Source organism: Dipodomys spectabilis, unplaced genomic scaffold (genome assembly GCF_019054845.1).
Source record: "Dipodomys spectabilis isolate Male_0828 unplaced genomic scaffold, ASM1905484v1 ptg000070l, whole genome shotgun sequence".
Taxonomy (NCBI): Eukaryota; Metazoa; Chordata; class Mammalia; order Rodentia; family Heteromyidae; genus Dipodomys; species Dipodomys spectabilis.
Window position 1 is genome coordinate 5,495,702 of NW_024870747.1, and position 72,089 is coordinate 5,567,790.

Consider the following 72,089-nt stretch of genomic DNA (forward strand, 5'->3'; position numbering starts at 1 on the left):
GTAAAACTATATGTTGCTATCGAAATTGTAAGGACCCTACTTTACTATCAATTTTCAAAGATATTGCTAGTTTAATTCCTGGACAGACAAGTAGAAAAATTAAATTTTGTGTGCATAGTATATGCAGTGTACTATGTTACATAACATATAAATGATATATTTATAATATATGCATAATTAGGTATATTTTATAATTACTATAAATATATATAAAACTGATTTTAATAGTATTCTGTGAAGCATACAAGGAATGACAGCATCACTATCTTAACTGTATTCTTTTCAACAGTATGTAAACTATGCTATAAACATATATCTTCAAGAAAGCACACCTCTGTAGTCCCATATTCACCTTCAAATATTCTCCACGTTGCTATGAACATCCTCTAAGATTGGCAACACTTATCCACAGAAAACAGTTTGTGATACTTTCTGGATAATGTTGCTTGTCCTCATCCCTATCAGCCTTTCAGCAATTTCAGTGAAGAGCATTTTCTCCTGCTTTGCCTATAGACAATATCATCTTTTGTTATTTCCCAGCAAAGAAATTGTGGCTAGCAGGGTTGAGCACTGATACATTCAGATGTTCTTCTGTTGTGAATTTTTCTTTTCTTTCTTGGACAGTGAACTGGCATAACGAAAAACATTTAAGGCAGTGTGTTTTGGTGTAAATGAAAACATACTAATTTGAAAATATTACAAATATTCGTTCTTTAAATTTTATGTTTAATTCAAATATAATAGTGGTGGTTTTAGTGATGCATGCCTTTAAATCTAGCTATTTAGAAATCTGAAAACAGAGGATCATAGTTTTAAGCTAGACCAGGTAAATGGACCATTAGACACTTTTCTTCAACGAAGAACCAAAAAGCTAAAAGTGGAGCTGTGGCTCAAATGGAAGACTGACAGCCTGAGCACAAAAATAAAGTAAAAGAACCTAGGTCCCGAATTTAAGTCATAGTATTAGCACACATGTACTATATATTCTGTGAGATAATTTGTCAAAAACTGGTCATAGATTACATATGAGGTGTGAAAATGTATGTAAGTCTGAAATGACCCCAAGGTATTTTGACAAGACAACTAAAAGAGATATCACTTAATCAAATAGTAATGAGGGATAAGTTTGTAGATAAAGATCAAAGCTCACTTTGGAATCTTGAGTTTGTTAAAATCAGTAGCTAGGAGTTGTCAGTAGACAGGATGCTATTAAGGACTTGAATTAAAGAAAGAACAGAGCCGGAGGGGGGGGACAAAAAACAGAAATAATTACATGTACTCAGTGGTAAAATCATGAGAAGGAAGATTACAGAACTACGCCCTGGGATACACAAATATGTAAAAGATGACAAATGAAACACAGTAATAAGTATGCAATGCAGACTTATATAGATACGTATTTTTAATGTTTAATTGTTATGAAGTGATTGTGTGATGACCTAAAATTTAAGAAATTGGTAAGTTCAACTATCTCTTGGGCCAACCGTCAGAGATATTTTAAGTAAAATGGGGCCAGAGTAGTGTGTCTTGATTTGCCAAAGTGAAAACAGGTCAATATTTGGAAAGCCATTTTTTGTACATGTGGTTGGAGTGACAAATAATGGTTTGTTCAAGTGTCAGTAGAAGGGTACAGTTTTAGCACAATGATAGAAATCTTTCAAGGATCTGGCAGATTTTCCTACTGTCTTCAATTTCCTTTTTTTTCTGAGAACTAAAATAGCATTACTGGAAGCCAGTCCTAAATTGTACCTTTGTCAAGTTTTCAGATATTCAGTCTATCACATGCCCAAATAATAGAGAATGGGAACAGGTATACATTGTGCACTCACAAGTCTCTGGACTTTCTCGAAGAGCCTTCTGCCATTGTGGGATGGATAGGGCTGGGTAATTTACAAAGTATCCATTATAGATTGAAAGTATTCTGCTAAGTTGACACCTGAGATATCGGATGTTTTAACTGCATTGTATTGATTTTTATGAATCAGTTAATCATATTCTTTATAATATATGATTTTACTAGACTGTGAAATGCATGTTTGTTCTATTTCCTTTGTATAATATATAGTATGTTTTGAAATTTTTTTTTAAATTTTATTTTATTTTATTTGAGAACATACTGTACAGAGGGGTTATAAATCATTCACCTTTTTATTTTTTTTCAATATGGATTACTCTTAGTTCTCAAGAGTGGGGAAATGCACAGGAACTTTGTAACTTGAAGTCATATGTGTCATGTGTCATATCATATTTTCCTTGTAGAGAGTTGGTAATAAATTATATGTAATTTATTTTTCATTTTTATTTATTGTCTATTGCAGAGTTTGAACTCAGGGCCCAGGCACTGTTCCTGAGGTCTTTGACTCATCGAGCCACAGTATCAATTTTAGTCTTAATGATTAATTGAGATAAGTGTCTCACGGGAACTTTTCTTCCCAAGCTGGCTTTGAACTGTGATCCTCAGATATCAGCCTCCAGATTAGACAAGATTATAGGCATGAGCTACCAGCACCTAGCTATATGTAATTTAAACTGTAGTTTTCTTCAAGTGTTTCATCCTACATTGAAGTTATTTTTCTTACAAATTTTCTAATAAATATATAATCCATTCAGTTTTGAAAATTACTGCTGTATCTCCCACTTATTTGTGGCATTTCTGAAATCCAAGTTCCTCTGTGTGTCAGGGTGGATACTGTTGCCTATGACAAGTATTATTGTTGAATACATAGCATCTGGCTACTTAGAGAGCAAAGGATGTGAAGCTACAGTAGTCACATAAAGAACTTCCAGGACAATTAAAGGGCAAATCATGTATTCTCTGTGTAGGTGAATAGGGCACATAGAAAAAAAAGTCTTATACTTGAAAGTGATTGAGTGTGTGTGCACATAGGTTTTCACTTATTTAACTGTTGCTATAGATTTACACATTCACTAGTATAAAACAATATTTCATATATATATCTATATATATATCTATATATATATATGTACATGCAGATCACAGTTTCCAAAATCCAGAGAACCACCTCCATGGGTACCGCATTCCTATGTTGCTTTGTTCAGTGGTAGAGAAATTACTCAGAGATTCAAGCATATATCTTTCAATATGTTGCTTGTTCCTAACACTAAAATTAGGAAGTCTGTTAATATATAACATAGGTTATATTATAATATATTTAAAATATCATATATAATGCATTTGTATATTATATATATTATTTATAATACCTGACAGTATTATAAATTTATAAGGAAAATACAATAAACATATCAATGTCCATACTTTCCTAGCCATGATTAGGTTCAGTAGAGTTAGGTGCATTACATCTCAACAAGGAAAGTCTACTTAAATTCTGATGACGTTGAGCTAGATAAGGAGAATTCCTGTAAATGAAGCCTCGTCTCAATTTTGAGAAAAGATAAGTTTGGAAGCTTTTTTTCTATTTTTTGGGGGGAGGGGGTTTCTTTCACCGGTCATGGGGCCAAAACTCTGGGCCTGGTTGCTGTCCCTCACCTCTTCATCTCAAGGCTACTGTTCTACCAGTCCAGCCATAGCGCCACTTCTGGCTGAGGAATCAAACTCAGGGCCTTATGCATGCAAGGTAAGCACTGTAACCACTGAGCAACCTTCCCAGCCCAAGTTTGGTAGTTTTCCAGAGAGGAATTTGGCATTTGCTTTGCATCCTTGATTAGTAATGAATAGGTATTATTTTGCTCCAAATTTTGTCTCCTTTTATGTTCCCTAAACAGTTACACAGGATCATCATTCCATCACATATATTTAAGTCCTTCTTTTATTTCTTTTTATCATTATTGTTTTGTTGGTGTTGTTTTGCTGATCCTGTATCTTGAACTCAGGGGCTAGTCAGTGTCCCTGAGCTCCAGGCTAGTGCTCTACAACATGAGCCACAGCATCACTTCTGGCTTTTTTTGCCTGGGCTTCATTTGAATCATAATACTCAGATCTCACCCTTCTGGGTAGTTTGGATTACAGATGTGAGCCAACAGTGCCCAGTAATCCTTCTCTTTTAGGTATTATTCTAAAAGCCTCCTATCCAAGGTCACTCCTAAGATAGTAAATGGACCTATGCCAATAGTTCCTTCACACTCTCATCTCCTGTAATCGCTATGGTGTGTCTTTTCCATCTTATCTTGAACCTACTTCACTGTTCTGTTCCTAACCCATGGTTCTAGGTGTGTCACAAATAATTACCTAAATTTAGTAGCTCTAAACCCTGAATCAATCAATTATTAATTTCATTTAATTTTTTCCAATATGATTGTTTTTCAGCACAAATCTGAGCTTATACTAATTATGCCAACTGTCTGGTAGCTCCATTGTAACTTCACTTTATTCTGCTTAACCAGAAATGGAAAAGTAGAGACTGACCACAACACATTTGCATCTTTCTCAATGAGCAGTGAATGGCAGGGGAGTATTTAAGATGCTTCCCATGTTCTCAGTTAGCTAGTACCAGCTTGGATTCCAGCTCGAATCTTGATAAACAGATACAGAAGTTACATGTAGCCTATTATGCCAGATTAACAGCTATAGAGATAGATGAGAAAGTGGAAGGGCTTGGTGTGAAAGCCACAGGTTGAAAAGAAGCAGAATTCAAAGGATGTGGAAATGAAGTAAGTTACCTGGAGGGAAAAGGAGAGGCAGCTGAAGGTGATGACCACCTAGATAAAGAAGAAAGAGTAAGTTTGAGGCCACCTGGACATGAGAGTATCCCATCTGAGGTAGAACAGTCTGGCTGTCCAGAGCCAAAGAGAGAAGTTGGAGGAGCATCAGCAAGTGCTCTTGCCCATTTCTAAGGAGCTCCCAGAATGCCAGGGTAGAAATTGGCAGCTTCTCAGAACATTGCTGTTGAGCACATCTCAGATCCCTTTCTATCATGATAATTGACACTGGAGAGGAGCAGCAAGAGTTGTTTGAGGTGATTGCAACTCAATATGTGGAGCGTGTTCTGAAGCATTGTGGAGTGTGGTCTCTCAGGATGCTTAGGGCAAAGATAATATAGCTGGTGTCAAAGAATGCAATCTACTTGGAGTAGGTGTTTATGGATGGCACGTGCCTGAACACAACAAGCTGATAATGAGCTTCTAGAGGTAGTTCCCTAAAGATCTAACAGCCAAAACTGGAGAGGCACACCCAGAGCTTTGAACCACATCAGCCCACCATTCCAATTGATTCTACCATAGTGTTGGCTACCCATTTTCACACCCATGACCTTGTTACCCTGATTGTGCCCCACAATCCCTCACAACTTTTACTCTTTCACTTTTTCGATGCTTTCTTGTCCTTGCTAAACAGTTTTGTATGTCTGTATTAGCTGTTGCTGCTACCCAATTTCCTGTCACTGCAACTCAGCAATTACAGTCACAATTACCATTTCCCTGGTATCCTAGTCTCTACTACTCTTTTCTGCTACCCATAATTCATAATACCATGGTTCCAGCCACCTGATCCCTGAAACCCTGTCTCTGATACCCCATCCCCAAACAAAGTAAGTGATGAGTGGTTACAGACAGTCGACTTGGATATTCCTCTTGCAGGCACAACTGGACAAGTAATTCCTCAGGTATTTAACACGAGGGACTAACTGGCAGTGGAAAGAAAATACGTTACTCAGAGATGAATAAAATCCAAGGACATGACTTATAACTTGTTGCTAGGAAAAGAAGGCCCTAAGGTAAATGTTAATGAGAAAAGAAAATTTTACAAAAATTTTTGGGGATGATATAAAAGGTTTAGCTTAATCTCTTCTACTAGTGGTCTGAATTATTTTATGACATAGATATGTAACTACTTTGTATTTTAAAAGTTATATGAAGATGCAATTTATGTGGTACTTATATTAATTGGTGGAATAGCTGCATAGGATCACATTAATGATATTCAATAGTTTATGCTCTGTGATATACTCATGAGCCTGCTTTTGGCAATATTAATTGAGCTTTCTAACAACAAATGGAATTTCATTGTCAAATACTAAAAGGAGATTACGGATGCTGGTACCAAAATGAAAGCTGGAACAAGAAAACTGAATAAAGCTACAAGTTTGAAGAGAGAGGTCAGTGTCAGGGTTATGATAAAAGAGAAATTATTCACCATGGAATCTTGGAAGAATAGAATGTGTTTTGTTGACGTACTAGCTTTTAAAACATTCTTAGAAAGCAGAATATTGTTTTTTATTCTTGCTATTTGGAACCTTTTTAATGAATGGTTTAAAAAATTATCAAAATAACTTTGAAAATTCACTGGTGTGAATTTTCTGATTAACCTACTCAAAGTTTCCTTGAGATGCAGGCAGGCTGCACTCCTTTTCTATAAAATTAATGGAATAAGCTTCCTTTGAATGTTTGAACAGTCCATGACACTTGTTCCAGAACAAGAAAAGATAGTAGAGAGAAAAAAAATAGGAAGGAGACTCAAGGCTGCTGAAATGAGCATATTTCCCATTTGGACTTTAATGGAATTTTCCCACAAAGAATAAGAATTTCATCTTAACATAAGAATTTCAAAAAGGATGTTCTACAGGATAGCTTCTAAATGTATTATTTATTGCTGTTGGATTACTTGAAAACAAAGGTTTACAGAAAACTTTAAATTTCAGAAAAACTGTAATGTTCCAATAAACAAGTAGAAGAAAAAATAATTTTAAAATTCACGGTTCAAAGCAAACCCTAGCAAGAAAGTCTGAGAGTCGCTTATCTAGAAACAGTAAGTGGCACAGTGGCTCAAGTGGTAGAGTGCTTCCCTGGAGCTGAAGAACTCAGGGATATGTTACATCCTGGTCCTGATTTCAATCCCTATGACTGACAAAAATAAATTTTAAAGAATTAAACATTAGGGCCGGGAAGGAGATTCAGAGTCTTGCATGCATGAGGTCCTGGGTTCAATTCCTCAGCACCACATAAGCAGAGAAAAGTGGAAATGGTGCTGGGCTCAAGCGGTAGAACACGAGCCTTGAGCTGAAAAGCTCAGGGACAGCACCCAGACCCAGAGTTCAGGCCCTCTACCACAACCACCAACAATAACCAATTAAAGTATCAAATAATCTGAAGATGATGTCCAGAAAAATGAGTGTCACATTATCCGTTTACATGACTTAGTGACTTGAAACCTAGTTTACCAGGGGAGGTGGTGGGCAATTTTGTGTGCCAAAACCTGCAAAATTATTTTGTACTTTCTCAAGGAGGAAGAAAGGAGAGAATGGGGGGAGGAGGATAGGTGTTTAGTGACCTTGCCTTTTGGTTCAGTGATTGTTTTCTGGAGTCAAATTCAGAGAAATTCTGCTTGCAATCCTAGTTGCATTGGGAATTAAGAAGCCATGTCCTGGAAGTGCTTTTGTCCTTTCCTTGGCCTGGTTCCAACCACCACTGGATAACCCAAGTCACAGTTCATGACCAAGATGCCTTGAAGACTACTGATCCACTGGGAAGGTGGACTTAACCACAGCCAGAAAAGGCTTATCATCATCTTATATGGTCATATTCGTAGCATTTGATCTTCTCTGTTTGTCCTAGACATATACTAGTCCTTGCAAACAAGGGAAACCATGGGACCTATGTTTCTTTGGGCCTGGATTACTTCACTTAATATCATTTTTACCAAGTCTTTCCATTTCCTAAAAAATGGGGCAATGTCATTTTTTCTGATGGAGGAATAGATTTCCATTCTCTCTCTCTCTCTCTCTCTCTCTCTCTCTCTCTCTCTCTCTCTCTCTCTCTCTCTCTCTCTGTCTCTCTCTCCATATATATATATATATATATATATATATATATATATATATATATATATATATATATATATCACATTTTCTTGATCCATTCATCTACTGAGGAGCATTGAGGTTGGTTCCATATCATAGCTATGGTGAATAATTCTGCAATAAACATGGTTGTGCTGGCAGCTTTGGAATGACCTACTTTGTGATCATTTGGGTAAATACACAAAAGTGGGATTGCTGGGTCATAGGGCAGCTCTACGTGGAGTCTTTTGAAGAACTCCCATACTGCTTTCCAAAGAGGTTAAAGAAGGTTGCACTCCCATCAACAATGCAGTAGGGTTCCCTTTTAGCCACATCCCCTCCAACAACTATTGTTATATTTCTTGATTATAGTCATTCAAACTAGAATGAGGTGCAGCCTCAATCTTGTCTTGATTTGCATTTCTTTTTTCTAGAAAAGTTTAGCATTTCTTCATGTGTCTAATGGCCATTTTTCTTTCCTCTTCAGAGAAATCTCTCTTTAAGTCTTTAGCCCAATTAGTTATCGAGCAGTTGTTTCTTTGAGGATTTGTTGTTGGGGAGATTTAATTTTTTGACTCCTAAGTATATTTTAGAGATAAGACCTGGTCCATTTTATGACTTGTGTATATCTTCTCCCAGAACATAGGCTTTCTATTGATATTGCTAGCTATGCCCTTTGCCTTGCAGAAGCTCTGATGTTTCATGCAATGTCATTTGTCCAATATTTCTTTGATTACTTTTGTTTCTGGCTCTCTATTAAGAAAATTTCTTCCTGGGCTAAAAAGCCCTAGAGTTTCTCCTACTCCTTCATGTAATGTTCTCATGGTGTCTTTTATTTTGAGGTCTTGATCCATTTGGAGTTGACTCTCATGCAGGGAGATATAGCTTTAGTTTTCTAGTGGAGTTTAACCACTTTTGCCCACACAATTTACTCAAAAGGCTGTCTTTATTCCATTGCATTTTTTTTTAGCCCCTTGTGAAAGACTAGTTGGCCATAAGTCAGTAGGTTCATTTCTGAGTCTTCATTCCTATTGCATTGGTCCTCAGGTCTGTTTTTGTGCCATGCTGTTCTTTTACTATAGCTTTTTAGTAGAGTTTGAAATTTGGAAATGATATTGCTCCAGTACTGTTTTTTCTGCTAAGGATTGACAAACATACAGCTAGTACATACTTAATGGTGAAAAGTTAAAGCCATTTCTTATAAATTCAGGAATGAGATAAAAATATCTGCTCTCTCCACTACTCTTCAACTTAGTATTAGAATGATAGTTGGGGCAATAATAAAAGATGCAAACTTAAAGGAAATCCAAATAGAGAAAGATGAAGTAAATCTCTTCCTCATTGCAATGACATGATCTTGTATTTAAAGATCTGCATGGACTCAACTCTCAAATTACTTGAGCTGATCAGAAACTTTGGCAAACTAGCATAGTATAAAATTAACCCTCAGAATTCAATGCCTGTCCGTTATTCCAAAAACAATAAGAGTGCAGCTGAAATTAGGAAAGCAATTCCTTTTTAATAGCTGCACAAAAAATAAAATACCTAAGAGTTAACTTAAGAGATGAAGGACTTCTATGATGAAAACTTTAACAACCTGAAAAAGAAAATAAGAGCAGAACTAAGGAAGTGGGAAACCTCGAATGCTCCTGGACTGGGAAGATTAACCTCATGAAAATGGCAATATTCACAACGGTATATACAAATTCAATGTGATACCTATCAATATCCCAATCTCATTCTTCAATGAAATAGAAGTAATCCAAAAATTCATATGGAACAATGAAAGACCTTGAATAGCAAAGAAGTTTATTGTGATTCTCATTTTGTATTACCACTTTGATTCTACAAAGTAATCTATGGATTTTAACTTTCTTCCCTCCCTTTGGATAAAGTTATAAAAAAGAAATCCTGCCTCTAGCTCCCATGACATTTAAGTCTTAGGTCTGGAAAATTGTTACTAGATAGTAAATTACTTAATTGTATTTTGAACCATAAAATATGCATATAAAAATAGCACATTTTGATCTCATGAGAAAACAGCCTTTTTCCCCCCCTAAAATTTATTTCCTGAAAGGCATTTTTAGAGAGAATCTGTTTTCTTTTGTAGATGAAAGGCTTGTAGGAAACTATGTTCATATTCTGTCTCCTCCTCCCACAACTCAACACATAAAACACAAATTTCACAACGCATTTTTAAGCAACAATACAAAAACCAAACACTGGGAATGCTCAGATGCAGAATGTTTAACAAAATCCACAATATAACTCTGCTGTCTGAGGGAGGGGCTCTCTGTATAAAATTAACATACAAACCCAAAAGAACAGCCAGGAATACCGGATGTGTGTGTCCCTGGCTGCTACTCCATGGACAAGGAGCATAGAAGGGCTTCCTGAGCATACTGGAGAGTGCATGGAGGAAAGTTTCCTTGCCAGCCTGAATACAAAAGTTGGTATCAACCCTCCTGGGCCTGTCTTTTTTGTCTTCTACCCACAGTGGAGCAGAATCGTTCCCTGCTCCACGAAGGATAAATACTGTACAAGCTGATCCATAGAGTGACTTCTTTTCGGTCTGCACTCCTTCCTGGGTTGGCCACGTGGTGTGTGTGCTCCCAGAGGCTGATCCTCAGGAACCAATTCCGTGGGGCAGGTGGGTGCTAGATGCGAGTCAGTGGCACTGTGTCATTCATTCAGCAGCCTCAGTGTTGCTTCCCTAGCCCAACAGCAGGTGCATCCTGATCTTCTCCCACAGTCCCAGGCAAGGTGCCCACAAGGGCCTGAATTGGGCAGGCTCCCACTGGGATCCTACTTCACCAGAGGGACAAGCATGCCAGATTCAGTGGCTGCTGCCTGAATTATTATTACTCTATGGAGCAGTTTTAAACAAAGTGATACACATTACCGTATGATATATAATGATATATCCTTGAGGATCTAGTCTAAAATTATTAAACTTTAAACTATCAAGAATGGATTTTATTGTTTGTATTTATAAGGCCATAATGGCAAATGGAAATAAAAGTACAAAAAACTCTTATCCAAAAAACACATGATTAAATCTCAGAATTTGAAAAAAAAATTGTATGTAAGTAGTGCAAATGAAGTTATCCTAGAATACTAAAATACACACAAAATATATTATATTAGTTACATTCAAAAGTAAAATAAGTAATTGCAGAGAGAATTCCTACTGGATAAAAATATTACAGTGTTTTAACAGGTTGAAGTGATATAAGTTATATATTTTGTTTTTATAAAACTTATTTATATTTCTCAGTTCTGTTTATCTCAGTGAAGGAAAATGTTAGACAGTAGAAATTATATGTGGCACCTCTTGCTTACAGTACCATGAAGGGGAATAGCACTTCCTAATGAAATCCTTGGATGAAACCCACACCCAGCCCATTTAGACCTATCAGATATCCATGTGGTGTCCCTGAGGGGGTCTAAGACACCGCATTGGTGCTGCAGCAAGTGCAGCACTTGTTGCAGTAGGCTGTAACCAACAAGGTTCCATCATTGACCAAACCAAGTAATCCAGACTCAGGTGCCAAAGCCATGGGGATAGGCAGGGAAGACCCCTAGTTCTGCTTTCCACCTGTGCAGCCTACATTGCCAAGGCCAAATCCATTCCCCTGCTTTGGAGACCAACGATGGTAGAGGGTGAGCCATTGAATCCAAAAAGAGCATCCCTGGAATGGCACCCAGAGCTGAGCCCATGTGGACCAGAAGGACGACGGAGGAGGTTACACAGCAAACCCAAAGGGGCTTCGTGCCCCCGGTGCTGCAGCTAATACTGTGCAAGTCCAGGTTCCTCTGGCAGTGATGGGCATATGCAGGGATGGCCCTGTACCCCAGTCCACAGGGACCAGAAAATGGAGGCCTATAGAGATGATGAAGGGGATCCAAGTTGCTGAGCTTCTGCAGCTTTCACAAGCCCACTGGCAGAGGGACTAGCACATGGCTCCAGTCCCCAGATGAACTTAAAGACTGATGAGGTGAACCAAGGTTGCGCTGCCTGGCCCCAAGGCCCAGCCTTCCTTCTCACATGGACTGTACAGTGTACAAACATAGTGTCCCCCCACCCCATACCCATGGGTGTAGGCAGTGACCCAATAACAGAGTCTCCCTGGGATGGCACTCGCACCCAGGACCACTGCAGAGCAGTGCCAGCACAAATGGAGGAGAGGGCATCAGTGGACTCAATTCCAGCCCCATGGCTGCCAGCTCCTGGGTGAAATGGAAAAAATGAGACTGGGAAGTTAGGTGGGCAGGGTGGGCGCGGCTCACCTGACAATGCTGGGGAGTATGCACACACATACACTCACTGCACATCCACTGCAAGGGAAGGGGCCACACTTCTCAACGGGTGATCTGAAGAGGCACCCACAACCACAGAGACTACAGGAATGGATGCTCACATGGGGACTTGGAAAGGGCTCCAGGGAACAGCCTTGGAGCACTGAACAACTGGCACATAAAAGAAAAGACAAAAAAACCGAAAAGCATCCACTAAGACTTTCTTTCTGAATTAAGGGAGGTTGCATTTAGTTCTTTCCCATTTTTGATTCATGAAAAAGAAATTCTGACATGTTCTGTAAAACACCAAACTCAGGATTTCATCTGAATTTCTCACTGAAGAATGAATAAAATAACCGAGCAACAAGTAAATACGCATATTGTCACGGTGCTATCTCTCTCTGATTAGAAATTAATCCTGCCATGCACATGCAGATCACATATGCAAAACGTTTTCCAACAATTCTTGTTGTTATATTGCATTTATCTTCCTCCTACTGCCTCCTCTCCTGCTCCGCTTCCCCAGGGTAATGTACCCCTCTTGCTTCTCTCCTCCCCTCTACTTTTTCCCTCTCCCCTCCTTTTCTCCCTCCTGCTATGCCCTTCCTCCTTTCTTACGCCTTCCTCATCCTTTCCTTTCCTCTTTCTCCTACACTTTCACTTTCTTCTACTCCTTTATGGTCCTGGGGGTTGGACACACACTAAGCAGATGCTCTGCTGCTCACTACAGGCCTCCAGTTTGGACTTCATTTCAATGACTCTCTATTTCTTTGCTGCAAACCCAGCAAAGACTTTTGACTCAGGATTTAATTCATTGTACATATTCTACATCATCAATATGTGCTACTTCATACATTGTGGCTAATAGTTTGTTATTATGTTTTTGGCTTCAGTTAAACTCATTATAACAATGTGTTTGAAGGCAATCTAATGTGATCCTGTTACTTCCACATTAATGAACCGGTTACTTTGTATCTAGTAAAAGTACTACATATTGCTCCCAGTTTAATGAACTGTCACTTTGTGGTGGTAGCACTCACAGAAACACTAAAACAAGGATTGCTGGTGATCAGAAGATTAAGTCCTGACAGGAAAATCTATGAGATATGTATCTCAAATTAACTACTAAAAAGCCAGAAGAAAACCTATGGCTACGAAGTTTAGTGCCATACTTGCATAGAATAAGCTGATGACAAGACCCAGGCCTGATTTGAAGACCTGTGGTGGGTGCACACACACACACACACACACACACACACACACACACACACACAAATTTCCCGGCTAGAGCAAGTAGAATATCTGTTTTCCCAATAACATGTTTGAGTTTTTATCCATTGTGTTTGGATATTTTTGAAAACTTTATCATCAACTTACCTAATTTTAATAAACGACACCCTGTTCACTATTCTTTAATCCTGGTTGAAACTATTTTAAGACACATTTTCAGGTAGAAAATTAAATTTGTTTTCAAAATCGTGACTGTCTTGGTTTGTAAGAATGAAAGAATTGTGCCTTTAATTCATTAGTTCATAAATTAGAAAAGTAACCCTAACCCTAGAACCAATTGCATTTGGATTCTAAAAGCCACACAAATATATTAGATTTATTAATCCCTTCTTTGATTCAACTCATCTTTCTTAAAATAGTTTGCTCAATATTTTGTTATTTTTCTAATCTGAGCCCTAACTGGAACATTCAGGAAAAGCTGTGATAATGGAAGTAAAATGTATTTCTAATATCTTTTCCTGAATTCCTAGAACCTAAAATAAGTTCAAATTTACTAAACATTTATCCCATTTTTTTTCCTTTTTGTTGGTAGTGGGGCATCATTTCGGGGCCTGGGTACTATCCCTGAGTTCTAGGCATGGGCACAATCCCTGAGTTCTTTAACTCAAGGTGTGCACTTTACCTCTTGAGACACAGCACCACTTTCTTGTTTTCTGGTGGTTAATTGGAGATAAAATTCTCACAGACTTTCCTGCCTGGGATGGCTTTGAACTGTGATCCTCAGAAATGAGCTTCCTGAGTAGCTAGGATAATAGGCGTGAGCCACAAGTTTAATCCATTTCTTTACTCTATTCTCAACCCCTTTTAACCAGAAACCAAATCTTAATCACAATCTGAGTTAACAACAAATGCTTAATGTAAGTAAAATTGTTTGGATTCTATTGACTCACTCATTTTTTTGCTTCTACTTCTTAGTGGAAAAGAAAGAAATGGAGCTTTTGCCTTTCTGAAGAAAAGAGAAACTTTTAGAACAACAAACAGAGAATGCTAGCACTGAACAATCAACCACTACAACATAATCCATTAGAGGATCATTAAGGATAAGGAAAGGATTCTTAAAGCTGCTACAGAGAAAAGACTGATTATTTATAAAGAATATACAGTGAGATTAAATACAGATTTTTTAGCTGATATGGCAAAAATGGAGAGCCTGGCATGATATATAAGAAACATTAAAGGTAAACAACTACCAATCATTAATACGGTCTCAAGCCAAACTCCTTTACATTTAAAGGAAATATAAAAATATTTCATTACAAAGCAACTTAAAACAATGTATCTCCACCAAACCAGCAGGATAGAAGTTAATCAAATATATCCTACATAGAGAAGATCAAGAAGAACAGGAACTGATTATGAGAGAACAAAGTAAATATATTAAGAGTAGATGAGGCACAGCTCCTAACAGCAGATGTATAACATAGCAGGACTTATCAGGCAATTCTCAGTCTTAGCTCTCTACATCAATGGACTTAAATTTCCAAATAGAAGACATAGATTAAATAGTAGTAACAAAAAACAAGTCGCATCCATCTAGCATCTACAAGAGACATATTTTATTGACAAAAACAAACACATACTCAAACTGAAAGGCTGGAAGGAAAATTTTCAAGCAAATGGACACCATAAACAGGCTGCAGTAGAATTACTAACATAAGATAAAATAGAATTAAATTAAAATTAGTACAAAGAGACATTACGTATTGATAAAGACAACTCTCAATTAGGAGAATATAACAAGTCTAAATATCAGTGCCCTTAATCCTGGAGCATTCCACATCATCAATCAAATATTACTTAACATAAAAATAAATCTCAACACATCATTGTCATCCATGAATGACCTATCCAGGAAAAATTCAACCAAGAAACTGCAGACCTAAATAACTACATTGACCACCTAGCCCTAACAGACATCTACGGAATATACATTCATCATCAGAATATACATTCTTCACAGCAGCTCATGGAAGATTCTCCAAAATAGAACCTATCCTATGTCACTCAGAAATTCTGTCCAAATTGAAAGAAAAATTAATTGAATTCCCATAACTTGTCAGACTGTAACATAATAAACTTAGAATTAAACAGCTAAAGCAAAAAAAAATTGTCAAACCTATGAAGACTGAATAACACATTGCTGAATGACCAGTGGGACACTGAAGGGATTAGATAACAACTGAAAGTTTCTGGAATTTAACAAAAAAGAACACACAAAATACTAGCTTCTCTGGGACACAGGAAACGCAATACTTAGAAGAAAATTTATAGCGCTGAGTGCCTACATGAAGCAATTGGGGAAATCCCAAATAAATATTTTAATTATGTACCTCAAACTACTTGAAAATAGGAGCAAGCCCTAACCCAAAGCAGTAGACAGAAACAAATTTTTAAAAATCGGAAATAAATAGACAAAATAAAACATAGAAAGAATTACAAAAAAAAAACAGAGTTAGTTTTTTAAATAAATTAACAGACTTGACACAACCATACCAAATCTGACTAAGAAGAGAACTTATATAGATAAGTAAATAAAAAAGCCAGCAGATTGGGAGAAGATCTTTACTTGCTCTGCAACACACTATGGCCTCATATCTCAAATATATTTGGAGCCCCAAAAGTTAACTCCCCCCCCAAATAAAAACAAATCCTCAAAGAAATAACAGCTCTCTTAATAAGTGGGCTAAAGATGTAAAGAGAGACTTTCCTGAAGAAGAAATATGCATGGCCAATAGACGCATGAAGAAATATGCAACATTTCTGGCCATAAAAGAAGTGCGAATCAAAGCAACATTGAGCTTCCACCTCACCCCAGTTAGAGTGACCACTATGAAGAAAACTAAACATAACAGATGCTGGGCTGGTGGGGATGTGGCCAAAAAGGAACATTACTACAGTACTGGTGGAAATGTAAACTTGTTCATATACTCTGTAAAGAAGTATGGAGGTTCCTCAATAGAGCTCCCCTATGAGCCAGCCATGAGAGATCAAGAAAATGTCATATACGTTCACAACAAAACTCTATGCTTCCATCAGAATGAATGGCATTGCCCCATTTGTAAGAAAATGGAATCACTTCGAAAATATAATAAGTCAAACAAGCAAGACCCAAAGAATCATAGGCCACCGATTTTCACTCCTTTGGAAACACTAGAATATGTCCACGATATTCACAATAACTCAAAAGCAATATGCATATCACCATATAAAATGATGCTTATCGAAATGAGATCCAAGAAATGGATACAAGATGCTTGTATAGTGAGCTGTTTCTGGTTATTTCTATTTAGTTTTTACCCTTGTATTCACTGTTTTTTATTTTTGTACCCTTTGTCTTACACATGTTTATCTGATTTGGGGAAGGGGAGAGAAATCACAGAAATGGTGGGATAAAGATTAACCAAAGCAAAAGTGATATACACAAGACACTATGTTAGAAATGAACTTTACAACTTTAGGGGAGTGGGATGTCAGGGCTGGGGGAAGCAGGAAAAAATGGGGAAGGGTTAACATTTAAAAAAATATACTCATTACTTATGTAATTGTAACGACCCTTCTGCATATCACTTTCATAATAAAAAAATAAGAGGACTCACTCAAATAGAGAAAATTAGAGACAAAAATGAGACAACACAACAGATATAAGCAAAATTGAGAATGTTATAAGAGAGTACTTTGAAAACCTTATGCCAATAATCTGGAGAATCCTGGAGAAATTGATGCTTTCCTATACTGAATCTGAAGTAAGAAGTAACACATAAGAAGTAATGAAAATTAAATGTCAATAAACCACTTCCCATTCCAGAAAAAGCTAGGACTCAATGAATTTACCATGAAATTAAGTCCTGCAAAGAACTTACAATACGCAGGTCTAACTCTTCAATGGAATGGAAAGGGAAATGGAATTATCAAACACATTCTATGAAGATAGAATTAGACACTTCCCCAAATCACATAGGGACTCACTAAAGAAAGAGAACTTTTTGATAAGCATTAATACAGAACTTCTTAATAACATTCTCACCAGCCAATTTCAGTAACTAACAAAAAAACCAGATGGTATGATCAATTATCATCCTAGGATACAATTTGATTCAAAATTCTTGTCAATAACCATAGCACAAACCATCAGCAGAAGCAGGGATGAGAAACATATGATCATCTATATGGATATAGAAATAGCTTTCAAAAACCTCCAATACCCCTTTTTGATTAAAAAAGTCTGAGAAGCTAGGAATGCATGGAACACTCCTCAGTATAATACAGAGTATGGTTATGATAGAGATAATTAGTATTTACCTAACGGTGGAAGCATTAAGACATTAAAATCATGAATGAGACAAGAATGTCCACTCTCTACTACTCTTCAAAATGGTAGCGGACTTTCTAGCAAGAGCAATTGGAAAGAGAAAAAAAAGGGGGATACAAATAGGGAAAAAGTAAAACTATCCCTTTTTACAGATGAAATGATCCTGTATTTAAAAGTCCTTATAGCTTCCTCCCTCAAGTTAGTAAAGGTGATGCTAACCTTCAGCTATGTAGCACGGTATAAAACCCACAAGAATCAGTAGTTTTTCTGTGTTACCGACAAAGGGAAGAACCAACCTGAAATCCAAAATACAACCTCATTAGCCTCAAAATCAAATCTAAACAAAACAAAACAAAACAACAACAAAACTAGGAGTTAATTAATTTAACTAAAAATGTGAAAGAACTCTACTGTGAAAACATTAAAATCTAAAAAGGGAAATTAGAACGGCCATTATCAAGAAAACTAGCAATAGAAAATGCTGGCATGAATGTAACCAATTGGGAACTCTATTACACTGTTGATGGGAAACTAAACTTGTTCAACCACTGTGGAATGCAGTACGGAGTTTCTTGAAAAGACTAAACATAGATCTCCCTTTAGACCCAGTAATTACCCTCATTGGCAGTAATCCAATAAATAACAAACAAGCTCACATGAAAGCTACCAGCACAACTATGTTCAGGGCCCAGGCCCAGAGTTCAAGGACTGGAAAAAAAGTTACCACTGCTGGTATTTGTTTCTGCAAATATGAACCTTTTGTCATAGGATACCAAATCATTCTATTTGCAGTAGATAAAATAGCCCAGGTTGGCTTTGAACCGCCATCCTCAGATCTTAGCTTCTTGAGTAGGTAGGGTTACAGCTGTGAGCCACTGGCACCAGGCTAAAAATGGGGGATTTTTAGAAAAGAAAATCCACCTCATCACCTGTTTATAAACCTCAGATATCATTATTAGATTACTTCACCCTCTACTCATTTCATCAGACATTTGTATATTTTCTCTTTTCCTTCATGTGGGACTACTGTGGTCAATATTAACTCAGCTGTGGGACTGGATAAATTGTATGGTAATTGCTAGCACCTAAATCAAGAACTGTTAGATCAAAACAAATGAAGCCCTCATTTGGAATAATTATTTACTCTTTTTATTATAAATCTGTGCTTGATTACTTCCGAATGTGATGTTGCACCTCCTAACAGAGTCATGGCATTTTCTTTCTCTTCAGCCTCCTTCCACATGTGGTCAAATATTTCAGAATTCAAATATTTCCATTGCTAATTCATTAAGCTGACCTCTAAGAAAATGTGCATTTCTGGAATTTGGTCTGCTGTCTTGTTCTTATATGTGCAGGCTTACTATGATTTATTTGTTCTGCAAGGAATTTTATTTTCCAATCTTTGTGTGACCAATTTTAGTTTCTCTGATCAGTCTTCCTGGCCCTCTCTCTGGGGTCTCATATCAGTCGGCCTCATAAAAAATATATTAGTTATCAACTAAATGACTCTCAGCTTCTCTTTTTTTGCCTGACTTCAAGTAGGCTGTGATACCAGCCCTGACTGGCTGTACTAACTGGAATTTTTTGTTTGTTTGTTTTATTTGTATGTGTGTGTGAGTGTGTGTGTGTGTGTGTGTGTGTGTGTGTGTGTGTGTGTGTGTGTGTGTTTTCAGAGGTCTAGGATTACTATTCAAGGTAGTAGCTTCTCTGGGCCCCAATGATTCCCTGGCCTAGGGTCAATTGGAATTTCCCTGAAAGATTCAAAGAACAGGTGACTAAATTCCTGTTAAATTGTCTCAAAATGAGGCAATCTGGCAATCTTACAAAGCCATTAACAACTTTGTAGTAATCCACTTACAGAAATGGTCTATCAAGATGGCTTTTCAAGGTTGACTGTGAAAAATGTTCATTTTCAAGTAACCACCATAAAGCAGATCACATCTCTCGGGGCAGACTTTGGGAAGGGAGGTTCCCCATCCTTCCTTCTCTTATGATAGGTCAAACCATAATATTCTGCAGTTGTGGCCAGCATGGAGCACATTTTCCCAAGAATATTCTGTAGTGTAAAAGAGGACCAGCTATCAAAATAAAGGTGAAAATACTTTTCTACTTCAGACTGATTTATCTTGCTTATATCTGTTGTTATTTCCATTACTTCTAATACATGGATAAATTATATTAGTATTAGACAACTGGCAAAGGATTAATGGCAAAGAATTACTTTCATATATCCAATATAATACACTTCACCCAGTTATGGAAAATTAAATCTAACTGTAGAAACAATATCAGGAATATAAAATAAGCCTGAATATGCATAATCTAGCCCACATACACCATCTTTACTCAGAAATTCAGTCTCTCTATAAATATTTATTTGGTACAAAATAATAAAAATTTAATTAATGAATATGACTTTTAAGTATCATCTGAAGTACTCTTTATGCATATAATTCTATATACTTGTTTAGATGTCAACTAGACAGGAATTTAACATTCATGTAGAAATCAAATTTCCACAACTTAAACTAGATGAGAGGGGTCATTCCCTCGTGTATTGTGTGGTGTGAATTTTACCTCAGTGCTGAATCCTTCCACTTAAAACCGAGTCATGTGCAATAATTTATTATTTGATGTTAAGATGAGTGTTAAGTGTAGAATACACTTTGAATTATTACATTAATTCACAGAAATAAAACAATAGTGATAAATTATTTCTTTAAATTCTAATGTTTCTCAATTTTACAATTCATGAAATATATCATTAAAATTAGTTTCACTTTCTTCTTTTCTGTAGCTGCTAAAATTAAAATTATATATCAAACATTCTATATTAAGAAATCAAAAATAAATAACATTATAAAAATGATATATTATTAAACTGTGATTTGAATTATAGTGCTAACAAATTGTGATGTAAACAACATTTAATAGAATTATGGGTAATATTTTTTAAACTTACCAGCTTGTGTTATTTGTTATTCTTGGTCCAAGTCATCCATTCAACGTGCTTAGTTTTCTATTTTATCTCTATTGGTTTGCTGATTGTGCATTTTGTTTTCCCTTTTTAATGACACATAAGGCTGAAAATCTGTGTGCTAGTTTATTCCTTCCTATGTAAAAGTAAAATTTCTGGTTTCCACAGCTGTTTTACTGCACTATACTACAGTATTTCCCCCTCTCCAATCTCCTGTATTGTTGCACTCATATATTTTATTTTTTATTTAAATTCTATTGTTAAGGTAAAGTACAGAGGGGTTATACTTACACAAGTAAAGTAAGGAATTTATTTCTTTTCTACCTTGTTACCCCTTCTCCAATTTTTTCCCTCTTCCCTGCCAACGCCCCCCCCCCCAAGATTATTTCCAACATATTGTCTTGTGAGTATCACAGTTTCATAGGTTACTCCTTTGTCCTTTGTCTCACCATTTAGTTTTTTTTCTTTCCATTCCCAAGTTAAGATCAACATATTTACAATACCCAGGGCATCAGATTAAAATACAGTGTCTTCAGGCAATAAACCATAGGTGGGGAAAACACAAAAGGGTAAAAACAAACCACGTAGTATATTAGGAACAACAAAACGTTAAATCAACATTTGTTGATTTAACTTTGAATCACCTTATAGAGTCTTATGTACATAGATATTGAGCAATTCTGCTCAACTATTAATATTATCCTTGATGTACACAATAGTGTTTCCCTATTACCCAGTAATCCCACTTCTGGGCATTTACCCTAGTGACCACAAACAAGGCCACACTAAAGCTACCAGCCCAATTATGTTTTAATACAGTAGTATTTACCCTAGTTAAGATATGGAATCAACCCAGATGCCCCTCAGTAGATGAATGGATCAAGAAAGTGAAAAACACACACAAACACACACACACACACACACACACACACACACACACACACACACACACCAGAGAGGTATACGTACATGCAATACTATGTTTTCATCAGAAAGAAAGGTACCACCTCATTTTTAAGGAAATGGAAGATCTTGGAAAAAAAATCATATTAAGTGAAGTAAACTAGACAAAGAAACATAGGTCCCATGGTTTCCTTTATTTGCAATAATTAGTTTACACCAAGGATAATATCATGTATTTTAATTTGACATTTTGTTCTATATTGAGCATGCAACATTATTGGCATATTGTTTGTTATTATTTCTGCAAACAGGCAGGTATATTTAAAGAATAATGTTCATCTTATCAATTACTGAAGGAAGCACAACAAAAGGAGTAACCCCTACTCAGAAGAACAACTCCTACTTACTTAGCTTCATTCCTTTTTTTTATTGTGAAAATAATGTACAGAGGGGTTACAATTACATGGGCAAAATAATGAGTACATTTCTTTCAAGCATTGTAGCCTCGTCCTTTTTTTCCCTTTTCTATCTCTTCCCATCCTCCCCCCGCCCCCCAAGCATCCCTGCTTCCCCACCACACCAAAATTGTAAAGTTCGTTTTCGACATAACGATTTGTACATTTCATTGTTGCAATGGGTCCAACTGTATCCCTATTTAAACGATTTGTTTTTCCCCTTCCCCTCCACAAATTATACCCACATCAAATACAGTGAAAGCAGGGGTTATACTGTGTGAGAGGGACATACAAAGCAACAAATAAATAGTTTTAAAAATGTGTTAGAAACAATCGCATGAAAGAAAAAAAATGAATAAATATTTTAGGGTTTATTTCCCTAACACCACCTTATCTGACCTTTTCTGCTTGACTCAGACATATACTAGATATTGTAAATAGGAGAAACCATGTAAGGCCAGTCTTGTCCCCTGTATCCTCATATTGTACATTACAACTCTATACCGATTCATCCTATATATGTACTATCTTCTACATTGTGACCTAAATGCAGCAATTCCACATTGCTTTACTTTTTAAAAATTTCTCTCTTAATATTTGATGTTGATGTGTGTCTGTGTGTGTGTGTGTGTGTGTGTGTGTGTGTGTGTGTGTGTGTGTGTGTGTTTACAAAGATCAGAAGACAATATTTTTCTTCATTTAGAATACATCTTTCAGTTCATTGTAAGTTGTGGCTAATGGGAGAAGTCTCTTGCTATTTTAAGGATGAAACAGAAAAAGGTATTTGTGCATGAACCACAGTTGCTTTATTAGTCTGTAGTTGACACTGAACTTCGATTTATATCTTGGCTGTTGTTGTGAATGATAAGTACAATGGACTGCAGATATATTTGAGTTACTCATAGAGAAATAATCACATGATTGGTGGGGCAGATGATATTTCAACATTGGAGTTCTTTAGAAAGCTGCGTATTACTTTCTACAAGGAGAATACTAACCTGCATTTTGTTGAAGAGTGTAGAAAATTTCCTTTTCTCCACACTTTCAGCATTATTACCTTTGTTAAAAGGTAATAAAGGGCAGGTTTTTATTATCTTCAGTACTCCAGACTGGCCTTAGACTTAAATCCAACCTCCTAAGTGCTTGGAATTAAAAGCCTTTACCACCACACCCAATTCCTTTCATTTTTTTGATAAAAGTTACAATAATTATGAAGTAGTATCATAGTAATTTTGAGTTACATTTCTCTAATGACTTCTGCTCAAAAAGAATTAAACCAGCATAGAAGTGGTATTAAAGAACTTTGTAAACCCACTGGAAATTTTCAGGGCTTTAAGGAGAACTTGTCGATTCAGAACTTTTGTCCACTTTTAATCAAGTTTCTTGTTAATCTCATCTTCAATCTTTCTATACAAAATCAATAATTAATTCAAGGTATTAGAAAGGAACAATATTAAGCAACTCCTAACATTTTCAATTTTAAATAACATGATATTGCTTAATGATTTTCTGTTTATGCTTGAGACTATATAACTCACTTTAGTCAGACCTTTTACAAGGCTGTATGCATTTTATTTATTTCACATTGATTGTTCTTTCCAAAGACTACGTGTCTAATTTCCTTGTTTTCTTTCAGTCTCAAGTAGTTCAGATGTCAAATGAATAATAAATGGACAGAAGCAAACAAAAAATAATATATTTCCCCTCATCTGATGATGCCTTTACAAGAATGAGGAAAGAGTTCATCCATGTCCTATGATAGGACATCAAAAAGGGAATCCATTCTTCTAGGTCTTTCTTAACTTTGCAATGTAACTTAAATGATGTAAAACACAATATAATGCTCAGATACTTTTATGTTTTATCAGTTTTGAACATTTTCATATGGACTTCACCTCAGTCTACAACATTCCTTCCTTATTTTGTCCTGATATTTTTACACTATCAAGACATAAGATAACAAGTTTGATTTACAGCATGAGAAATAATCCACCTGGCTTCCTTGGAAAAAGAGCATGATCAATAGATAACATTACTTCTGTTTGCTCACTATATGCAATGGTTTCTGTAATACTTATTGCATTCTTTTTAATATTTAAAAAAAAACTGCTGGCTAAACTCAAAACTCATTCATGGAGGTTTTTGTTAAGTATTTCACAAGTTTTATTTTCCTTAATTCTTAAGATAACATTTTCTATAATGCTAATGTTATTACCATTTTAGTGTTGGGAAAAATTGTAAGTAAAGGCAGTAAGTGCATGGCCCAAACACACACTGTGAGGAAGGAAATGAGTCAGTTTCCAAAAGTCTTTCAGCAATACACAAAAGGTAGGTAAAATCTCTCCATTCTCTTACACTCTATTCAATGTTCATATTGTCCAAGAAATAATACCATAGCAATTATTGCCTAAGGTGATTGTTTTCTGTTACATTTTGTCTTCAACACAGACAGTGTTGGTGACATTGGGTTATCATGCACAGAGCTGAGCTTATAAAAGAGACAAATATATTCTGTCCCATTTTTCCAGGATCCATTTTACAAAGTACTAAACTTTAAATATCATCACTTAATTTCTTAAGAATCCAAAAAACGAAAAAAAATCACAAATAATAACTCCAAAATGCTTTAAAAGGAGGGGATGATAAAAGAGGCCCCCGTGAAATAAACTTTCTTCTACTTTTAAAATTATTCTGAAAGCCTTGTGCTGGTTGGTCACAACTGTAATCCTAACTACTCTGCATATTTACTCAGGAGCCAGAGATCTGTGGATAACAGTGGAAGCCAATCAGGGCAAAATACATTCATGAGATTATTTTTCAAAATTTCAATGAGCTAGCAAAGGGCCAGGAATGGAGATGTAGCTCATATAGTAGCTCATCAATCTAGAGAGGAAAGGCCTAGCAAGACTTTTAAGCCCTTTTTTCAAACTGTGAGCACACCAACATACATGCAAGTGCATGAGAACATGTGCACGTGCACACACACATTCATTCAAAATGCCTTCATATCAGTGTTTTGCATTAATTTCTTTGTTAACCATATTATCTGAGTAAAATAAAAGAAATAAACTCTTTCATCTCAGAACATTTTCATATTTTTTATTTTAAAAATACTGTACAGAGAGGTCACATTTACATGAGCAAGTAATGAGTACATTTCCTAACAAGCATTGTTACCTCCTCCTTTATTTTCCCTCTACCGTCCCTTCCCGCCAACCTCTACAAGTACACTCCCCTCCCCCGTTCCCCTGCCTAAATTGTAAAGTTCAGTTTTCAAGATAGTGTCTTGTGCATCTCATTGTTTCAATGGGTCAACCTGAATCCATATTTAAGCATTTTGTTTTTTTCCTTCCCCTCCCCAAATTACAGGAGCTTATATACAAGAGGTGGGCACACCAAATTCAAATACAGTGAAAACAGGGGTTATAGCATGGGGGAGGAACATATAAAGAAACAAAAAAATCACATAGCCTGTTATAAGTACGTTAGAACAATAGCAATAAAGAAAAAAAACACTTATGTTCCTATTTGGGGATTGATTTCCCTTAACAACATCTTATCTGGTCATATGTGTATAGATTTTGACCTTTTCTGCTTATCCCAGACATATATTAGCTATTAAAAATTAGGGAAACTCTGGGACCTATGTTTCTTTGGACTTGGCTTACTTCACTTAACAATTTCTTTTTCCAAGTCTTTCCGTTTTCTAACAAATTGGGCGATGCCATTCTTTCTTATGGAGGCATAGAATTTCATTGGTATAAATAGTACATTTTCTTGATCTATTTACCTGATGAGGGGCATCGGGGTTGGTCTTATATCTTAGCTATCTTAAACAATACTGCAATAAATATAATTGTGCTGGTAGTTTTAGTACCGTCTTGTTTGTGATATTTTGGGTAAATGCCCAAAAGTGGGATTGCTGTGTCATAGGGGAGTTCTATGTGGAGTCTTTTGAGGAACCTCCATACTACTTTCCAAAGTGGTTGAACAAGTTTACACTCCCACCAAGAGTGCAGTACAGTTCCCTTGTGGTCACATACCCTCCAGCATCTGTTATTGTAAAAGTATGGAATGGTACAGGAATTTGCCTGTCATACTTGCGCAGGGGCCATTCAAATCTTCTCTGTATCGTTCCAATGTTAGAGTACGTGATGCTGAATAGAGCATAGAACATGTTTTATACATAAAGTGTAATTGATTTTCTTAAACTAGACAATTCAACAAAAAGTAAGTTTAAAACAATTTTCATGAAATTTTAGAGCCATGTACTTCTTACATAAGCACACATTTAAGAATAAAGTCAAGAATGACATGTCAAAAACAAAATAATTCCAGATATTTATTGTTCAAGAGATGTGTAGGTGGAGGAATTCAATTATTCTATACAAGGCACCTGTGATAATGAACACTGCAGCAAGTGTTAAGTTTTGTTAAAAGTTTTAATGGTTTAAATATATTTAATTTTGGGAATTTGCTTATATATGCTAAAACTAGGACTGTTTGGCAGGTAATAAAACTTTTCGATAAAGTATTTAAGATTTATGTTAACAGACATATGCTACTATGTATGTATATTTCAGAGTTTATAGAAACATTACTAATGAGAAGTTGCCAAGTCTTTGTGTAAAGGAGCAGAATAAAGAGTTAAGACTTTGTTAACTACACAGTTTCTGTTAAAACTATAAAGCTTCCTTATTTTATTTTATGTTTTTTAATTTTTGGGGGGTCCAGTCGCGGGGCCTGAACTATGGGCCTGGGCACTCTCCCTCAGCTCTTCAGCTCAAGGCTAGCGCTCTACCACTTGAGCCACAGCGCCACTTCCGGCTTTTTTCTTTTTGCTTATGTGGTGCTGAGGAATCAAACCCAGGGCCTCATGCATTCAAGGCAAGCGCTCTACCACTGAGCTACCTTCCTAGCCCCTGGCTTCCTTATTTTATATGTTAGCGAGGAACAAATGATGATATAAACCATATACAAATGATTAGATGAGCCATAAATAGTAATCTTAGTGGGTAAATTTAAAGATTACTCATAACCTAAAAACCTCTTTTTGAATATCATAATCTTAGCCCATTTTAAATGTACAGGAATATGAGAAAATAGTAAAATCTAATAGTTAGTACCCTTCAAATACTGAAAACACTGATAATTATTTCAGTTTTATTTTAATCATTAATATTTTGTTATTGGTTTTCCTTATTTGTAGCATTGTTTTCCTAGTAATATAATACAACTTTTTGAAAGTCATCAATATGAGGTACTTTGAGAAGGTTACTGGGATGGCCAAACCATTTTTTATAGGGCATATGAATTTACAAAGAGGAAAATTAAGAACAAAATATTAATTTTAAAAATGATTAAGTAGAGTCTGAATCAGGAATGTTGATAAATACCCACACCTAAAATCTTAGCCCTAGGCTGAAGCATTGGTATTAAAGAGTTGAGGCCACAAAAGTGAGAGACTGTGTTTTGTTTTGTTTTATATTTTGATTTTTCTGGTCATGGGGCTTGAACTCTGGGTCCTAGGTGCTCTCCCTCAGCTCCGGGCTAGCCCTACCACTTGAGCCAGAACACACTTCCATCTTTTTCTGCTTATGTCATGCTGAGGAATCAAACCCAGGGCTTCATGCATGCAAGGCAGGCACTCTACCACTGAGCCACCTTCCCAGTACCTGAGAGACTATGTTTTAAAAAAATCATCTAAACAATATTTGCTTTCTTCTTTGGGTTATATAATGAAATATATCAATATCTTTTTATGTCTTTGTGAATTGTCATATTTCTAAAGTTATACTAACTTCAGCCACTTTATCCTTTTCAAAGTGATGAAATATTTCTGAGAGTTTGCTTCTGTGAAGATTGTTTGTGCATTTATATTTTCTTCGGAGTCATTTTTATTTTTATCAAAATAACTTTATATTTCATGTTGATGGCTTATCATACATCAAATACTTCCAAATGTAGATGTAGAGTCTAAAGATAGCAGTATGAATATTCTCATACAGCTCTTGTTTATCTGTTATGCACTTTCAGTATTGTGATATTTCTCTTTCTCTTTCACTCTCTTATTTCCTCTCTTTTTCTTTCATGCTCCATGTCTGGTACTTAGAATTTCTGCTGGTCTACTATTATCCTTCAGAATCCACTGGTGTTGGGGAAACATGATAGAGACCATCAGTTACCCTTGCATTCTTTAAGAGTTATAACAGTGAGTGATGTTATTCTATTCTATTTTAAATGGCAAAACAACAGATCTAGGAATTCCTTTTCACTTTTACTACTATTACAAATTTTATCCCATAGGAATCATTGAGACGATAGGATACTTTTAACCTCTGACCTAAAAGTTCTTTTTCTTTTACAGACTTTTTCTTTTATTATCAGTGAATACATATAATGAAAACAATGCTAACCTATGGAAAGTAGACCGAAGTTATTCAGGGATGAAAAACAAGGTTAATGGGGGAAGTGAGTACAAAAGATGCCTATCATACAACAAAGATCCTCAGAGCAGTTTATCATGTACACTTTGTGAGAATGGCAATATGCTGGGAACTATAGATTAAATCACTGAACAACTGATATATATATATATATATATATATATGCGCACATATATTTATATATGTATATTTATTTGTAAATGAATATATGTGTGTATATGCCTTATATATGTAGACATGCATGTTACTATACACAAAAATACACACATACATATACACATGTATACATGCACACATAGAAAAAGACACATAGCTACAGACAACACAAGTTTCACTACTTGTTGAATATGCCTTAGACAGAATGCTTGGAACCAAATATGTTGAAGAAGTATTTATCTCTAAAAGTTCTTTTACCACTCCTCTTAACTCTTAAAACAGTTTTGACAGATTCGATTTGCAAAATGCAGTACAAGTGATAGCAAGTCACTCGGAAATCTCAGTAAGTAAACCTCATATGGCATCTCCGTGCTCCCCAGGGAATGCTTGTACTTGTAGACACTCTCAACAACCAAAGTAGCAGGAAAATACCCTGGTACAGAATAAAGTTATAAGGCTTTAAATGACATTCTTCCTTGAGCTCTTTTCCAACAGCCAGCATCAATTCCTAAGCAGAAGAGTGAGTCCTCAGAAGATGGGAGCTCAGCTCAACATTTCACCAACCCATTTGAAAAGTCCTATGTGAGGAATACATACTGAGGTCTTGCTTATTTCCTAGCTAAGAAAATAAGAAAAAAATAAAGTATTTTAATGCATTAAAATTTGAGCATAATTTGTAACCTGTCAATAAATGTATAGAACACAATTATAACAAAATGAAAATAATGATGTGCATATGATTTATGTGCTCTTGGACTTAGCGAGTGATTTTAGATGTATCTACACAAGAAGAAGCAGCATAAATCAAGCCAGCATTTTTTCATTGAAGATACAAGGAAAGGATACAGGTTGACCCATTGTAACAATGAGATGTACAAGACACTCTATCAGATGGGGGGGGGGGTGGAGGGAATGGTTGAGGGGGTGTGGAGGGAAGGGATGTTATGGGAAAAACCAAGGAGGGGGTAAAAATGTTCAGTAAGAAATGTACTCATTACCTTATTTATGTAACTGTAAACCCTTTGCACAGGATATTTACAATAAAATATTTATTAAAAAGATACAGGGAAAATTTCTGTACTTATAGGAAGTTGTATTTGTCAAACAATACCAGTAAGGTATTGGTTTTAGGACCACAGGCATATTAAAACTTTTGATGCTCAAATTCTCTACATGAACGCAGTATATTATTTACATTAGAATCTGCCCACAACCTAGTACAGTGTAACTGCAATGAAAACTTTTACTACATTCTATGTTTGTAATGAAAAATAAAATCATATGCACTATCAATTCATACAATTTTTTCAGATAATTTTTTATTGTGAAAATATCGTAAGCAGTGGGTCCAATTACATGTGCAAGGAAATGAGTATATTTCTCATCAAGCTTTTTTGCCTCCTCCTTTGTTTCCCCTTCCCATCCCTTCCCATATCATCCCCCCACTCCCCCTCCCCTTTAATTCCCCCTAGACAAAGTTGTAAAGTTCGTTTTTCGACATAAATCTTGTACACCTCATTGCTGCATTGGGTCCACATATGTTTTTTCCCTTCCCCTCCACAAATTATACCAACATAAAATACAGTGAAAGCAGGGTTATACCTTGTGGAAGGGACATACAAAGCAAGAAAGAAATCATCTTATAACTATGTTAGAAACAATCATAAGAAAGAAAAACATTTGAATCCTTTCTCTGGGGTAGATTTCGTTAAACATTAACATATCTGAACGTTTCCGCTTGTCTCAGACATATACTAGGGATTGCAAGTAAGGGAAACCAAGAGAACTATGTTTCTTTGGGCCTGGATTACTTCACCTAATATACTTTTTCCAATTCTTTCTATTTCCTAACAAATGTCGCAATGTCATTCTTTCTGATGGAGGCATAGAATTCCATTGGGTATATAGACCACATTTTCTTGATCCATTCATCTACTGAGGGGCATCTTGTTTGGTTCAATATCTTAGCTATGGTAAATAATGCTGCAATAAACATAGTTATGATGGTAGCTTTAGTATGGTTTTGTTTGTGATCTTTTGGGTAAATGCCTAAAAGTCTGATGGCTTGGTCATTGGAGAGCTCTATGTAAAGTCTTTGAGAAACATCCATACTAATTTCCAAAGTGGCTGAACAAGTTTACACTCCCACCAACAATGCAGTAAGGTTCCCTTCTGTCCTCATCCCTTCCAGCATCTGTTGTTATTAGAGATCTTGATTATAGACATTTTATCTGGGGTGAGGAGGTATCACAATGTGGTTTTGATTTGCATTTCTTTTCTGGCTAAGGAGGTTGAGCGTTTCTTCATGTGTCTACTGGCCATCCTTCTTTCCTATTCACAGAAGTTTCTATTTAAGTCTTTAGTCCACTTATTTATTGGGAAGTTGTTTCTTTGCGGATTTGTTGTTGGGGGATTTAATTTTTTTGAGATCCAGGTATACTTTAGATATGAGGCCCTTGTTCTTTGTATGGCTAGTGAAGATCTCCCAATCCATGGGCTTTCTATTAATCTTGCTAGCTATGTGTTTGCCATGCAGAAGTTCTGCTATTTAATGCAATCCCATTTGTCCATCCTTTCTTTGATTTGTTCTGTTTCTGGGTCCCTTAAAAGAAAATATTGGTCTGTGCAAAGGAGACCTAGGGTTTCTCTTACTCCATTCTTTAAAGTTTTCAGAGTGTCTGCTTTGACTCCGAGGTATTTGATCAATTTGGAGATGATTCTGGTTCAGGATGATATATAAGGATCTAGATTTCGTTTTCTACAAGTAATGTACCAATTTTGCAAGCACCATTTACTGAAGATGCTGTCTTTCTTCCTTTATAGTTTTTAGCTTCTTTATTGAAGATTACAGTGTTATAGGTCTGTGGATTCATTGCTGGCCTTTCAATTCTATTCCATTGGTCCTGAGGTCTGTTCTTGTGCCCGTACCAAGCTGTTTTGATTATTATAGCTTTGTAGTAGAGTTTGAAGTTTGGTATTGATATTCCTCCAGCACTGTTCTTTCTGTTAAGGATTGTTTTTGCTATTTGGGTCCTTCATTTGTTCCTTGAAGCATCTGGTAGGAATATCGATAGGCACTGCATTGAATTAGTAGATAACCTTGGGAAGTATTGCCATTTTCACGATGTGGATCTTTCCAATCCAGGAATATGGGAGATTTTTCCACTTTCGAATTTATGTTTTGATTTCCTTTTTCAAGTTTTTAAAGTTTTCATCACAGAGAAATTGAGTTAATTCCTAGGTATTTTATTGTTGTGGGGCTATTAGAAATGGAGTTGCTTTCCTGATTTCAGCCACACTTTTATCATTGTTGGCATAGAGAAAAGCCATTGATTTTTGAGGGTTAATTTTATACCATGTTACTTTGCCAAAGTTTAGAATCAGCTTGAGTCACTTGGGAGTGGAGTCTGGGGTATTCATTAAACACAAGCTAATGTCATCTGCAAAGAGAAAGAGTTTTATTTCATCTTTCCCTATTTGGATCATTTTTATATTTGCCTCTTTTCTTGTTGCTGTATCTAGTCATTCTAATACTAAATTGAAATGGAGAGAGTGGACATCCTTTTCTTGTTCTTGAGTTAAGAGGAAATGGCCTTAGTTTTTCACCATTAAGTTTTATGCTGGCTGTAGGTTTTTGTCATATACAGCCTTTATTGTATTGAGGAATGCTCTCTGGATTCCTAATTTTTCCAGAACCCTCATCACAAAGGGGTGTTGGACCTTGTCAAATGATTTTTCTGCAACTATTGAGATAACCATGTGGTTCTTATCCTTGCTGTTGATGATGCGATAAATTATACCAATTTACTTTGTTATATTGAACCTGCTTTGCATCCCTGAAGTGAATCTTGTTTGATCGTGGTGTATGATTTTTTGGATGAATTGTTCAAGTCAATTGGCCAAAATTTTGTTGAGAAGTTTTGCATCAACACTCATCAAAGAAAGAGAACAAAGAAATGGGTCTATAGTTCTTTTTCTTTGATGAGTCCCTGCCTGGTTTGGGGATGAGGGTTATGATGGCTTCATAGAATGATTTCAGTAGTGAACTTTCTCCTTCAATTTCATTGAAGAGTTGAAGGAGTATTGGGGTGAGCTCTGCCATGAAGGTCTTGTAGAATTCCGCTGTAAATACATCTGGTTCTGGGCTTTTCTGAGACGGGAGGTCTCTTATTACTGTTTCTATTTCAATGTTTGATATGGGCCTGTTAAGACGGTTTAACTCATCTTGGTTTACTTTTCAGCATTAGGATATTTGCTAGGAAAACGTCCATTTCTGCCAGGTTCTCTAACTTATTAGTATAAAGATTTGAAAAGTATTACCTTATAATATTCTGAATCTCGGTTGTTTCTGTATTTATGTTTCCATTCTCATCTCTGAGTTTATTTTTTTATTGTATTCTCTTCTTTTTCTCATAAGATTTGCTAAGGGTCTGTCAAATTTGTTAATTTTTCAAAGTACCAATTCTTTTATTTTTATTCTTTCTGTTTTCATATTTGGATTCTAATTTTTTTTTTAATTCTGATGTAATTTTAATTATTTCTTTCCATCTATTGTATTGGCGTTTATCTTGCTCCTCTTTTTCAAGGTGGTTCAGATGTCTCATTAAATTGTTGGTTTCAGATATCTCCAATTTGTTGATGTAGGAACTCAGAGCTATAAACTTGCCTCTGAATACTGCCTTTGCTGTATCCCAGAGGAGTTGGTAATTTGTGTGTTCATTTTTGTTGAATATCATGAACATTTTAATTTCCTTTCTCATCACTTCCGTGACCCACTGGTGATTCAACAGTGTGTTGTTCAGCCTCCAAGTGTTACAGGACTCTCTTTGGTGGCTTTTGGTGTGGAGTTCTAATTTTATTCCATTGTGTTCTAAACGAATGCAAGGTATTACTTCAATATTTCTGAATTTAGACAAGTTTGATTTGTTACCTAAAATCTGGTCTATTTTGGAAAATGTTCCATGTGCTGGTGAGTAAAACATGTATTCTGATGCTGCTGGTTGAAATACTCAGTAGATGTCTGTTAAAACTTGTTGACCTATGCAGTTGGTTAGGTGTGCAGTTTCTCTATTGAGTTTTTGAAGAGTTGATCAATCTAGTGGTGATAGTAGTGTGTTAAATCCCCCAATACTTAATGTCTTTGTATCTATGTGATCTTTGCAAGAAAGTAGTGTTTCTTGCACAAATTTGGGTTCTCCGTTGTTTGCGAATAGATATTCAGAATTGTAATATGCTCTTGAAGGAGAGATCCCTTAATTAGTATATGATAAACTTTTCTTATCTCTTGTAACTAATATTAATTTGAAGTCAATTTTTTCAGATATTAGGATTGTAACTCCCACCTGTTTATGGGGGCCATTTGCTTGGTAGATTTTTTTGTTTGTTTGGCTTGTTTTGTTTTATCATGAAAATATCATAAGAGGGTTTACAATTACATATGCAAGATAGTGAGTAAATTTCTTATCAAGCATTGTTGCCTCATCCTTTGTTTCCCCATAACATCCCTTCCCATTTCCACACCCCCATCCCTACAGCCCCCTACCACCCCATCCCCACCCGTCCATCCCCCACCCCACCGAAGTTGTAAAGTACATTTATAAATATAATGTCTTGTAAATCTTATAGTTGTAATGGGTACACCTGTAAGCCTATTTAAGCAGTTTGTTTTTTTCTGTTTCCCTCCACAAAATATATCAACACCAAATACAGTGAAAGCAAGGCTTATACTCTGGGGGAGATACATACAAAGCAACAAAGAAATCATCTTAGAAACATCTTAGAAACAATCACAGGAAATTAAAAAAATTGAATCCTTAACATATGGTTCATTTCACCTAACATCAAGTTGTCTGACAGTTTCTGTTTGTCTCAGATATATACTAGGTATTGCAAATAAGGGAAAGCAAGGGACCTATATTTCTTTGGGCCTGGCTTACTTCACTTAATATAATTTTTCCAAGTCATTCTATTTCCTAACAAATGGGTCAATGCCATTCTTTCGGATGGAGGCATAGAATTCCATTGTGTATGTACACCACATTTTCTTGATTCATTCATCTACTGAGGAGAATCGGGGTTGGTTCCATATGTTAGCTATGGTAAATAATGCTGCAATAAAAATAGTTGTGCTGGTAGTTTTAGTATGGTCTTGTTTGTGATCATATGGTTAAATGCCCAAAAGTGGGATTGCTGGGTCACAGGGGAGCTCTATGTGGAGTCTTCTGAGGAATCTCCATAACATTTTCCAAAGTAGATGAACAAGTTTACATTCCCACAAACATTGCAGTAATTTTCCGTTCTGTTCAAATCCCCTCCAGCGTCTTCAAAACTTTGGCAAAATAACAGGATATAAAATTAACCCTCAAAAATCAATGGTTATTCTGTATGCCAACAATGAGAAAAGTGTGGCTGAAATCATGAAAGCAACTCATTTGTAATAACCCCACAAAAAATAAAATGCTTAGGAATTAAAGTAACCAAAGAAGTGAATGGCCTCTATGACGAAAACTTTAAAAATCTGAAAAAGGAAATGAAAACGGATATTAGAAAGTGGGAAAACCTCCCATGCTCTTTGAATGGAAAGATCAACCTCGTGAAAATGGCAATACTCCCCAAGGCTATCTACAAATTCAATGCGAAACCTATCAATATTCCAATCTCATTCTTCAAGAAAATAGTAGAGGAAACCCAAAAATTCATATGGAACAATTAAAGACCCCAAATAGCAAAAATGATCAAAAACAGAAAGAAAAGTGCTGGAGGAATATCAATACCGAATTATAAACCCTCCTAAAAAGCTATAGTAATCAAAACAGCTTGGTACTGGCACAAGAACAGACCTCAGGACCAATGGAATAGAATTGAAAACCCAGAAATGAACCCACAGACCTATAGCCATCTAATCTTCGATAAAAAAGGGAGAGAAAAAAAGAGCATGGAAGAAAGACAGCCTCTTCAGGAAATGGTGTGGCAAAATTGGATAATCACTTGTAAAAAACTAAAGCTAGATCCTTATATATCACCCTGACCAGAATCAAATCCAAAAGGATCAAAGAGCTCAGAGTCAAGCAGATACTCTGAAAATATTACAGGATGGAATAGGAGAAATCCTAGGTCTCCTTGGCACAGGTCGAAATTTTCTTAATAAAGACCCAGAAACACAACAAATCAATGAAAGGTTGGACAAACTGAATTGCATGAAATTGCAGAGCTTCTTCTCTGCAAAGGTTATAGCTAGCAAGATCAATAGAAAGCCCACGGATTGAGAGCAGACATTTACTATCCATACAATGAACAAGGGTCTCATATCTAAAATATACTTGGAACTCAAAAAATTAAATCCCCAACAAATCCTCAAAGAAACAATTGGCCAATAAATAAGTGGGCAAAAGACTTAAAGAGAAACTTCTCTGAAGAGGAAAGAAGGATGGCCATTAGACACATGAAGGAATGCTCAACCTCCCTAGCCATAAAAGAAATGCACATCAAAACAACATTGTGATACCACATCACCACAATGAGAATGCTTGGTACTTTTTGTTCTAGTCTTTCACTTTCAAAATGTTTGTTTTTATAGGCATGGTGTGACTCCTGAAGGTAGCAGATAGAATAATCTTGCTTTGTAATCCAACTAGATAATCTATGTTGCTTAATTGGAGAGTTAAGCCCATTAATGTTGAAAGATATGACTGAGAGGTTTTTGGGAGTTCCTGCCATGTTATCCAACTTCTTGGGTGCTGAGGCAAATGTGTTCTTATGGTTCTTGGATTCTCACTTTTGTGGGGTTTCTTTGCTCTTATTGTGGTCTTCTTGGTTTTCTATGTGAGGAAATCTTTAAGTATCTTTTGTAGGGCTGGCTTGGTGGAGATATATTATTTTAGCTTTTCTTTGCTATGGAAAAGTATTATTTGACCTTCAGTTGTGAAGGAGAATATAGCTGGGTACAGTATCTTGGTTGATAGTTGTTTATCTTTAGGGCATGGCATAAATCATTACGGGCTCTTCTTGCTTTGATTGTCTCTGCTGAGAAATCTGAGGTGATTCTAATTGGTTTCCCTTTATAGGTGATTAACCTTTTCTCCTTGACAGCTTTAAGGATCTTTTCCTTGGTCTGAATTGATCCTCTGCGGATTTTAATGTCATGGTGGCATGTCCTGTTATGGTCTGGTCTATTTGTGGTTCTAAAATCTTCTTGTACCTGAATAGGCCTAACTTTTTGCATGTTTGGGAAGTTCTCTGCTAGGATCCTGTTAAATGAATTTCCTAAACCATTAACTTCTGTCCCTATGTGCTCCTCTACACCCATTATCCTCAGATTAGGCCTTTTGATGGTGTCTTCCAAATGTTGAATAGATCTGTTATATTATTTGGATTTGTCTTGGATAGTTGTATGTTCTTTCACTATAATATCTGGGCTGTCTTCAATGCCCGTGATTGTATCTTCTGCAAGTAGATTGTATCTACTGTCAAGGCTTTCTACTTTGGTTTTTATTTCTTTTCCTTCTAATTGGTCAGCTTTGATGGCTTCAAATTCATTGTTGGAGCTTTGTTTTAGATCTTGTATAAAGTTTTTTACTTCCTTAATTTGGTGTTCAGAGTTTATTCTAAAATCACTTAGTTGATTGGCTATGGTTTCCTTGGATTCCCATTCCTTCTGTCGGGCTCCATTCAGCATGCCATTTGTAATCTCTGTGAATTCCTTCAGCTGTCTGTTTATCGATTCCATGAATGCTTCTATTGATCTTTGTCTAGTTTCATCCCACTCTCACAATGCCTGTATTACTCTTTGATTAGCTTCCTCATCTTCACACAATTTCTATAGTTCAATTTCACTGTTCTCAGTCACCTCATGCAATTCCTGTCTTTCTCTTTGAGTGTTCTCAGCCTGTTCACACAATTCCTTAATTTCTCTTTGACTGTTCTAAACCTGTTCACTCAAGTCCTATATCAATCTTTGAGTAGCTTCCTCACGTTCACGAGATTCCTCTATTAACCTTTGCTTTGCCTCCTCTTTCTCCTTATAATGTTCACACTGAGTCCTTTGCAGATTTTCAATGTTTTCATTCACCATGTTCACCAGTAGTATTTGTAGATCTTTATAAGAACTCTCCTCTGGATTATTCATGAATTGTTCTGTTACCAGATGTAATGAGTGTGACTTGAGATACCCGGACCTGCCATTTTTCTTGCTTGTTCTGCCCATTTTGTATGAAAGTAACACGAATTTTGTGCTAGAACACTATTTTAAGGCAAGCATCAACCAAAGTACTGTAGTTGCACAATCAAAATGGCTGCAGATACAATCTAGTTCATCAGATACAATCTATTCAATATCAAACAACTGTGGATTAATGGGCTAAAAACAGCAAAGATAAATTTGGCAAACCAGAAATTTTTAGATTTAAGGAGAAATGTGTTGAAAAATAGGATTAGAGGGATGTGGAGAGGGAAAAAAAGAGTGAATTTAACCAAATCCTAATCGCAGAGAGGGAAATGGATTGGACAGAATGATAGGAGAGTGAGTAAAACAAACAAAAAAACAAGAAAAAATGGAAAAACAAAAATTTAAATTTAAAAATGAAACATGTAAAAATTATATAAGTTTAAGGAAGTGATATTGAGAGAAGGAAAGGATAGAATGAGAAGAGGGGAGAGATATGAAAGAGGTATGAAAAACTAAAAAATAAAATTTCCTAAAATTAGTTACTTGAAAATTATATAGGTATAAAGATATAATACTGCTATTAAAGAAGTTAAGCCTGAGGTTATCAATTGAGTGATAAACTTCTGGATTAAGTATGTACCCAATGGGCATAAGATCTAATAATCAATGGCAGGTATATATCTGGGGATGAGCGGAACAGCAATTAAGTCATGTAAAAAAGGAAGAAATAGAAAAAAATGAAAACAAAGAGAACTATAGACCCATTTCTTTGTTCTCTTTTTTGATGAGTATTGATGCAAAACTTCTCAACAAAATTTTGGCCAATTGACTTAAACAATTCATCCAAAAAAATCATACACCATGATCAAACAGGTTTCATTTCAGGGATGCAAAGTTGGTTCAATATAACCAAATAATCTGGTATAATTCATCACATCATAAACAGCAAAGATAAGAACCACATGGTTATCTCAATAGTTGCAGAAAAAGCATTTGACAAGGTTCAATAACCCTTTGTGATGAGGGTTCTGGAAAAATTAGGAATCTGGGGAACATTCCTCAATACAATAAAGGCTGAATATGACAAACTTACAAACCTACAGCCAGCATAAAACTTAATGGTGAAAAACTAAAGCCATTTCCTCTTAACTCAGGAACAAGACAAGGATGTCCACTCTCTCCATTTCTCTTCATTTTAACATTAGATTGCCTAGCTACAGCAATAAGACAAGACGCAAACATAAAAGGGATCCAAATAGGGAAAGATGAAGTAAAACTCTCCCCTTTGCAGATGACATGATCTTGTCCTTAAAGAATCCCACGGACTCCACTCCCAAATAACTCAAGCTGATTCTAATCTTTGGAAAAGTAGCAGGGTATAAAATTAACCCTCAAAAATCAATGGCTTTTCTGTATGCCAACAATGAGTAAAGCATGGCTGAAATCAGGAAAGCAACTCCATTTGTAATAGCCCCACAAAAAATAAAATAACTAGTAATTAACTTAACCAAAGGAGTGAAGGACCTCAATGATGAAAACTTTAAAAACTTTAAAAAAGAATCAAAACAGAAATTAGAATGTGGCAAAACCTCCCAAGCTCCTGGATTGGAATCATCAACATCATGAAAATGGAAATACTTCCCTAGGCTATCTACGAATTCAATGAGATACCTATCAATATTCCAACCTCATTCTTCAAGGAAATAGAAGAGGCAATCCAAAAATTCATATGGAATAATAAACACCCGAAATAGCAAAATAATCCTTAACAGAACGAACAGTGCTGGAGGAATATAAATATCAAACTATGAACTCTACTACAAAACTATAGTAATCAAAACAGCTTGGTCCTGACCCAAGAACAGACCTCAGGATAGATGGAATAGAATTGAAAACCCAGAAATGAACCTACAGACCTATAGCACTGTAATCTTCAATAAGGGTGCTAACAACAAGAATATAAGAAAGACAGCCTGTTCAGTAAATGGGGCTGGCAAAATTGGTTAATCACTTATAGAAAACTAAAGCTAGATCCTTATATATCACCCTGAACCAGAATCAACTCCAAATGGATCAAAGAATTCAGAGTTAAAGCAGACACTTTGAAAACATTACAGGATGACGTAAGAGAAACCCTAGGTCTCCTTTGCACAGACCAATATTTTCTTAATAGAGACCCAGAAATACAACAAATCAAAGAAAAGTGGAACAAATGGGATTGCATGAAATTGCAGAGCTTCTGCTTGGCAATGGATATAGCTAGCAAGATCAATAGAAAGCTCACTGATTGGGAGAAGAACTTCACTAGCCATACATCGGACAAGGTCTCATATCTAAAATATACCTGGATCTCAAATAATTAAATCCCCCCAAAACAAATCCTCAAAGTAACAACTTGCCAATAAATAAGTGGACTAAAGACTTAATCTCAAATAATTAAATCACCCAACAACAAATCCTCAAAGTAACAACTGGCCAATAAATAAGTGGACTAAAGACTTAAAGAGAAACTTCTCTGAATAGGAAAGAAGGATGGACAATAGACACATAAAGAAATGCTCAACCTCCCTCGCCAGAAAAGAAATGCAATTGAAAACCGCATTGTGATACTACCTCACCGCAGTTAAAATGGCTATAATCAAGAACCCTAATAACAACAAATGCTGGATGTGATGTGAGCAGAAGGGAACATTACTGCATTGTTGGTGGGAGTAGAAACTTGTTCAACCATTTTGGAATTTGTTATGGAGGTTCCTCAGAAGACTCCACATAGAGCTCCCCTATGACCCAGCAATCCCACTTTTGGACATTTACTCAAATGATCACAAACAAGACCGTACTAAAACTACCAGCATCACTATGCTCATTGCAGCATTATTTACCATAGCTAAGATATGGAACCAATCTAGATATATTCTTCATTGGATCAAGAATATGTGGTATATATACACAATGGACATTGCCCCATTTGTTAGGAAATGGAAAGATTGGAAAAAATTATATTAAGTGAAGTAAGCCAGGCCCAAAGAAACATAGATCCCATGGTTTCCCTTGTTTGCAATAACTAATATATGTCTGAGACAAACAGAAACTGTCAGACAGGTGGCTGTTTGGAGAAATGAATCCCAAGATACAGATTCAAATATTTTCTTTTCTTTCTTGTTATTGTTTTCAACATATTTATAAGATGATTTGTTTGTTGCTTTGTATGTACTTCCCCCAGGCTATAAGCGCTGCTTTCACTGTATTTGATGTTGATATAAGTTTTGGAGGGAATGGGAAAAACAAACTGTTTAAATAGGTTTACAGGTGGACCCATTTTACAATAATGAGATGTATAAGACGTTATGTCAATGAACGAACTTTACAACTTTGGTCGGTGGGTGGTGGTTGTGGTGGGGAGGGTGGTGGTAGAGGGATGTGTGGATGAGGGGGAGAGGGGAAGGGATGGTATGGGGAAAAAAAGGAGAAGGAAACAATGCTTGATAAGAAATGTACTCACTATTTGCGCATGTAATTGTAAACCCTCTGTAAGATATTTTCACATTGATAATAATAATAATAGAATATCCATTTAATTGACTAAATATTTATATTAAATCCCATAAATTATATTCCTTCAATTTTCTGGCTAAAGTGTTCTCCAATCTAGGTATTTTTAAAAGAAATATTGTATGTTGTTTCCTTGGTGACAACATAATTGATAGACTTAAAATTTTCCTAAAACATGGCAGTCTGAAATGAGGTGGATGTTCTTGGGTTTGCATGCAATTATTTTGGACAGCACTAATGTTTTAATCTTGGATGCTATTTGATTGCTAATTTTTGCAGGCTTTCATAGTATGAGAAGAAAATCAACAGACCATAGGAATATTTTTATCAGCTACATTGTATTATTTATTCAAACACATACACACATACAAACACACAGATATACACATGTTTAGTATGAAGACCCAGTCAGTCTGCAAGAAAATATTTTAATAGGAATTCCATAAAATATTTAGTCTGCTGAGATCCGCTTAGAATTTCTTGAAATATCTAATTGCTTACACCCCTGGACAAATCATTATCATTGGTGAAAATGTTGCCATTTGAATTTAGAATGCCGCAGAAAGACCTATGTGTTAAAGAAAAATTACTTTCCACTTCCTCCCAGATTGTGGGGAATACCAGAATAGTTCTTCTGGAGATTAAGTTCTTTAGAGTGAAACCCATGAGAACATAGCCTCTCACATACTTTCTTCTTTTATCTTTAAATCATTCTAGGTAAAAAACATTTCTCTTTGACATACTTCCCACCTTGACATTGTCTTGTCACAGCCCTCCAAAGCAATAAAACCAACTGAACATACACTGAAACCTTCAGACTTATAAATCTGAGTAAGCCTTTCTGCTTAATAAATGGACAATATCACTTACTATGGTAGGTTATAAAGCTAACACAGAAGTCTAGTCTTTGTAACAATGTAGACTCTATTAAAATATACTTCATTATAAAATATCTAATTCCATGTTGTATTTTGTGTTTTTGTTTCTGTTGATCCTAGGGCTTAAACTCAGGGCCTGGATGGTGCTTTTGTGTTCAAGGCCAGTGCTCTACATATAAGTTGAACTGGATCTTCATTTCCTCTGGTGGTTAATTGGAGATAAGAATCTAATGAACTTTCTCACTTAGGCTAGCTTCACACTGTAATGTTCAGATCTCAATCTCTTAACTAGCTAAGATTACATACTTCAAATTCCAGTGCCCAGCCATGTTGCATATTTTGTGTAATTCCAATTCTCAGCATTGTATAGATTCTCCTAATAAAATATGAAAAAACAGAATCTACTAAGGATATTTGTAAAGTAAAAAATGAAGGAAGATTTTTCATTCTTTACAAAATCTATGCAAAATCTATGCTAAAATATTAATATTTTACTGTACCTTTCTTGCAACCAGTTTGATATAGATTTATAATTGTCAGGCCAAGTTTCTTGACATTCTACTGGAGAATTATGATTTCATGCATGCATGCATATGCATATGTATATATAGATATCCAAATATTTTCCCTAGTGGATCATCAGAATTGAAACTTTGCTTTGTTTTGCTGTTCAGCTGTTGAACCTGATTGGCTCATTCTGTGACAATACCTCTCCTCTTTCTCAACATTCCTTTATTTACTACACCATCAGCCTTCTAAACTCAGGTTCACTTCTTGGAGAAGGTGACCAGTTAGCCCAACAAATATCTACCCAGAGGGTTTTAATAAAGCAAGCTTTAAGATAGTAAGATAACATGATGTGACAACTACAAAATTTCTACAGAGACCTAGAAAGTTATCAAAATTATATCTGACATTTTTCACATTTCTGCCTTCCTTCTCTTCTCATACTTAAGAAAGCACTGTCTAACACTATAAATATATTGCATTTATAAATTAAGGATTAGTGTTTTATTCCAGCATGAAGCCTTCTTTTCCATGTTTTTTGATATAAACTTTTTGGAGATTTTTTTGATTGTTATGGGATTGCATTCCAAAAAAGCCATGTATATCAAGAAAGCCAATGTTTTCAACTCAGAGTAATAAATATAAGAGGGAGAAAATTAAGGTTAGGTATATATGTTAAGCACAAATTCAGGCAATATCCAGACATTTTGAAATTGTATACCTTTACTAGATAAAGTGACTCAAACCTATAATCTTATCTACTTGGGAAACAAATATTAGACAATTCCAGTTCCAGGCAAGCCCAGACAAAAAAAGAAGTTTCAGAAACTCTAACCATTTGTTCGGTGCAATGTTTTCTTGCCTGTGTTAGGAGGACCACAGTCCAATAAGGCCCACCATAGTGATACTACCTCAAAATAAGAAATCCAATTACAATCTGCAGGTATGACAGTATTAGAGTTGTTGTTTCACAGGGACAAGGTTTTGGGTTCAATCCTCCTGTACCACAAGGAATTTAAGTGTGTGCCAGGAAAAGAATGGCATGTCTAAGGTCAAGACTTCATACAGGTTTTACAAGCTCTTATAAAAACTTTACCTCTTTTGTTAATTTTTAAAGTATAATCATAATTTCCATGGCCAAACCAAATAATTTCCTATTAGAGATTTTCTTTTATCCATTAAGGAACATGTTATGTGTTGGATACTGTCCCATTGAAATCATATTAAAATCAAAAACTCGTTAACTGCATGTGGAAACAGTATCTCAAAGGTAGCATTTAAGTTGAATTCTCCTCCAAGAGAAGCAGAAGGAATTGAATATACTAAGGAAAGAGGACTCTGAAGAAGCCAATTCTGATCTTGGATTTCTAGTTCCACCAACTCAGAGGCAAGTATTTACATTATTAACGCTACCCAATCTGTGGTAGTTTATTATTACAATTACTAGCAAACATGAGGAATCTATAAGACAAGAAAAGTCATTGATGCTTGGGGTCCGTGACTCATCTCTATAATTCTAGTGTTTAAGAAGGATGAGACTTGAGGGATAATGGTTTTCAGGCTGGTAGGAAAGTTCATGAGGTTCTATCTCCAAATAACTACATGGTTCTTATTGTAGATTGACTACTATTAGCAAACAAACTGAGAGCATGAGGTATGTTCAAGCCGCAAACTGGTAGAAAGAAAAAAATTCTTAAAAGATACTATGAGAAACAGAGTTATGAATAGGAAAGCAGAAACAAAAGACATAAACATATTGATATAGACAAAGCTTCCCAATGTGAAACATGGCACAAAATGTAATATTTAGGGTTTTCCTTCTTATATAATAGAAACAAATGGTATGTCTACTTGAAGAAACTAAAGTGTAAAACTGTATGCAATAAATAATAACATTACTTTATGTTTCTGTAATTTAACTTGTTTCCCCACAAATTTATAGAATAACATAGCTATAGAAAAATCAATATATATTGCATTTTCATATAGGATTACATATCCTTGCAAGTGTTGTCTAAAATTGATCTACATTAAAATCATCACCATTGATATCCTTCTCAAGATTCCAAATGTTTATAATCTCAGCTGACCTTCCTAAAAAACTCATACCCCATACATAATTTTTGGTTTGTTCATGCATTTTTAGGAACATAAACATATGGCAGAAAATATTAATTACCTTTATGTGCTGTCATTAATGTATTATAACTAAATCAATTAAGTATATACCCTGAGAGAAAGAAGATTCTTCCTTCTAAATACATGCTTGCAGACACTCACACACACTCATACTCACATATTTACCACTCTAACTTAGGTTAGGTTCCTGACATTGGGTATGAGAAAATGATCTAATAATCAAACTTCCTTGCCCAGTCATAACATACATTCATAATTCCACACATACAAAAAAACTTGATCATTCAAAATAATGAGATTATTTAACAGAACCATCCAGCTCCTGAGCCATCTAATCCCTGATTTCATTCATTCATGACAATGCATTTTTCATACCACATTTAAAAACTTTTTGAGTCTCTCTGATCAGCAGACACAAATGTGCTATCATATAATAGAAAATGTAGGTAAAATTACTTGTCCCTAGGTCATCTTTAATATATCTTAAAGAGTTCTATGTCCTTCTTGCAGAGCCTGTTTCTGGCATTTTGCCCTAATGTCTAATATTAAGTTACCAAGAAATCACCTACTGGCTGGAAAGGTATCCAGAAGCATGGGCAGAGACTGGAGGAGTGGGACTAGTGAAGAATAGACCAGATCTATTCATCGAGGTAAAGCCAGGAGCTGACCCAGTCAGAGTCCGGCAGTACCCTATATCCATGGAGGCACGGGTGGGAATAACCCCACATTAGGTGTCTGCTAGAACTGGTTATACTGCGGCCCTGTCAGTTGGCATGGAACACTCCCCTGCTATCAGTCTGTAAGCCCCACTCCAATGAATATAAGCCAGTAGAGGACTTAAGGGAGGTCAACAAATGGGTAATGGACATTCACCTGACTGTACCCAACCCCTACACACTCCTGAGTACCCTGCCTCCCGATAGGCAATGGTACACAGTATTAGATTTTAAAGATGCCTTTTTCAGCCTACCCTTGGCAGCTAAAAGCTAAGATCTCTTCTCCTTTGAGTGGACAGATGTGGAAAGATATATTAATGGACAGCTGAAGTAGAAAAGACTTCCTCAAGGATTTAAAAACTCACCTACACTCTTTGACAAAGCCCTGCATGAGGACTTAGGTGAGGCTAGGGGAAGCCACCCTGGCTTGACTTTGTTGCAATGCGTGGATGACTTATTAATTGCTGCTAAAACTGAAAGAGAATGCATCCGAGGAATGGAGGATTTACTCCAGATTTTGGGAAGCCTTGGTTTCTTGAGTGTTGGCCAAGAAAGCTCAAATCTGCAAATCAGAGGTAACTTATCTGGACTATTTATTGAAAGCGGGGCAGCAGTGGCTTACAAAAGGACGAAAAGAAACTGTCCTTAAAATTCCACCACCCCAGTCTCAGCACCACATAAGGGAGCTTTGGGGCTCAGCAGGCTTTTGCTGTCTGTGGATTCCTTGGTTTGTGGAGTTGGCTAAACCCCTTTATGAGGCTACCAAAGAAAAGCAACTGTTTTTATGGATGGAGTAGGTTGAACAAGCCTTTGAACAGATAAAAACTGCCTTATTGTCAACCTCAGCATTAGGACTCCCTGATACAACTGAACACTTTTATTTGTATGTGGATGAACATAATGGGATTATGAAAGGAGTCCTAAGCCAATATCTAGGCCCATGGAGAAGACTAGTAGCCTACTTATCAAAGAAATTAGACCGGTGGCAGCAGGATGGCCACCATGCCTGAGAATTATAGTGGCTACTGCTCTAAGAGTAAAAGATGCAAATTAACTATGGGGCAGGAACTGTATGTGACCACGCCCATACTATTGAGAGTGTGTTAAAGCAGTCACCAGATCGATGGCTCAGCAATGCCCAACTAATCCATTACCAGGGACTGCTACTCAGTCCTCTCAGAATTAATTTCCAGGTTCTCTCAGCTGTCAACCCAGCGATTTTTCTACCAGATCCTGACTTAGACACGTCACTACATGATTGCTTGGAGATCCTGGTGCAAGTCCGTAATTTCCAAGAGGACTTAAGAGATCAGCGTTACCGGATGCTGAACTCGTATGGTTTACAGATGGGAGCAGCTTTGTTCATCAAGGACATAGGTATGCGGGAGCAGCAGTATTGACTGAGACTGATGTGGTTTGGCTCGAACCTTTGCCCATAGGCATGTCAGCCTAGAGAGCTGAATTAATAGCCCTGACCCCAAGCACTAACGGTAGGAAAGAATAAAAGACAAACTCTGTACAGTGATAGTCGGTATTCATTTGCAATGGCTCATATACACAGAGCTATCTACAAAGAAAGAGGATTACTGACAGCAGAGGGAAAGTCTATAAAAAATAAAGATGAAATTTTGGCCTTAATCGCTGCTCTTTGGTTGCCTAAGAAGTTGGCCATTGTTCATTTCCCTGGACATCAAAAAGTTAAAGATGCTGTGAATAAAGGCAATAACCTGGCCGACAGAACTGCCCGGGAAGTGACAACACAAAGAGACTCTATAATGATGATAAACCTCCCAGACCCTGGTGCAAGAACTCTCCTGGACACTCCTACATATACCACAGAAGATTTAAAATGGATTGATAAACTAACAATGGCACAATGCCTGAATGGTTGATGGAGAGACTCTAAGAGCAACAGTATCTTGCTAGAACAGTTAGGGAGTAAAATACTACTGAAAATGCATCAAGCACCCACATGGGTTCGAGGAAGATGCAAGACCTGGTGATAAATACTGGTCTTAGGGTCAAGAATAGTCATGCTAAAATAGAACAGATTGTCAGGGACTGTAAGGCATGTCAGCTAATTAATGCAGGGAAAATTCAGGCAGGACCAGGCAGTTGGATAAGAGGAGATAGATCAGGAACCTATTGGCAGGTGGACTTCACAGAAATCAAATCTGGCAATTATGGATATAAATATCTATTAGTTTTCCCTTTTCAGGATGGGTAAAAACCTTTCCTACAATGAGTGAAACAGCACAGGTGGTGGCTAAGAAGTTGCTGGAAGAAATCTTACCCAGGTTTGACTTGCCTAGTATGATAGGATCAGATAATGGACCAGCCTTTGAGTTGAAGGTAAGTCAGGGACTTTCTAATGCTCTTGGGGCAGATTGGAAACTGCATTGCGCTTATAGACCCCCAAAGCTGAGGACAGGTAGAAAGGATGAGTAGAACTGTGAAGGAGACCCTGAACAACTTGACCATGGAGACTGGTGGTGACTGTGTAACTCTCCTTCCCTTTGCCTTATACAGAGTACGAAACTCCCCTTTGAAAATTGGTCTTTTCCGCTATGAAATTGTATTCGAAATGCCCCCTCCCTTAATTCCTAATTTTCAGAGCAGTTTCTCCGGGAAGATGATGACTCTGAACTTTTGTCCTCTCTCAGGGTCCTGTAGAGTACCCGCCTTTATGTCTGGCCTAGATTCAATGTGCTGTACGAGTCAGGCCCTCCACCGATCCCACATCACTTCTGCCCCGAGACTGGGTCCTGGTGAAAAGACACTGACAGGAAAACCAGGAACCGCGGTGGAAAGGACCTTTGTGGTCATCTTGACGAATCCAACTGTCCTCAAAGTCGACGGCATCGCTACCTGGATCCATCATTTGCATACAAAGCTTGCATATCCCATAACCAATTTTGGAGAGCACCCAGAGTGATAAGTCTCACTTTCCAAAGACAATCCTTAAAGCTCAAATTGAGCTGTAAAAAGACTAAGTCATGAAATGGTTGTTGATGTATACCTTACTTGGAAATTGTATTGACATAATAGTGGGTGCCTGCAATCCTAATCACCCATATAATTGGACGTGGATTATTAGTAATCAGGTAATGGACAAACGTTTCCCTCTGGCTGTGAAAGAGGGACCCTCCCTATGGTTTAGAGACAGGCTTACATTTAATTTGTGCCAGCTCGCTGAGGGACTATGGGAAGGACCTAGGCTTGTTGAGTGTAGATGGTGACACTGGTATGTTTGCTCAGGGGAAGGAAGGACTAATAATTGTGGAGGACCAGAGGACTTTTATTGTAAGAGCTGGGGCTGCAAAACAAGTACCTCAGGAAAATGGAAAGGAAAAGGAGGAGACCTTGTTACTTTTACTAAATCAGGGCCAGCGGGCATCCAGTTTAATGGGATGTCTGTGCACCAACAAATTAGGTTTCCCCAGGATTCCGATGCCTGAGTGGAAGTTCGGTTCACAGACAAGGGCAAACAAGTCCTAGGATGGGAATTAGGAAAGACTTGGGGACTAAGATTTTACCGATGTGGAGAGACTCACAATGGCATACTTAGAACTCTACAGGCAATTGCCACAGCTAGCTATTTCCCTGCAGTAATGGGACCAAACACTGTTTTAAGACCGGCTTCTGCCACAAAAGCCAAAGCAAGTGAAAAGAAAAAGCCCCAGGCTGTAGTCACCCCATCTCCTCCGAAAAGAGGAGACCCCGTCAGGGAGAACATCCCCTTGCTGGAGGGTTCTCTATGGCAGCTGTTGGTTCAAACTTATAATGTAATCAATCAGACCCGCCCTGATAATAGTACATATTGGATGTGTTATGATATGAGACCCCCATTTTATGAGAGTATTGCAGTGGTACAGAATGTAACTAAAACAAGTAAATCATCCAGATGGGAATCAAAAGAGGCAAAACTTACCCTAAAGGAAGTTATAGGACAACAGTTATGTGTAGGACGAGTATTAACTAATTTTACTCACTTATGTAATCAGACCCAAGAATGGACTCCTGAGAAAGGTTATCGATTACCTCCCCAAGATGTTTGGTAGACATGTTCAACTGGCCTAACCCCTTTTGTGCACTGGAAATTTTAAATAGGACCCACAGTTTTTGTGTCATGGTGCAACTCATCCCATGACTACTTTACAATTCTCTGCAAGACAAGATGATAAAAATGTCCACAGCAAGCTACTGGCCCGGAAGAGCTAAAATAGAAATAATAACAGCCGTGACTATCGGGGACCTGGTGGGGTTAGCTGGAGTAGGGGCTCAAGTAGCATCACTGGTTACTCAGAGAACACCCTACTCGAATCTTTGTACTTCTATAGATGAGGATATCAAAAACCTGGAAAGTTCTACAGCCTACCTTCAAAAATCTCATGATTCCTTACCTGAGGTGGTGTTACAAAACAGGCAATGGCTCTAGTTAATTTTCTTACAACAAGGAGGTCTATGTGCTGCCCTAGGGAAGAATGTTGCTTCTATGCAAATCACTCTGGAGTTGTAAAAGAATAAGGGAACAGCAAGAAGGATGGTTTGAATCATGGTTTAACTATTCCCCTTGGATTACTACATTAATATCCACTCTGTTGGTTCCCATTATCATTCTAGTGCTTGTGTTCACTATAGGCCCTTGTGTTGTAAATCGACTAGTGATGTGTGTTAAGAAACGAGTCAATACCTACAACTGATGGTCTTGAGAACGCAATATCAATTAATCCCTGATGAAAGACATAACACAGGCCCATAAGGACAATGTTTAGCCTTTCAGGTGCATAATAAAAAGGGGCGAATGAAGAGTCTAAGACTTAAAGAGGCAAAATAAAGAACTAAGTAACTCCATTACAGACTAGCAACCATCTTGTGAGGTACAGATTAGAAAAGAACCATGAATTTGACCCAGAAATGATATAGAAAAGAAAACACTTGCCAGGCAACTGAAACATAAATAATACTTGGGCAAGCCACAGGAATTTTCTCTGGATCCATCAACCAAACACTGGATGGCTATACGAGACACGGTGACCCAGTGGCCAGGTGGTACCTATCAATAACAAGTCAGTATTAATAATAACCAATCATATATATGTAGCTTAATTTGCTTAAAATATTAGCCAATCATGTAATATCTCATGTAACACTCTCTTAAGGTTGTTTATTCAATACCATAAAAACTGTACTGATTCTATGCTCAGGGCCTCTTAGTATCACGGGTTACCGAGTGCGTGGAGGACCAAGCTTGAACTTGCAAATAAACGACTCTTTTTTCACTTATATTGATCTTGGTTTCTGGTGATCTTTGGAGAGTCTCCAGTCCAGGTATAACAATGCCCTGCTGCTACTGTAGTGAAACTCACAAACAACTGCACAGCTGTGTTAGCTGCATTAGATTTTGAAATTTTCTTCCAGTAGCCCTAGTGATTTGAGCCCAGATTTATGGGATAGTCACATAATACACAATTGCAAAGCACCACAATATACGAAGACAAAATGCAAAATGAGGTTCAATTTTTTTCTTTGTTGTTTCACTTTTTTCTTTCTTTCTTTTTTAATTGTGAAAATACGGTACAAAGGGGTTACCATTACATGGGCAAGGTAATGAGTACATTTCTTAACAAGCATTGTTGCCTCCTCCTTTGTTTCCCCTTCGCATCCTTTCCCATGCCCACCCCAGCCCCCCTCCGCCAAAGTTGTAAAGTTTGTTTTTCAACAAAATGGCTTGTACATCTCTTTATTCCAATGTGTCCACCTTTATCACTATTTAAACAATAAGTTTTTTTTCCTCTCCCTCCACAAAGTATACCATCATCAAATACAGTGAAAACAGGGGTTATACCATGGGGAAGAGACATACAAGGCAACAAAGAAATCATCTTATAAATATTTTAGAAACAATCACAAGAAAGAAAAAACATTTGAATCCTTATTTTGGGGTCCATTTTGCCTAACATAAACTTATCTGACCCTTTCTGCTTGTCTCAGACAAATACTAGTTATTCCAAATAAGGGAAAGCATGGGATCTATGTTTCTTTGGACCTGGCTTAATTCAGCCTTGGAAGAAAACAAAAGAGTCATTTTTTTTTCTTATTCATTGTCTTTTAAGGAGCTAGATCCTGTTTATTTCTCATTATTGTTGATATGACTTAAATACATTTACCAGATTTTTCAAATAAAATAAAGAGATATAATATGGCATGTTTAGTAACAATATAAAGCTAAACATTTGAGTGATATTTTTTTAGTTCTGTTCTCAGTTATGCTGAAATAACATTGAGATGAGACAAGCATATGTGTAAATTGACACGTATAAATCACACAGAACTCGGCAATCTTTGGGCTTTGATTTCTGTATCAACGTCACCTAGAAAACAAAATTATCACTTGCTTCATGTCTTAAGTAACATACTTAATACAAGTTTTATTAATTTTACCAATGTATTTCATAACCTATGGAATTGATGCATTGCATAAGGATTTGATTTCGTATTTCCACTGAGTTAATATTACGTTTATTTTAATTTTTCACACATAAAATAATGACATTCTTGAGGATAAATCATGCCTGTTTTTCATTTTGATTGCCAAAATTGAACTATAAGGCACTTTGAAAATTTAACTTTAAATTTGAACTAAAGCAAGATATTCCATCACTTCCAATTATTCCTATTGAAAGGTTAAAGTTTGAGGCAGTGACCACCATATGTTGCCTCCTGAGCTTCAGTACTCCCAAGAAGACTTGGAGTGGATAAAGAAAATTTCCATGGCCTATAAACCCCCAGACAGAGAAGGAAACAAATACTGGTGGAAAACTGGGGCAGGAACCCGAAAAATGCAGGACTTGCTCCGACACTCAGATGTAAAAATTAGGCAAGGAAATCAACTCATTGAGGACATTGTTAAAAATTTTAAAACCTGTCAGCTCACCAATGTCCCCAATAAACCAGTTACAAAAGTAGCTAGCCTCCGTGGAGATAGGCCAGTTGTGCATTGGGAAGTAGACTTCACAGAAATTAAAACTGGACATTTTGGATATAAATATTTGCTAGTTTTTGTAGATACTTTTTCAGGATGGGTTGAAGCCTACCCAACAAAGCATGAGACCGCGAACGTCATGACTAAGAAGATCCTGGAAGAAATCCTACCCAGTTATGGCTTCCCATCCACCATCTGGTCGGACAATGGACCGGCCTTCGTCTCAAAAGTAAGTCAGGGAATAGCCGCGGTACTGGGGACAGATTGGAAATTGCACTGTGCTTAGAGACCCTAGAGTTCAGGGCAGGTAGAAAGAATGAATCTGACTCTAAAAGAGACCTTAACTAAATTGGCCTTGGAGAGTGGCGCAGACTGGGTATCGCTCCTTCTTTTTGCCTTGTTTAGAATGAGAAATTCACCCTATCGGCTTGGCTTTACTCCTTTTGAAATAATGTATGGACACCCTCCACCAATTATCCCTAGCCTTCAGACTGAATTGCTTGCTGATTTGGATGATACTGAATTTCTGTGTAAGCTTGACTATTTACAGCTGGTGCATAAGAGTATGGGGCCCCAGCTTATAGCATTATATGATTCTTCTTCTATTCATACTCCACATTTGTTTAAACCAGGGGACTGGGTGTTTGTTCAAAGGCACAACTTGCGATCTCTGGAACCATGGTGGAAGGGGCCTTACATGGTGCTACCGGCTACACCTACTGCCTTAAGGTGGATGGCATTGGTGCTTGGATCCACTGTTCCCACACTAGACCAGCTGACCCCTTTGTCTTGGACGACCGTGGGGAAACATGGGAAGTCTCCAAGCATCCTACCCAACCACTTCTGAAGAAAAGAAAAATGGACTGATTGTTATTGGTATATTCGTTCAAGATCAAGAGCTGTAGGAGTTTAGTTTTGGGGTAGAGCCACAAGATTGTGGCTCAGGACCAAAAGCCAAGGTGGGGAATGAAAGGTTAAAGTTTGAGGCAGTGACCACCACGTGTTGCTTTGCTAAGCAACACGTGGTGGTAATCAAAACACCTGGGTGATTGTGTGCCTATATAAAGACCTGCAAATCCTTAGCTTGGGCCTCTCCTCCTGTGCTCCGCTGTGTCGGAGTGTAGGAAGAGGCCCCAGCTGCAGCCCTTTTAAATAAAACAGCTGTAGACTCTGACTCTCGGTGGTCTTCTCATGGGGGTCTCTCCTGAGACCTTGGCATTACACTATAGACTTGAATATAACTTATTTTTGAATGGTAGGAAATTCATATTATACCTACTCTCTATAAAATATTTTACACTATAGACTTGAATATAACTTATTTTTGAATGGTAGGAAATTCATATTATACCTACTCTCTATAAAATATTTTAAGAAATAAATGATCATGATAATATTAATTTTTCCTTCAAGTTGAAAGAAAGAACCTCACTATAGATGACAAAACTTGAATGGAGATGCCATAAAGTTTATGAAAAATTCAAGTCATTATGAGTTAGATGAAATAGTCATTTTTGAAGGTCACAAAATGAAATCTCTTAAAACTTTCTTATCTGTTAAATACAATGTATTTGCACTAAAAATATTTCATTCATCTCTTCCGCAATGGTATAACCAAACCACCTCCATGACAAATAGCTTCTCTGATTAATTCAAGTCAATATTTAATAACAGAAGTTATCGAAATGTGTAGAAATATCTACCCACCACTCTAGAAATTAAATCTGAAGACATAAAGGATTGGGATTAATAATTAGCTTTCATTATGTTGCCTTAAAGCAGTGAACCCTTTTAAGTGGGCGTAGTTGTAGAGATTTGGTCACTGAGAACTTGTGATCAAAGAGGATGTTAAGATCAAAGTCCTTTCCTCCTCTTCCTTCTTTTTCTTCTCTATTTCCTTCTCCTTCCCCTTCTCTTTTCCATCTCGCTCTCTCTCTTCCCCTCCTCCACTTTTTCCCTCTCCCACTCCTATTCCTCTTTTTTACTTCCTGGCTTCTATGAATACATAAATTCCATCACATGTTCCTGACATGGGATACTGTGCCACCAGCAACCAAAAGCAAGGAGGATAAGAAACATAAACTGAAATGTATAAAATCAGAAGCCAAGATTAATCTTTTCCTAACTTAAGTTAATTTTATACAGTATTTAGTGATATTGGTAGGAGACTGACACAGCACGCTTTCACTTATTATAAGGAATAAGATTCACTGGAAAAAAATCTGACCAACATCACCCTAATAAATTATTGATTAAATTAATATTATATTAGGAAAAATCTACTTTAAAGTGTCAGATATACTTCAATAAGAGGCAAAAAAATCACATCTATGGTTTACTATGAAAAGACAATAGAGGGCTGGGAAGGTGGCTCAGTGGTAGAGTGCTTGCCTTGCAATGTATGAGGCCCTGGGTTCGATTCCCCAGCACCATATAAGCAAAAAGAAAAAAGCTGGAAGTGGCGCTGTGGCTCAAGTGGTAGAGCGCTAGCCTTGAGCTGAAGAGTTGAGGAACAGCACCCAGGCCCAGAGTTCAGGCCCCACAAGCAGACCCCCCCCCAAAAAAAAGGCAATAGAATTCAATCTATTCCTCAAGGAAATTGACCTATATTTGGCAGTATTGTCAATTTCATAAATGATATAAGAAGAATGAAGAACACATTTCAACTCAATCTGTGTGATATAAAATTTACCCTGTCCCCTGTATTCTATCTATGTTTGGTTCCCAAAATGATTTGTATTTTATTCTGATCATATTTTTAATTAACTTTAAGTAATTGTATGGGAGTTGCTGTTTGACAAAGCAGTTTATGAATAGTGTTTAGTGAGGGTTTTTTTTTTTCTTTTTTGTCTTCTGAGGTTTGAACTCTGGGTCTGGGCGCTGTCCCTGAGCTCCTTTGCATGAACATTTTAACTCTACCACTTGAGGCATAGCAGCACTTTCAGATTTTTCTGAGATGTAATTGGAGATAAGAATCTCACAGACTTTCTTGCCTGGGATGGCTTCAAACCTCAATCCTCAGCCTCCTGATTATTGAGGGTTACAGGCATGAGCAGCTAGTGCCTGGCTTATACAATGAAGCTTTTTTTTTGGTAGTCCTGGGGCTTGAACTCAGGGCTTTGGCAATGCCCAAGAGCTTCTTTTCCTCACTCTAGCACTCTACAACTTGTGTCATATTGCCATTTCCAGCTTTTTTTTTAAATTATGTAGTACCGAGGAATCAAACCCAAGGCTTCACACATGCAAGGCAAGCAGTCTACCACTAAGCCACATTCATTCCATGGCCAATACAGTGCACCTTGAAGATCATTATCCCTCATCCTTCTCAATCCTATCTCATCCCTCAATTTACATAATTTTGTAGAATATTCACTAACTTGCAATGATATATATAGTCACTCAGAGAATATATCACTGATTATACTTTATTGATAGTTTTATTCATCAACATACTAAAGTTATGCATTACAGAATTCTGGGATTTTAAATTCTGAATTTTCACACATACTATTCAGATTCACACATTACTATTATAAAAATTTTTCCTAAGGTTAATGCAAATGCACTCTGTAATTCTTCAATAAAGTACAGTGATTCTTAAAATCTTAAAGAGTTGGAGTAAGAACATCAGCTTCAGTTCTAGAACATTTTATCATCACTACCCTCTCAACATACTCCAATATTTATTAGTAGTCTCTTCCTGTCATCATTTCAATCTACCTCCTCTTGAGCAGCTATTATTTCATATTCTACCTCTACAGATGTGCCAATTTTAAAAAGCTCACATTATTATAAAATGTAGTCTATCCATTTCTCCCATGTAATATTATTGTTTCCAAGTAAGACCATGTAAATTTTTCTCATGGATGGAGTATATTGTTTTGTATGGATGTGAATAATTATATAACATCCTCAATGGACATTTCAATATTTTATTATATGTTATTGAAAAAGGTTTTGCTATGTCTATTCCTGTACATGTGTCTCATTGGATATATGTTGAAATATATTTTGTATATAAAATTATGATTCAAAATGCTGGATCAAACTGGGTGTCGGTGGCTCATGCCTGTAATCCTAGTTACTCAGGAGGCTGAGATCTGAGGATTATGGTTCAAAGCCAGCCAGGGCAGTAAAGTCCGTGAGACTCTTATCTCCAATAAACCACTAGAAAACCGAAGTGGCGCTGTGGCTCAAGCGGTGGAGCGCTCGCCTTGAGCTGAAGAGTGCAGGGACAGTGCCCAAGCCCAGAGTTCAAGCCCCACAACTGACCAAAAAGAAAACAAAAAATACGCTGCATCATAGAGCAACTCTATGTGTAATATCTTAAAGATTGCCAGGATGTTTAACAAACTGACTATATCATTTTAAGTGACAAGCGCCAATGTATAAGATTTCCAATTTCTACATAGTGGTTGTGCAGTGCAATCTCATTGTTGTTTCTATTTCACTACTCTCTATATGTAGCCAATGTCTAGGTATGTTATTATACTTCCATATGTCCTTGGTTGTTGTTATATTAATATAGAGATATGCATTTCAATTTTTGATAATTTATTCATGATGGTTAAATTTTTTCATTGGTATTAATATGCTCTTAATATATTTCTGATTCAAGTGTTTTAAGTAAGTGAATATGTATACACACTATGTATACATGTGCATATATTCATACTTTTATGTGTATACATACAAATGCCTATATATGTATACATATATGAAAATACGTATGTGTATATACATATATACAGACATATATGTATATTATTATTTTCATTTCTCTGTAAGTTATCATTTTACTTCCTTTGCCAAACATGTCCTTTATTGATTTTACTTTATTTTATTTTATGGTTAAGATGTACAGAGGGGTTACAGTTACATGAGTAAGGCAATGAGTACATTACTTGTTGATCATTGTTACCCTTTCCCTTCCTTGTTGTTGTCCAACTATCCCTTCCATCCCCCAGCTCTCACATTCCTATCTCCCCACCCCTCACTGCATGAAGTAATAAAGTTCATTTACAATATACTGTCTTGTGAGTATGTTTGTTGCAATGTGTCATCCTGTGTCCTTGTTTCACCGTTTTATAATTCTCCTTCCCCTCCCCAGCTTAAACATGTATATACAAGATGCAGGGTATCAAAACTGAGTAGAGTGACAAGAGGGGATATGCAATAGGGGAAAGAACATACAAAGGAAACAATAACAAAAATGAATATAATGGCATTGTACGTTTACAACAGTAACAATAAAGACAGAACACTCAAACATGTCCTTTATTGTCGAGGTAATTATTACAGTTAATGTTCTTATCACTTTTGGAACTTTGCAAAATGTTTGGTAGCATTCAGTGTGGACTGATATGTTCAATATTTGTTAAATCTATCTACTCATAAGGTACCTGACAGCTCTCTTCTAAAGAAAAAAAGGCAGTCTTCTACAGCTTGGTTCCAAACCATTTGTATTTTTTCCTTGTACTAAGAATACTGACTGAAGCCTGGTGCTGGGGGCTCACACATAGCTATAATCCAAGCTACTCAAGAGGCTGAGATCTGATGATCGCGGTTTAAAGCCAGCTTGGGCAGGAAAAGTCCATGAGACTGGTATCACCAATAAACCACCAGAAAACTGGAAGTGGTGCTATGGCTCCAGCCTTGAGCTGAAGAGTTGAGGGACAGCACCCAGGCACAGAGTTCAAGGCCCACGACCACCACCACCACCAATAACAACAACAAAAAGAATACTGACTCAAAATGCAATAGTATTAAGCAGTCTTAAAGTTAGGCTCAAGTCTAACATTTTGGTATTATCTTAGATGCCAACAGCCTTCTCATCTAATGAGCCATGTGTCCTCAGAATGTTAACCAAATTTCTTAGTTTATTTACACAGTTACTATAAGTATGTATTTTCTCATCTATCTTTCTTTCATTTTACCACAGAATCTGTATATATCCTTTATGTCATACTTGAATACAAATGCCTTTGGAAGATATTTATTAATTGATGTATATTAATTGTACGAAGAAATCTTATTGAAATACTTTACACACTCTCATATTGACCAAGGGCCTGATTAAACTTTTTTTTCTCCATTCCATTGCCCTTTATTTTTCAACTGTTTTCTGTGAATTTCTTTCTGCTAACTTCAAACATCGTCAAAATTTTAAAGTGCTGTTCACCCACCATCATTGAAAATTATACAATGCTGAATATAAAAGCAAAAATCAAAATAAATGGAGACATATAATTTTTGTGGATTGGAGGATACAATTGAGCCAAGATATAAATTTTCTCCTCCCCTATTTGTTGGTCATTCGTGGGTTTTGAAATCTGGTCCTGGGCACTTACCCAATGCATTTCAGCTCAAATGAGTGCTCTAATGGTTTTCTGGTGGTTAATTGGACATAAGAGTCTTACGGACATTCCTGCTCCAGCTGGTTTTGAACCACAATCCTCAGATCACAGCCTCCTATGCAGTTAGGATTACAAGCATGAGCCAACATCGTCCAGCTTCACAGTTTTATTTATGTTTATGACAACTTCTAAAAAACACCTGACCAGCACTCTGACTCATTCACAAAGGAAAATAAAATGGAATATATTTCTCTGTCCAATATTAAAGCTGTTAGTATAAAATTGTTATATTTGGAGAGGAAAATTTTACAGCTTAATGGGTCTGTACAGCACCAGATTAGCTCCACATAAATATTATCAAGGAATATTTAATAAGGGGTAAAACCAAACATTTGTGGAATGACATTCTTTTGAATAAGTGGTGATAGGGTAGACAATATTGGGGAGAATTAAAAAGTAAACATTGACTTAAACATAACAATTTATTCAAATATTAACTTCAAGCAGGATTAAAACGTGGCATATAAAACAAATCGAGTGATGTAAATGTAAAACAAAGAAAGATGTCTTGACAATTTTGGAGATGAAGCTTTCTTAAATTTGGCATTAAAATTATAGGTAAGGAAAACAATATAGTAGAACTCAATGAAAGTGTAAAATAATTTGGTCTGTGAAAGCTCATATACAAGTAGTGAATAGAAGTTGGAATCAGGTGGCTCATGTATCTCATCCTAGCTACTTGGGATCCTGTGATTTAAGTTTGCTGTTTGAAGCCAGCCCTCCACAAAATAAAGTCCTTGAGAATATTATCTCTGATTAATCAGCAAAAAGCCAGAAGTGAGGCATGACTGAAATGGTAAATTTTTAACAAATTGCAAGAAATTTCAAGGACCCTGAGTTCAAGCCCCAGGACCATACATGCATGTAGAAAAGTAATAGTAGTAATACTGGTAGTGATGATGATGATGATGTTTATGATTATAATGATGATGAGGTGTACCCATATTCAAGGATAAAACATGTATAAATCTTATACCTGAAGAATGCCTCAAATCTAGATTCTACATAGAACCCTCAAAACCTAATGTTAAAAAGAACATCAATTAGAAACCAGCAAAGTATATCTTGTGAAAAATAAGCACAAGAAAACCATCATCAGTCGCCAAATAAGTGCATATTAAAACCAAAATGACATCATAAAATATGTATAAGAATTACTTCACATAGTACAATAATGACCATACTAAATGTTATCTAGAAACAGAGAAAATGGATGCTGGCAGAAATGTCAAATGCGAAATCCACTTCTGAAAACATTTGACAGGTTCTTAGCATATGAAATAAGCAAATACCCACAGTATAACAGAATAATTGATCTTTCCAGGCTTTGTCTCATAGAAATAAAATGTAACATTCACCCAAACGCCAAAACACAGAGGATTATAGCAGCATTATTTCCTCTAGTCAAAGAAAAGGAAATCAATTCAGGCTTTCCTCAAGTGAATGGGAAACGAATTGTGCTACATTCTCTAATAACAGAACCAAAAGGCAACTCGAGTTAAGGCATACAATAACTGAGAATAATCTACCATAGATTTGATGGCAATCATGTTTATTTATTGCATGATCTAAAAGTCGGAGAAAAAAAATGTGTTGGTTGCCAGGATAAAACAGGTTTTGGATGGAAAAAAGAGAAGTGGTGGGTTTAATTATAAAAGGGAAACATGAGACAATTATTTTTGGTAAAGAAATGTATCTGTAAATACTGGATATTAATATAGATTTGATAAAATTATGTTGGACTTAATATGTGCACAAAATAAATTAACTGTTCTGCATAAGGTACTTGAGACATTAATGTTCTATTTGTGATGTCATACTAGAAGTATTTAAATAAATTGGAAAAATATTCAAGGGATTTATCTATGTTCTTATAAGGTCATAAAGATCCATACTAACCTCGATAGAATTTAATATCTAGAAAACAGAAGTCAATATTGAATGTTTACATTGAAAAATAATGTGGGTCCAAGCTTGAGATGAAATATACCTTGCTAATTAGAAGGCGGAGATTTAGAAGACTGATATGAGGGCCAGTTCTGAAAAACACAAATTCATGAGGAACTACAAAAACAAAGAAAGCTAGATATAATGAAATTTTCTGATATCTCACGTTTGTGGAAACCATAGGTAAGTGATCATTACTCAAGGGTGGCTTGGCCTGAAAAATAATCTAAAGTGGTTAGAGCCTTAGCAACAAAAATAAGTCTGTAGCATGCTTCCCTTTTATAATTAAACCCACTACTTCTATTTGTCCCAACTTGTTAAAACAGGAGTGGTTATAAACAAAAGTACTGGTCTGAAGCCTCAATATAAGGAACTCAGTCTATGTGGGCCAAACAGTCCCTAACATGAGGTTTTATTTAAATTAACAAGCATTATTTTAGATTTTGCATAGTGGGATGTTGCATAGTCACAGGCAAGGTCTGCTAAGTCAGGTAATCCAGTCTACTCTTTCACATTTTACCCAATAGCCTGGTTTCAATAAAAATGACTACAAGGAGATTGTACAAATGAGACTGCCACTTTTCCCTTTCATGAATCAAAATTCTGTGAAATGATTTCTGTCTTCCAGATGTTTACATATTTCTCATGATCTTTTCTACTATTTTGTCATCATTATTCATGTTCATATTCATTATTCATGTTACTTTTTGTTGTTGTCTTTTGTGTACATGCCATTTGTAGGGCTGGAACTCAATGTTTTATGGTCTTCCTTGAATTTTTTGCTCATAGCTTTTTTTTTGTTCTATTTCTTTTGCTCTAATTTTTTGCTCTACTCCTTGAGCCACATTCTCACCTTCTGCTTCTTGCTGGATAATTGGAGATAAGTTTTCTCACATTTTTGTCTGTTTGGACTGACATTGAACTAAAGTATTCAGGTCTTAGCCTCCTGAGTTTCTAGGATTCTACACATGAATGGCTAACACCAATCTTTGCTTTACTGTTATTTTAATTATGTGATAGAGGAAAGTGGAAGTATATTTGTGGTAAGGGTGCAATTTTCAAATACAAGTTTGAATCAACTTGATATAATGTAATTGTTATCAATTTTAACAGTTAAATCAATGAATATTACACATTCCCAAAGAAATATAATTGAAAACAAAACGCAGAATTGTTTACTTAAAACAAGAAATAGAACCATGAATTTCACTTTACAATTAATTTTTATATAACTTTAATTAGCAGACTTCCATGATTAAAAGTTAATATACTAATTTTATACTACAAGAAAAAAAGTGATCATAGTTAAGAATAGATATTTCATCACAGCGAGAAGATAAGTTTTTGAGCATTCTCACTAAAAAGAAATGTTACATGCTGAAATTAATGGATATAGTTGCTCATGCTTGTAACCCTAGCTACTAAGGAGGTTGAGAGCTGAGAATCATGGCTCAAGGCCAGCCTAGGCAAGAAAGTCTGTGAGTATATTATCTCCAATGAGACAAAAAAACTGGAGTGGCTCAAGTGGTAGAGCACTAATCTTGAGCTGAAGAACTGAGGGACAGTGTCCAGGTCCAGATTTCCAGCCCCCAAACTGACAACAATTAAAAATAAACAGTTAAAAATAAACCGTACTTTGAAATAAATGTTAAAATATATATTCTAAAAATTTTTTTAAAACCTCACTAGATATACTAGTTTATATAAATAGATAGAAGTGTTTTCTGGTTTTAGTTGTTATTGAACAAATTGTGTAAATCACACATTTCTTATTCAAATCATATTTGTAGGTTTATACACTTATATGCCATAAGTATAACTAACAGATATGTGATCGGCAGTGCTGTTTTAGGAATCTCCCTTGGCATTCTAACATTAACACTTCTCCCCTGAAATCGATATGCCCTCCAATCTTGTCAGAAGTTTCAACTCATTGGAGCAGAAAAGTATAAGCCATAATCATTGTTTGGAAAAACTGTAACATTTTACATGTATTTCACTTCGTTTAAGAACCAAAACATTTAAGTCATCTGAAATATGCCAATAATAGCAAAATATCTTCTGAGCTTTTTAGTCTCTTAAGAGATGAAAATCTTTAAATATACATCTAATTTTTTCTGCCTAACATCCTATATCTTAGGAAGGTCTTTTTGTGTAATCCTGTGTTCCTGATTAGAAGACCGGAATAAAGGTAATAATGAAAATAGCCAAGGAAAATACTTGAAAAAATTTAAAAGCAATCGCAGACACTCCTGTTTTAATCAGTTTCAATGAGAATATACCTTAAAGTATCACGTTTTTTTTAATCATTAAAGAGCAATAATTAAACTTTAATTAGCAGTGAAGAAGGGAACAGAAAACTGTGTTTGAAGACAGCTTGACTTTGAATAATTCAACATAAGCATAATGGCTTTATGTTGTTTTTTCTATGTAATTACCAAAATAATAAAGAGCAACACCCAAAGGCAGGAAAACACCTAAAAAGCAGTAAACTTTTGTATATAAAATAATTGTGATGGTCTAACTCTTTCAAAGTCAGGCTTGGAAAGAGGAAAACTGTATTTGTTTTAGTGTGAACAATAAAAAATATAAAAATCCTCTATTAATGTTTTACATACGTATCTTGACTAGGATGATTCGTGTTGGAGAAGAGGAAAGATATGAAAAAGTTCAAAATTGTTTGACTATTCCCCAACAACATTCTTATTTATCAGCTATAGCAACACAAGTAGCCTTGGTTACTCTTAAAATCATGCTTGTTTACATTTAGAAGCATTATTTTTTGCTGGGTTATAAGCTGCAAACGCTTGAGTATTAATAACGAGTCATTTCCTAAGAGAGGAAAGTTGCTGTGAAAACAAACATAAAATATCAAAGACAGCATAGTGGAAACTATTTTGTAGCTATATCACAACCTGTAGGTGTAGATTTTGTTTCCCATGGTTCCAGGGAACCATTTTTGTTATCTTCTTTGTCACTGTTTAGTGATCCTATATCATCCTATACCATCCTGGGAATGCTGTATCTTTACTAGATTCTCTAATTTCTGTTGGAAAATTAGGAAGGATGGAAAATTGAGTTTCTGTTTCTGTTTTACTTTATTTTATAACAGTTTAGAAACTGTAACTGAAAATGACATTAATTATCTTTATAATATTAGGAGACAGATTTCATTTCCATATTCTTACCCTAGCTTTATACATAACTTTAGTACTTTGATCCCCAAACGTGAAACTAAAGATAGAGAGTTTCTTATTTAAATATTATTTAGAATTTGAAGACTTCATTAATGCAAGGCCTTCGTATTATATCCTTCATACATGTGTACAAAGCCAGTGGCAAATTTTTCTTATTCTCAGAAACTAGGATATGTGATGTCTCTATACTTGCAATCAGGAAAAGGCTGTAGCTGAGTTAGTTTACTAAACCAAATATGCTGTAACAAATTTCTACAAGTTAATTGGCTTGAATAATCCGTATTTATCATTTTACAGTTCTAAAGGACAGAAATCTAAAAGAAGTCTCACCACATTAAAATCTAGCCACCTACAGGGCTAAAAGAATTTTTAGATGATTCTAGTGGAAAGGCATTTACAACCTATTCCGCTTTTCAGAAATTCAGAATCTGGGTTGTTGTCTTTTCCTTTATCTTCTCATGTAGCATCTTTACATCTTTCTGATGGTTCTTACCTGATCATTTCCCCTTTGAAATATAGCTGGGATTTTAAGTACCCATTTGAGTTATACTTCCCCCATCTGGTAATTATTCAAATTGGTGTTCCTTGAGTAATGAGAGATGAATATTTTACAAATATATATATACATATATATATATATATGTATATATACATATATATATGTATAGTGCATATCTACATTTGAAGGATTAGACATTTAGGGGATGAGAGGCATTATTGGAAGGTATTTTACTGACAACCACAATGAGTTTCTAGCACTTTTTTCTACTATAACTTGTTATCCGTTCATTAATTTTGAACAACATATTTCTTCAATGAAATATCACTAGAAAAAAATTAGTTCCTGAAAGCAATTAATCCTGATTAAAACATTGTCCTGTACTAGAAATCCTAGATGCAAGAGAGCAGCTCCTGAAACAGTTCTGGCACTATCACTTTTATACATTCTGCTACAATCTTCTCTTTTCAAGAGGAGTTGATTGTTATTATTGTGGAATTATGGTTAATATTTATTTGACTGCTATTTTTAAATAAATCACCACCCAATATTGGTTCTCTTTTTGTAACATTTTGTGTCTAATCTATTTCTGAAACACAGCTATTTGAATTACGTGAACTGCTTATTGAAGTTGAATCAGTGTGGAGAGGAAAAGAAAATAGATGTCTCTGTAGGTATGTCACATTAAAAATGTACCTACAAGCTATTTACCTTAAAATCATCTATTTTTCATTATGTTTAGATTCTGATAGAATTTAGCCTCTCAACTCACACAGCGTTAATGCAGTTTTATTTCATGCCTCTCAAAAGCAAACCACAAATTACTATTTAATTAAATTTTATCTTTTTAGTTTTAGAATTTTTCTTTAGCAAACTATATTTTTTAAAAAGTTAGCCAAGGCAAATGGTTTATTAGATATTTGCATTCATGTTCAGACTCTATGGTGGAAGCCAGAAAGAGAAAAAAATTCATGTTTTTTTTCTTCCTTGAGGCACTCTTATTTATCATTCATCTAATTCTGAAAGAATGAAATTCTTGATTTGAAGCCTTTTCCTTGATATCCACAGCGTGTCATTCTTCCTTTATTAATAGAAGAATTTGGAGAAAGCATGAGAATTCACACTAGGAAAATGGGGAAGAGGAAAAGAGAAATAGAATTCTAGATATTTTGTTCTTCCTCATCTCAATCACACGGTCTGGATAATGATTAAGGATATTAGATGCAAGGGTCTAGAGTGATACCCCCATCTATAGAAAAAATATAACCTCATATGTGATCACATGGAGAATCCTTATTTATTAAAAATTGTAGTAATTTCCAACAGGAAATGTTATATATTTGCTTAGTTCTTGTTTAGTATTTGTTAAATTCTGATGTGCTATAGTGAACAATCATAAAGGTATACAAGAATGATAAGAAACTAACATCTTAATATCATATTCTAATATTAGCTTAATTCTGCCTGAGTTATCTCTATGAGGCTGTATTTGAGTTTTGCCTCAATTTCACATGCTATCTTCTTCCAATATATAAGTTGAAATAAGACTCCTTCTGAAAATATGCTATTTTTATAGCTAAGGGAATATAAGTCAGCTATTAAACACAGACAATGAGACAGAAATCTTCCCCTAGAAATAGACTTTCACCACTTCTGTTTCATTTTTGTAAACGGAAGTAAGTCACATGACCCATCTTGACATTGCAGAGTAGAAGTAAATCTCACCTACAGGAAGCTGATGCAGGACATACAGTAAAATGCCCAGATATGCAACACTTGAGATAAAGAGGAAAAAAAAGAGAACTACAGTATAATCAATCATACTTGCTATCATATGTCTCTGCAAGAAGGAAGCTATAATGTTCCTTTGTTTCTAAAATTACTGAGATCTTCAAATCATGTCTTTTATGCTTGGATGTTACAGGAATTAGAGAACATTTTGATCCTGAGAGAGCATCAAATCTCAAAGAAAGTTGGAGTAAGCATTTCAATTCCACTTTTTGTTCTCCAAGAAAAGAAACCATTTTATAGACAATACTTTATACTTTCTTACCTAGTATCATTTTTTTCCAGAAATGGATTTTGTTAATATATATGATTATCCACCAGAATAAATGTCATCATTTATTTTCATCTTGTGCAGACAGTATAGTCAATTAGATGTAAGTGGGAGTTCATCAGTAGCACTTTTTAAAAATGCAAAAAATGTGGACAGGGAGCCAATATACATATTTTTCCACCATCACCTTCCACATCTTCCTTCTTCCTTCCTAGGAAACACACCCTATCAATAAAAGGCTTAGATATTTGGCTTGTGACCTTGAAAGTGGAAGCACAATATTAGGGATGTCGGAGATGATGGTCAATAATGTTTTACATAATAATGTCACATGTAACAGCCTTATGAGTCCAGCAGGCCTTAACAGTGTACTTCCTTAGTGATGTGATAGGAATGTCAGCTTTACTGGACTTGATATTGTTTTCCACTTCCTTTTCTACCCCTTGGCCTAAATTATGATACATAGTAATTGAATGAAAAAATAATGCCATCTTAACCAAGTCCCATTGCGACAATGAGATGTATAAGACCTTATGTTGAAAAAGGAACTTTACAACTTTGGCGGGGGAAGGATGGGGAATCAGTGGGCAGGGATATTAAGGGGAAGGAGGAGACAACAATGCTTGCTAAGAAATGTACTCTTTACCTTGCTCATGTAATTGTAACCCCTCTGTACGGTATTTTCACAATAAGAAAACGTATTAATATAAAAAAGTAAGAAAGTTACTTAAGGCTTTGGGAATGTGGCTAAATGGAACAGTTATTGCTTAGCAAGAATCAAACCCTAGGTTCAATTCCTCAATCCCACATAAATAGAAAAAAAAAAAAAAAACACTGAAAGATGAGCTGTGCCTCAAGTGGTAAAGTGTTAACCTTCAGCCAAAAAAAAAGCTCAAGAACAGTTTCCTGTACCTGAGTTCAAGCCCCAAGACTGGCAAAAAAGTCATTTAGCTAGTAAATGCAAAATAAATAACCCATACTTGGAATATGCAATTGTTCATTCCAACTGATACCTAGTAATAATCTGTAATTCATTTATTTTACTTATATTAGAATAGTATTTTTTTTAAAGGGCAGGGAAGGTGCCTCAGTAGTAGAGCGCTTGCCTTGCACTCATGAGGCCCTGGGTTCGATTCCTCAGCACCATATAAGCAAAAAGAAAACAGTCGGAAGTGTCGCTGTGGCAAAAGTGGTAGCACGGTAGCAGTGAGCTGAAGAACTGAGAGACAGAGCCCAGGCCCAGATTTGAGGCCCCACGACTGGACCTCAAAAAAACAAAACAAAAAAAAGACAAAAAAAAGTTCTGTTAATAGGTCATGGCAATTAATGCCAAGAATGTGATTAGATATCAGGTGAAGATTAATCCTGGAAATTCAAAGATTCCAGGATTTTGAGTGGTCACTGCTAATCACAATGAGAAGGGTAGTCTGTGAGATTTGGAAAACTTTTTGGTAAGTCACGGCATCAAAAAGGCATAGGATAATTAATGGCTTTGACAGAAGAGAAGGAATAACTCCCCATGGAAGGAATAAATGATAATAATAACTAAGTTTACCACAAACTGTTCTAGGGAACCATTTTTGGTTATTGAAGAACTAGTTATCAACTACGCTTATTCCTCATTGCCTTTAGCATTCTAGTAACTTAGACTAGTTCTTAATCTGTGTGATAAATTGTATATCCTTCTATGCTATTCTTTCATACCTTACTTCCTTTACTTTCTAAAAATCTTAGTCTTTTATATTTCTCTATGAACTATTTCTGATACTAAGTCCACATACACAGACAGCAGAGGATGCTAATGTAAGAGTCCCAAAACAAATGAATCATTAATGTAACAACATGGAAAAGGAGGATATATTTATTGATACCTCAATTTTTCTGAAAAGCTGCAATGTCATCATTGATTGAAATCTCCATTCCTTGTCTACATAGTGTCATTAAGTGCAGATCAATGCAAATATAAGCCGGATGCTGGTGGCTCACACCTGTAATCCTAGCTACTCAGGAAGATGAAACTGGTTCAAAGACAGCCTGGTCAGGAAAGTCCATGAGAACCTTATCTTTAATTAACCATCAGAAATCCCGAAGTGGTGCTGTACCTTAAGTGGCAGAGCACTCAACTTGAGCTGAAGAGCTGTGGGACAGAGCCCAGGATCAGAGTTAAAGCCCCATGACCAACAAAAAACCTGCAAATAGGACTTTGAGTATCCCCAAAAGGAACAACGAAGTCAATAGTAATCTTCCCAAACAGAAAAAATAATTACAAACTGATTCAGTGCACCTACTTTTACTGAGTTATTTAAGTTATGGTTTCTTTGCTGGACATATTCTCTTCTTTTAAAAATTGTCAAATATTAGCTTTATTATAAACTTCATCTAATATTTCTTGTTTCAAAAGAGAAGTCCATACAGTTGATGTCACTTGGCTTTGTTACTGTCTCAGTTCAAAGTCAACCCAGGCAAGAGAGTCTGTCAAACTCTGATCTGTAATTAAACACTAAAAAAGACAGAAGTGGAGTTTTGGCTCAAACAGTAGAGTACTAGGTTAGGGGACAGGTGTGCAGGAAAGACAACTGTACAGGGACAGTGTCCACCCTCTGTATTCAAGCCCCAGAACCAGCACAAACTAAACAAACAAACAAGAAAATGAAAAAACCCACATATCTCTTTGGGACCATCCTTAAAGCACTGGTTTTGAGATGAGGCTCCTTTTGTTGATCATGCTCTCTCTATCTTGATTTTTGGAATCCTTATTGCTATGGAGAACTCAGGACCAGAATAAAGAAATGGATAACTGACTCCTGCAATACAGAATCATCTCAGGAGAGAAATATCCGTGCATAGGACACTTTAAAACCTGCATGTCTTTCTTTCTTTGTAGTAGGACACTTTTAAAATAAAGTTATTTTCTTTTATTCTATGCTTGCCTTCAAATGGCATATTGTTTTCTTTTGTTATACTCTAAACTGGAAGTTTACAGACAAGTTTTATATGAGTAAAGGACACACTACAAAATACCAGGGACAGAGTTTCCTTCAGGCCTTGGATTATTTTTTTGTATAGTAAAAAAGGACAGCACAAATAAACTTGAACTTTGTCATTTCTCTGTGTTCAATTCCTCTCTTGGGCTCAGTTTCCACTTGCAGTAACAGTTCCTTCCACTTACTTCCAGTAACAATCTATGATGCTGCCCCAGGTAAAATGAATATTTTCTGGCTTCATTGAAATAGCACAAGCACATCTTTGGACATGTGGTAACGTGTTTCAGAGATAACTTTGTAATGAGAAAATATGTAATTTAAATGTTTTATAAAACATTATCCATGTACACATGACCATATAAGATGATGTTAAGTGAAATGTACCCCAAGATAGGGACACAACTTGCTTTTACTTTCTTGCTATTGTTTTAATGTATCTAACATGTACTATGTGATTTTTTTCTTCCTCCATGGTATTACCCCTGTTTTCACTATATTTGATGTCGGCGACCTGCATATTGCATATACATTTTTCTAATGGGGAGGGGAAGGGAAATAACAAAAAGCTGAAAAAAGAATACAGTATGACCCATTGTAACAATGAGTTGTACAAGGCACTACGTAGAAAATGAACTTTACAACTTGAGCAAGGGAGAAGGGAGTTGGGGCGGTGGGGAGGAAAGGGATGGAAGGAGAAAAACAAAAGAAGAGGTAACAGAGCTTGATAGATAATGTACTCATTTACTTACTTATGTAACTCTAACCCCTGTTTACACCATTTTATAATAAAAAAAACATGAAAAAACCATCGTGGAGTAGTTTAAGTTCATACTTCCTATGTGCACTGTAATTAAGACCAATTTTACGTGGGAAGAAGGTTCTCAGAAACATATTTTTGTGAGTGTGTGTGTTGTGCATTATTTCCCAAGTGTACATAAGTTAACATTAGGGGAAACAATAGGAATAATTGAAGAAAAAGAAGTTTTGTGCTTAAGTATAATGGTTCAATACAGTACAGAAGACTCTGCAAATAAAAAACTTTGAAACAATAAAGCCATTCCAGTATGTAGATGTATGGGATATAGAGAGCATTACTACTAAGTGGAACATGAATGATGAGGCCACTCTTGTTTTCTACTAAATCTAAATCATGGTAGCTAATTATGGAAATTTGTAAAAAGTAGATGGGAAGAATTATTCTAGTCAGATATATGAAGTCAGATATAAGAGCATGGACTTAACTAGAAAAAAAAGGCTATGTTGAGAGAGCAGGAATTATACTAGCAAATGAACTGGTAGCTAAGATCACATTTCTTTTTCTTTATTTCTTTGATGGTTATGGGTCTTGAATTCTGGGCCTGGGTGATGTCCCTCCACTCTTCAATTCACGGCTAGAGCTCTACCACTTGAGCCACAGTGTCAATTCCTTTTTCTGGTGGTTAATTGGAGATAAGTGCCTCAGAAAACTTTCCTACTTGTGCAGCATTTGAACTGCAGTCCTCAGATCTCAGCCTCCTGAGAGGATTATAGGCATGAGCCACCAGTACCCGGCTCAAGATCACATTTCTAGGAGTGTACACTCATGATATGTAATGTGTATGTTCTTCTATCTTTGTATGAATTCTTGAGTTAAAAATCTGGGCTACAGCTTAGACTTTACATTAAAAAATTATTTCTAGTTTAAAACTTGATACTCATGGAAAAAATAAAAACTAAGAATGTAAAAAGGTCTGGGAAATTCAGTTTTCATCCAGCCTGGGAAGAATAGTCTTTGCAACAACACCTATAATTAACCAGCCAAAAGCTGCATTGGAAGAATGGCTCAAGTGATGTAATACTAGTTATGAACAAGATTGCTGAATAAGAGCTTGAGGTTTTTGCATGCATACATACAAACATTCACATACACACAGAAGCACTTATATGAGCAAACACACATATGAAACAACTCTCAGAATGTGTAGAAAAGTTAGAAAATAATAGAAAATGTGTCCTGAGTAAGACTAGAATGAAGTGATAATTTTTAATATTAGAAAGTCCTCAAGTGAACTTTCCCCCCAAAAGCTTGAGAATATTACATATGTAGGGACCAGAGATGGAAAGAGAGTCAAGTGATCATTACTAAAGGGATCAGATCCATGGAGGAATGAATCAGAGACCCCTGCAGGTGCATCTGAAAATGTTCATATCTTATATCAAATGATAAGATATCTTTGAAAAATGTACAACAGTTTGAGCAGTCAGTCCAGAGGATAAGATCATCGGAGAAGTTCAGAATTACTAGTATGTTTCTAGATTAAATAAACCAACAACCAATGGCAGGGCAATGTGATACAAACCTGAAATTCTAGCACTCATATTAGGACAGGAGTTTAGAGAGTGGATTGAATAGAGATACCTTCCTTGGGCTAGGTACGATAATTTTGCTCAATAAAACAAACCAAAGGACAAGAATGGA

General features: G+C 36.0%; 1 non-coding gene across 1 annotated transcript; it reads right to left on the bottom strand.

The window, feature by feature from the left end:
• Window positions 1–26,050: 26,050 nt before the first annotated feature.
• LOC122109888 lies at window positions 26,051–26,157 on the bottom strand. Its single transcript, XR_006147766.1, has one exon. It is a non-coding gene; the product is annotated as a U6 spliceosomal RNA (small nuclear RNA).
• Between the last annotated feature and the right edge of the window lie 45,932 nt (window positions 26,158–72,089).